Source organism: Felis catus, chromosome B3, assembly GCF_018350175.1.
Source record: "Felis catus isolate Fca126 chromosome B3, F.catus_Fca126_mat1.0, whole genome shotgun sequence".
NCBI classification, from domain to species: domain Eukaryota; kingdom Metazoa; phylum Chordata; class Mammalia; order Carnivora; family Felidae; genus Felis; species Felis catus.
Genome location: NC_058373.1, coordinates 147,973,896 through 148,044,262, shown reverse-complemented (window position 1 = coordinate 148,044,262; position 70,367 = coordinate 147,973,896). Strand labels below are relative to the sequence as shown.

Genomic DNA, 70,367 nt, shown 5'->3' with positions numbered 1-70,367 from the left:
CCCAGTCAAACAACGTGACACTTCCCTCCTGGCACTTGCTACTCAGGACTTTAAATGATCTACAGCTTTATTCAGTTCCTCTAAAGAAGAGATAATTCATCTCCGTGTATTAGTCAGGATTCTCCTGAGGCACAGAAACCGAAGCACATCAGTTTACATGACTAAATACATTGATAAGACCCACGTTCTACACTCACATGCTGGAGACCCAGAAAAACCAGTGGTGTAATTCTCATCTGATTCTGAACTAGTGTCTACTCTCAGAACGCGAAGAGCTGATGATGTAACTCTCAGAACAAGGGCCAGAGGAGACCAATGTTCCAATTCAAACACACACATGGGAAGTAAAACTGAGGGAATTCCTCCTCCCTCTGCATCAGTTTCTATTCAGAACCTTAATGGAATGGGTGATGCCCAGACAGACAGAAACCATGGATAGAAATGCCAGTCTCTTCTGGAACACTTCACAGACATCCACAGAAACAGTGGGGAGTCTGGGCACCCATGATGCAGTCAAGATGACACATAAAGGTAATCATGACAAGTCAACCTCCTGTAAATGTGCAGTTCAAAGACTGAAGATTTAGAAGTCCATGCCATCACTGGCATGGAGCCTGGTGGGCATAGCTGTGCTTCTGTGGAGAAGGAGGGCAGAGTCCCATAGGGGGCATTGTGGTCTGATAATCCCTTGGGAGACTTGGGAAGAGACAGTTCCCTTCTCAGGGTGCATTAGGTAAAGGGTGTATTGCCTCTCGTGGGGCAGGAGAGCTGACAGGCACCATTGCACTGCCCTGGTCATTAGCATAGGAGCCTCTGCTGAGAGCAGCTAACTGAATGCTGCCTTCTTGTTGTTCTTCACCATGAACTCCAAGCCCCTAGTGTTCATGCAAACTGCCCTTCTGGGGTAACTAGCTCCAGGCACAGCACAACAAGACACTCTCCCAGAGGATCAGTGATGTCCCTGTCATATTGAGTTCATATAATCTGGAGTTTTCCAACCCAGCTAGAGCTCCTGAGATAAAACATAAGAGCCCTGTGCCGCCAGGTGGGCCAATGGCTTGGACATGACAGGGTGAATGCAGGGTTCTGATGGAAGCCTGGGACCCATGAGTACAGATTGTTCTCTCTGTGTGAAGGCTTCCTGAACAGGGGCAGCTGGGAACTCCAACTCCAGGGAATAGAGAGGGAGCTGATGGCAATATTTCCTCCCACCATTCAGGATGGACAGAATTCAGTGAGCAGCACAACACCTCCTAGTAGAAGCTGAGCCACTGACACCAAGCTATCCTCCCCCCTTGCCTTCCTCAGATGCTTCCTTACTAGGGAAAGAGTGCCTGGAACCCAGACCAGCAGTGCGCCCCTCCCTCAAAAGACGACATATACCCCCACAGGCACCAAGTCTACTGACCATATAGTGAGGCATAACTTCACCTTTAGGGGAAATAGGAATTAGCCTCTTTTAACAGTCAGAACAAACTCACCTAGTTAAAATTCACAACATTGTGGACAATGTCTAAACACTCATCACTGGAGACAAGGAGAAACTCTGCAGAGGACTTAGCTGAAGGACAGAGCAGCCAATACACGACAGCACAGTGCACACAGAACATACAACAAATGCTTCCTAAAGTGTCAAGCCCTCAACAGTAATTGAACACTTCTCAATAAAGACACTAATCTAGAAGCAGAAAACATAACGGGATTTTCTAAAACACTTAAGACAGCAGAGACATAGAAATACACCATGATGGAGGAATTCATCCCAAAATAAAAAATGATAAAAAGACATTGCCAGGGATATTATTAAAACACATATATCTAATATGCCTCAAACAGAATTTCTAAAAACTCTCACAAGGAAATAGAATTTTTAAAAACTATCATAAGGATACTTGCTGTGCTTGAGGATAGCATAGGAGACATTTGGGAAACCATTACTGGATATAGAAATGACCTAAAACCTAGTCATGCTGAAGTTTTAAATGTTGTAACTGAGATGTGAAACTGATTGTATATAATGACCTCAAGGCGGAAAGAAGCAGATGAATAAGAGACATAGAAGATAAAATTATGGAGGAAATGAAGCAGAAAGGAAGAGGAAAATTAAAATATTGCATCACAAACATATGCTTATGGATCTCAGCAACTCCATAATGTGTAATAAAATGCTTTTCAAAGGAGTCTCAGAAGAAGGAGAGGGATAAAACAAGGGAAGAAGAGTTATCTGAGTGAATTACCATGGGAAATTCCCAACCTGGGGAAGGAAACAGACATACACATCTTAGAGGCACGTAGAATGCCATTAATTCAAAAATGCAGGCCAACCCTGAGGCATATCATAGTAAAATTGGCAAAATACACAGAAAAAGGAAAACCCTAAAAGCACCAAGACAAAAGAGGTCGCGAACTAAACAGGGAAGACAAAGGAAAAGATTATGGCAAATGTATCCACAGAAACCTTCAGGCAAGAAGGGAGTGACATGATATCCACAACATGCTCAGTTGAAAATTATTCAGCCAAGAATACTTTATCAGAAAGGCGGTCATTCAGATACAAGAAGAGATAGAATTTCCCAGAAATGCAAAAATCAAAGGAGTTCTTGGCCTCTAAACCAGCCTGCAAGAAATATTAAAGGTGATTATTTGAGTGGCAAAGGAAGACTAAAAAAACAAAGACTAGAAATAAGTAGAGAAAATCTCCATAAACAGGGACTTCAGAGGTAACACAATGCCACTAAGTTTATATCTATCAATAATCACTGTGAATGTAAAAGGGAAAAATGGTCCAATCAAAAGACATAGGATATCAGAATGGATTAAAAATACAAGACCTTCTATACACGACATACAATAGACTCATTTTCAACCTAAAGCAACTGTAGATGGAAAGTGAGGGGAAGGAGAACAATTTATCAGGCTAATGGTTGTCAAAAGAAAGGTTTAGTACAATATTCATATCACACTAACTAGATTTTAAACCAAAGTGTGTTACAAGAGATGAGGAAATCAGTACATTATCATGAAGGGGTCTATTCAGCGAGAAGATATAAAGCTTTAAATATTTATACACCAAAATTGTAAACACTGATATACATAAATAAATTAATAAGAAACATCAAAAAACTTATTGATAATAATACAAGAATAATAGAGAACTTTAACACACCACTGACCGAAATGGACACATCACCTAAGCCAACATTAATAAGGAAACAATGGCTTAGAAAGGCACCTGGGACCAAATGGACTTAACAGATATATTCAGAACATTCCATCCTAAAGTAACAGAATGCTCATTCTTTTTGACTGCACATGGAACATTCTCCACAAAAGATCACATAACATGTCATAAATCAGCTCACCACAAGTTCAAAAATACTAAGATCATACATGCATATTTTCATACCAAACACTATGAAACATGAAGTCAACCACAAGAAAAACTTTGGCAACACCACTAATACATAAGGTTAAAGAACACTGTGGTAAAGAATGAATGAGATTTTCAGGAAATTAAAGAAGCAATAAAAAATACATAGATGCAAATTAAAATGAAAACATGCCAGTGCCCCCTCTGGATCCAGCAAAAGTGGTTGGAAGAGGAAAATATATAGCAATACAAGCTAAACTCAAGAAAGAGGAAAAATCCCAAACACACAACCACTTCACAACTAAAGAAGCTAGAAAATGAACAGCAAATGAACCCTAAAGCCAGCAGGAGAAGGTAAATTAAAAACATTAGAGCACACAAATGATAAAGAAACAAACAAAACATTAGACACATCAATGAAAATATAAGTTGGTTTTTGGAGGCATAAATAAAAATGATAAACCCAAGGCCAGATTTACCAACAACAAAAGAGAAAGGACTAAGTTAATATAACCACAAATTTCAGAGGAAAGATCACAACTGATAGCACAGAAATACAATAGGAAGAAAGTATTTTGGAAATTTATATGCCAACAAACTGGTCAATTTGGAAGAACAGGATAAATTCCTACAGTAATGTAAACTACAGTAATTGAAAAAGGAAGAAATAGAAAACCTGAACTGACTGATAATGAACAAAGCAATTGATCCGTAATCAAAACTCTACTGAAACACAAAAGACCGGGGCCTGATGGCTTCACAGGTGAATTCTACCTGATATTTAAAGAAGAGTGTACATAATCTATTTAAGTATGATAGAAGATTCTAGTCTTCTCAAACTGTTCCAAATAATAGAAATGGAAAGAAAACTTACAAACTCATTCTATATGAACAGTATGATAATGGTTCCAAATCAAATCAAACCCCACTAAAAAGAAGACTTAAAAGCCACTAGCCCTAATGAGCATGGATGCAACAATTATCAAGAAAATAATTGCTACTTGAATTCAAAAATACACTAAAATTATTTTTTACCACGATCAAGTGGGATTCATTCCTTGGCTGTAAGGGTAGTTCAATATTCACAAATGACTCAATGTCATACAACACATCAATAAGATAAAGGATAAAAACTATATGATCCTCTCAATAGATCTAAAAAAAGCATTTGAAAGTACAGCAACCTTTCTTAATAAAAACCCTCAACAAGGCATAGAGGAAGCATACCTTAACATCATAAAGACCATAAATGAAAACCCCACAGCTAATATCCCCAGTGGGGACAAAAACCTTTTCCTCTGCTGTCAGGAACACAAGAGGGATGCCCATTCCCATCATTCTACTTAACATAGCACTGGAAGTCTTATCCTCACAGACAACAAAAAGAAATAAAGGCATTCAAATTGGCAAGAAAGAAGTCAAACTTGCACTCTTCAGAGATGACATGACACTCTATATAGAAAACCCAAGAATCCACCAAAATATTGCAAGCACTGATACACAAATTCAGCAAAGTAAAAAGATACAAAATCAACATGCAAATATCTATTGCATTTGTTTATAGTAATAATGAAGAAACAGAAAGACAAATGAAAAAAAATCATCCCCTTTAAATTGCACCAAAAATAATAAGATAACTAAAGGGTTAAAAGATCTATACTCTGAAAAATATAAATACGATGAAAGAACTGAGGATGACACAAAGAAATGGAAACACAGTCAATGTTCAGGATTGAAGGAGCAAGTATTGTTGACATGTCTATGCTACACAAAGAGGCAGGAGACTTTATGATTGCAGACTTCATGCTATATTACAAAGCAGTAGTCATCAAGACAGTATGCTACAAGCACAAAAGAGACACACAGATCAATAGAACAGAATAGCAAGCCCAGATATGGACTCACACATGTATGGTCAGCTCATCTTGAATGAAGTAGGAAAGACTATGTAATGGAAAAAAAAAAAAAAAAAGACAGTCTTCTCAACGAAGGGTGTTGGGAAAACTGGACCAGAACATGCAGAAGAATGAAACTGAGCCACTTTCTTACACCATACACAAAAATAAATTCAAAATGGGTGAAAGACCTAAATGTGAGACAGGAGACCATCAAAATCTTAGAGGAGAACTCAGGCAGCAACTTCTTTGATATCGGACAAAGCAACTTCTTACTAGACGTGTCTCAGAAGGCAAAGGAAACGATAGCAAACATTAATAACTGGGTCCTCATCAAAATAAAAAGCTTCTGCACAACTAAAGAAACAATCAACTACTCTAAAAGTCAACCTACAGAATTGAAAAACGTATTTGCAAATGATATATCTCATAAAGCCTTACTATCCAAAATCTACAGACAACATATCAAACTCAGCACCCAAAATACAAATAATCCAGTGAAGAAATGGGCAGAAGACATGACTAGACACTTTTCCAAAGAAAGCATCCAGATGGCTAATGAAAAATACTCATCATTACTCAACATCAGGGACATACAAATCAAAACTATAATGAGATAGGACCTCACAACTCTCAGAGTGGCTAAAATTAACAACTCAGGAAACAACAGATATTGATGAGGATGAGGAGAAAAGGGAATCCTTTTATACTCTTGGTGGAAATGCAAAGGGGTGTGGCCATTCCAGAAAAGTTTAAATACTTAAAACTGAAACTACCTTGCACTCCAGTAATTCCTCTACTAGGTATTCTCCCAAAGGATACAAAAATTCTGATTTGAGGAGGCACATGCACCCCAATGTTTACAGCAGCATTAACAATGAGAGCCAAAGTGAGGAGAGAGACCAAAAGTCCACCGAGTGATGAATGAGCTATATGTATACAAGGGAATATTAGTCAGAAAAAAGAAGGAAACCTTGCCATTTGCAAAGATGTTGATGCAGCTAGAGGGAATCATGCTAAGCAAAGTAAGTCAGTCAAAGAAAGACAAACACCATATGTTTTCCTCATATGGGCAACTTAAGAAACACAACAGATGATCATAGGGGAAGGGGAAAAAGAGCAAGAAATCATAAAAAAAAACCTCTAAGGTTAGAGACCAAACTGAGGGTTGCTGCAGGGCAGGTGTGTGGGGGATGGGATAATGGGTGATGGGGATTAAATAGGCCACGTGCTCTGATGCATACCGAATGTGAAAGTAGGTGATGAATCAATATATTTTACTACTGAAATTAATATTACACAGTATGTAATCTGATAAAAATTTAAACACAAACTTAAAAAGTTACAAAAGTGGGAAAAAAAAGGAAGGGAGAAACATTGTCACAAATTGTCATGAACATGGAATCTAAGGTAGTGAGTCTAACTTCTTGCATTTACCCATTTGATCCCTAACTGGTAGTGGACATTAACATAATTGACTTTTCCAGTGGTGCCAGGTGAGCTGTAATTCAAACCACAGCTGCCCTTCTCGACTCCACTGCCGACAACCCATGGGCAGCTTGTCCAGACACCTGCACAAGAACCCAGGTTGGGCCTCAGCAGGGACCCTCACCTGCAGAACTGGAAAGTGTGGAGAGATGACCATTCCTGCCAGGCTCCGGGTTTCCTCCCGTGTCCTTCCTGGCTCCACTCCCTTATATTCCTTTCCCTTCTCTTTGAAAAGAAGCATGTCCCCTGTTTCTGGTGCATGAAAGTGAGGGGCTATGTGTTCTATAAATGTACAATATGACAGATCACTTACATGGGGACAAATAAAAACCCATATGGTGCAGGCTGTCTCATGGGCTCCTATCACCCAAAGTGGCAGAGTACAAATAAACCTAAATATGCATTTAGTAAAACATTGTACAGCACGTTGCAAAAGCATTAGGAGATGAGAAGCCTGGAATAATTCCACAAATGCAGTATGAGCTCCCCGTGGAAGGAAGAAAAAATCTTATACTCCCAAACATGCAAAACAAAAAATAATTTCAGGAAACGATAAAACAGTTTCATGTGTTCTATTCATGAAGTGTCTGACAGTGACAATGCACAGAATGAATTATCAGCATTTCGCATAGAATTGTGAAGGAAAAATCTTGAGTCACGAACTTGCTTGTGTGCACAGAGCTCAATGGCTCCTGACACATATAGAAACCACAAAACCTGGAAAGGTTAACGTGTTTTTTGGCCCCAGAGCACATCTATCAAATCTGATGAACAATCTGGCCAAAAAGACACACACAGCATCTCTTGTGAAACTTGAGTTCAATTTCAGCATGAGAACAGAATTTCCATATATTATGAAAAAACCATGCCATGAAAATGAGTTATTACACACTATAAACTTAAACAACAGAGACCACAGGCCACTTAGGGAAGAAGTCAACATTGAGAGAAACCAGAAAAAAAAAAGATTTTAGTTACATTGTAAATCAAGAAATCAGTGGGGCACCTGGGTGGCTCAGTCAGTTAAGCATCTGACTTCAGCTCAGATCATGATCTTACAGTTCGTGGGTTTGAGCCCCGTGTCAGTTTCTGTGCTTACGGCTTGGAGCCTGGAGCCTGCTTCAGAATCTGTGTCTCCCTCTCTCTGCCTCTCACCCACTTGAACTCTGTCTCTCTCTGTCTCTCTCTCTCTGTATCTCTCTCTCTCTCTCTCTCTGAAGAATAAAAATTTTAAAAAAGATATCAGGCACAAGCAATCAATCATTATGAAAACCAAAATTATACCTAAGAAACGAAGGCCCATAAAAAGAAATAGTATAAATGGGCTTTGTGAAAATCAGTAACATTTTCTGAACACGTGGCAATCAATAGCAGTAAGACAAATTACAGAGGAAGAGACAATATTCACAAATTGCATAACCACCAAGGGACTTGCATCCTGAATATGCTAAGAACCCTCAACAGTCAATAGGAAGAAAGAAAACAACCCTCTATAAAACAAGCACAGCCTTGCGTAGTAAACATCCCATCCTAGAGGTTATAGACACATTAGGTAAGGACAGGAAAAGACTCTTCACACCATTGACTGTCAAGGAAATTCAAATAAAGAATGCAATAGATGCCCTATGCACTCATCCTGAGGGCTCAGGTATGAAGGGAACACTGGCAACACCATCCAGGTGAGCATCCAGCACACGTGGGGCCTCAAACACTGCAGGTAGGAATGAAAAACGAACACCAGCTCTGGAAAATCATTGGCTGTTGCTTATGACATTGTACATGGACTACTTAACATGTAACCCGGAAATACCACTCCCGAGTGTTTGCTCCAGAATGATCCCATGCTCAGAAAATAAATGGTGTGTAAATATTTACAACATCTTTCTTAGTGTTAGAAGCTAAGAATAAGGCAAAAGTCTTTCTAAATATAAAGGAATAAACCAAGTATGAAACTTCCATCAATGGGATGCTTTTCAGATAAATGTGACACTACTGATGCACATCTGAAACCAGGTGAAACTAAAAGACACGATGGTGGAGGGAAGGGCGGTAGTCTCGTAATTACAGAGGTGGTGTGGCCTGGGACATTCACACAGCCAGACCATGGTGACAGTGATTTGGTTGGGCATTCTTTATGTCTTTCTGTTCCTCGCCACATGGTAAGATCCTCTGCTCCATTTGAGTGCTCCCCTATGTTCAACCATGCTCTGATGTATCAAGTCTCCATAGACTAGACCCCAGAACCTAGGACTCTTCTGAATGGAGAGTTGTTGAGGCCATAATCTGATATGTGTTCTGACAGGAGCTGTTCCCTCCACTGTCCCTGGCTCTGGCTCTCTCCTGCAGGTGAGGAGGAGTAGGTTCGGAATACTCTACTGAAACCATCTGTCTCCTGCACCTGACTCTCCCACAATATGAGGCCCAGACCTTCCTCACTCTCAGCTGGAAATGAAGTCAGTTGCACCGGAACAGATTTGCACCTTGGTTTAGTGGATTGTTCCCTCTCCCCCTATCCCTGGGAAAAACTCTGGGCAAAAGTCTGCAGCTGCAGGTGAGGACAAACAAGATTCCCTCCTCACTCAGCTTGGAAACTGAGGGCTCAGTTTAGGGGTGGGTGGCACCTTCATTTCCTTGTGGCTTGCTTGTCCTGGTGGCATGAGAGTCCTGCCATACAAGTCAGGTCTGTGGTGACCAGGCTCCCAGGATCCCTAGTGGACTGTACCCACGTCAGAGTTTCCATCCTGGGAGTGGGGCTGCAAACAATGTGTGCGTCCCACATCTCAGTGGCACTTTCTGGGGCTTGGCCTCAACAGCAAACAGCTTAGGGTCACTGACATCCTGTCCCTCTGGGGAAGAGTCTTCTAAACATAAGCTGGTCACCGTGAACGCTGTGTATTGGCTACAACAGTCTGGAGGGGAGTTTGCAGCCAGGCTCAGTGGCACACACCTATAGTCCCAGCTACTTGCACTGGAGTTTGCATTTGCTGAGCTGGGGTGGGGAAGGAAAGGTACAAACCTTAGCTCAAAATTCTAGCTGTTCCTTCTGTCAGTATATTTTCTGGAATAAATGTTTCTTCGTGGGCTGTATGCCAACAAGGCCATTTGCAGACACTGTAAATACATCATTAGAGATTTTATTCAAATTCCACTTAGTAAACATGCAATGTAATATTACTTTCAGGTGTAAAATATAGTGATTCAACATTTCCATACAACACCCAGTGTTCATTATTAGTGCGCCCCTGCAACCCCATCACCTACTTCCCTAACCCTCCTCCCACCTTCCCTCTGGTAACCATAAGTTTGTTTTGTATAGGTAACAGTCTGTTTTGTTGTGTTTACATGTTCCATGGGTTAACCCTAAGACTCTTGATTTGGGCTCATGTCTTGATTTCATGGTTCCTGAGATCAAGCCCATCTTTGGTTTCTCCACTCACAGCAAAGACTGCTTGGGATTCTCCTTCCCTCTTCCTCTTCCCCTCCCCCATTCAATCTCAAAATAAATTTGAAAACATTGAAAAAATTTTATATCTTGGTGTGGCCCTTCTCTCTTATTTGTCCCATTTCCCATTTGAAGTTTCTTAAATTCTACATATGAATTAAATCATATATTTTTCTCTGACTTATTTCAGTTAGCATAATACTCTCTAGCTCCATCCATATCATTACAAAGAGCAAATGTCATTCATTTTATGGCTGAGAAACATTCCAGTGTATGAGTATGAGTGTGTGTGTGTGTCTGTGTCTGTGTCTGTGTGTGTGTGTGTGTGTGTGTGTGTGTAGATATACCACATATACTTTATCCATTTATCAGTCAATGCTTACTTGGACTGCTTCCATAGCTTGGCTATTTTTGATAGGGCTGCTATAAAAATAGAGGTACAATCCCCTTTAAATTAGTATTTTTGTATCCTTTGGGTACTTAGTAGTTCAATTCATTAGTCATAAGGTAGTTATATTTTTAGCATTTTGAGTAATGCCCATACTGTTTTCCAGACAAGCTGCACCAGTTTCCATTCCCACAAGCAGTGCAAAAGTGTTCCTCTTTCTCTCTATCCTCACCAACACCTGTTGTTTCTTGTGTAGTTGAGTTTAGTCATTCTGACAGGAGTGAGTTGCTATTTCGTTGTAGTTTTGATTTATATTTCCCAGATGATGAGTGATGTTGAACATTTTTTCATGTGTTTATTGACCATCTGTATGTTGCATGTTGGAAAGTCTATTCATGCCTTCTGCTAATTTTTAATAGGATTATTCAGTTTTGGATTTGAATTTTATACTATATATAGAAATCCTGAAAAACTCCACCAACAAAAACTGGCTAGTCCTGATACAATAAACCATTAAAGCTGCAGCAAAGAAATCAATATACAGAAATGTGTGCATTTCGATACACCAGTAATGAAGCAGGAGAAAGAGAAATCAAGGAATGATCCCATTTACAATTACACCAAAAACCATAAGATACCTAGAAATAACCTTCATTAAAGAGTTAAAAGAGCCTTACTCTGAAACCTGGGACACTTATGGAAGAAATTGAAGAAGACACAAAGAAATGGAAAAATATTCCATGCACATGGATTAAAACAAAAAACATTGTTAAAATGTTGCTACTACCCAAAGCAATCTAGACATTCAATGCAAATATCCCTGTCAAATAATACAAGCATTCTTCACAGAGCTAAAACAAATAATTCTAAAATTATCATGGAGGGGCGCCTGGGTGGCGCAGTCGGTTAAGTGTCCGACTTCAGCCAGGTCACGATCTCGCAGTCCGGGAGTTCGAGCCCCGCATCAGGCTCAGGGCTGATGGCTCGGAGCCTGGAGCCTCCTTCCGATTCTGTGTTTCCCTCTCTCTCTGCCCCTCCCCCATTAATGCTCTGTCTCTCTCTGTCCCAAAAAAGTAAATAAACGTTGAAAAAAAAATAAAATTATCATGGAACCACAAAAGACCCTGAACACCCAAAGCGATCCTGAAAAAGAAAAAAAATGGAGGCATCACAATTCTGGATTTCAAGCTATATTACAATGCTGTAGTCATAAAGGCAGTATGGGCCTGTAACAAAAATAGACACATAAATTAATGGAGCAGAGTAGAAAACCCATAAATGGACACAACAATATGATCAACTAATCTTCGACAAAGCAGGAAACAGTATCAAATGGAAAAATGACAGTCCCTTCAACAAATGGTGTTGGGAAAACTGGACAGCAACATGAAATTCTAATGGAACTGGACCACTTTCTTACAATATACACAAAAACAAATTCAAAATGGATGAAAGACCTAAATGTGAGACAGGAAACCATCAAAATCCTAGAGGAAAACACAGGCACCAACCTTTTTGACCACGGTCGGAGCAACTTCTTACTAGACATCTCTCAGACGCAAGGGAAACAAAAGCAAAAATGAACTATTGGGACCTCATCAAGATAAAAAGCTTCTGCACAACAAAGAAACAATCAACAAAACTAAAAGGGAACTGACAAAACAGGAGAAGATATTTGCAAATGGCATGTAAGATAAAGGCTTAGTATGCTAAATCTATAAAGAACTTATCAAACTTGACACTCAAAAATACAAATAATCTGGTGAAGAAATGGTCAGAAGACATGAATAGACGTTTTTCAAAGAAGACTTCCAGATGGCGAAAAGACACGTGTAATGAGGCTCATTGTCACTTCTCATCAGGGAAACATAAATCAAACGCACAATGAGATAACACCTCACACCTGTCAGGATGGCTAAAATTAACATGGTGGGAATGCAAACTGGTGCAGCCATTCTGGAAAATAGTGTGGAGATTTCTCAAAAATATTAAAAATAGAACTATCCTGTGATCGAGCAATTGTTTTACTAGGAATTTATCCAAAGGATACCAAAATGCTGATTCGAAGGGGCACAGGCACCCCGATATTTATAGCAGCCCTATCAACAATAAGCAAATTGTGGAAGAGCCCAAATATCCATCATGGGATGAACGCATAAAGAAATGTGGTAAATATATACAATGGAATATCACTCAAGCATCAAAAAGAATGAAATCTTGCCATTTACAACAATGTGGGTGGAACAACAAAGTATTAACCTAAGTGAAATAAGTCAGTAAGAAAAAGTCAAATATCATATGATTTCACTCATATATGGAATACAAGAAACACAACATAGGGGAAGGAAAAATAAAATAAGATAAAAACAGAGAGGGAGGAAACCAGAAGATATACTTAAATACAGAGAACAAACCGAGGGGTCGTGGGGAAGGTGGGCTGAAAGGGAGATGGGCATTAAGGAGGGCACTTGTTGAGATGAGAACTGGGTGTTATATGTACGTGATGAATCACTAAATTCTACACCTGAAATCAATACTACACTGTATGTTTAACACACTTGAATTTAAATTAAAATTATTACAAGAAAATCACATACATACATATATGAACAATTGGGAATACCTCAAAATAGCAATCTTCTGCACAGTGAAGGAAACAATAAACAAAACTAAAAGGCAACCTACGGAATGGAAGAAGATATTTGTAAATGGCATATCCTCAGGGTTAGGATCCAAATATGTAAATTTTTAAAAATTATTTTCACTTATCTGTACAGAGTGTGTGTCCATGCATACTTTGAGTGAGGAGCAAAACTCGTGTATTGTGGTAAGATCTCACTGAAACTGAGATCCACCCTCTTCCCTAAATGTTAACCGTAGAGTATTGTTAACTACAGGTGTAATGTTGTGGAGAAAACCTCTAGAACTTGGTCGTCTTGCGTAACAGAAAATCACACCCCTTGATATCTAACCCTCATTGTCCCTTGCTGCCAGCCCCTGGCAAATGCCACTCCACTCTCTGTTTTATTGTTATCAAAAGCCAAATTCAGCTTCCTGTTGCTGGAAAGGCCAACGTTCAAAGTTTTACTTTTGGTGGGAAACTAATTTGAGCTTTGTTCAGAAGGCCAGCCAGTGGTGAGAATGCATACTGCTGTCCAAAAGCCACCTCTGAGGGTTTCTCCCTGACGCAGGGGGCTTTAAAGGAGCAGAGCATACTTAAACAAGGGAGCGCCATGGTTGATAACATCTTTTGATCATGTGCAGACTCCATGGTGCATGGTACCAAAGTTACCTCCACTCCCTGGCATCTCCAGCTGAGGAGGGAACCACACATGCATGGGAGGAGACTGCCAGAGGCCAGGAAAGAACCCCAATAAGGGATTAGAGCGGAAAACCCCTGGGGCTCACACATGGTCAGCAGTACTTTCTGTTCTCCCTAGCTGACATAAAAGAATACTAAAATACAACCTTGTAGTTCACCAATCATGACAGAATACTGGGAAATGTTTCCTCAGTAAACTCAGAAGAAGCTTCAAAGCAAAAACCAAAATAAAGAAATTGCTTAAAAACTAATATCTAACCAGAATGAGACATGAAAAACGACAAAGCTATTTTTTTCATCACCAATAAAGGTAAAATTGACAATGCCCACCTCCACATACCAAGAAAGTAGGAAGCATCAGTCTCCATAATGAGGAAAGATAGTCATCAATAGAAAGTGACCCAGCAGTACCACAGGACATTGAATTGGTAGAGAAACTCAGGGTGTTAAATTTGCATATCCCATATTCACTAGCTTGAGGAAAGATGGAATGTGTTGAATAGAGCCATGTCTCTGAGTCCAAGTCCCCACTATGTCCATGTGAGACACTAGGACATAGGCCCATCTGCCTCTTCCACATCTACCCCAGCTGAACTGTTGTGCAGGGTCACCCAATGCCACACTCTGGGACTGTTCCCTAACCCCACAAGTGGCTTCCAGGTGCAGGGTGCTGGCCACCTGGCTCAGCCCTCTGTTCTGTCAGATGGCCTAGACCTCACTTTGCTGAGGATCCTCTATTTATCCACTCTCACTGGCAGATGTCCCTGAGCTGGGGCATGAGGCTGGCAGAGGGCCAGGTCACCCTGAGGGTGTCCCTCTTGAAGTTTGCACTCTGGGCAGTGCTATCTCCTGTCCAGGGTTCTCAAGGACGTCCCTCATGGCGCTACATCTCCTTGAGGTGTTAATTACCAAGAAGGAGCTGCAAACGGCAAGGGCATTCAAATGCCTGGCTGGCTGTCCTAGAGCCTGTGTTCTGGGGACAAGAGACACGTTATCCACATGCGGTGCAAGAAACCCTTTTGGTCCATACATCTGATGGTCCATACATCACCATTTTGGTTCATAAATACATCATTTTGGTCCATACATCATCTGCTGATGATGACTCAGGATGATCAGGGAGCCATGCAGATGGACTACCCCTCCATGCCTCCAGACTGTTACTACCTCAGCTATCTGGAGGAGATTCCTCTTTCCATGGTTACCATGGACATGTGCTATCAGGGCCTTGAAGGTATCCTGAAGTTGGATGACCTTGCCTATGAAATCAGACACATCAGCGATTCACAACATTTGAACACATTGTTTCTCAGAGAGTGGCAGACACCAATGCAATGGGACCTACTTATAACCTGATATATAAGGAGCATAGAGAACACCCTGTTCCTCAAGCAAATGCCAGTGTAGTGCTCAGGATCTCTACTAAGTTGTAGTCATCCCATCACGGAATTTTGCTCTCAGACCCTAAACAATATACAGTGTGTTCAACCACGTGTCAAAATGTGCCCAATTCCTAATAAGGCTAGTTAGCTTAATTGACTCATTGTTTCATGGCATTCATGTAAGTTACTATATTGGTTTCATGATAATTTATAATGAGAAAGATCCAGCTAACATGGGCAAATATGTGTTGCACCAGAGTCCTTTTTTTCGATTCTATGAGTCCAAGTGTTTTCGAATTCTTAAACCACATTCATCCTTAATTGCGATTTGAGATGGATCCCATGAAGTTTATTTCAGTCCAGTTGTATGCAGTATATGCCATCCACAAAGCCCCATCATGATGGGTTATTTAGGCAGACATTATTTACTCATGTCTGTCATAGCAAAACATCAGATTGCAAAAAAATATTGCCTTCTGGGTTGACACTGATGAATATGCTTGCCAGAAAAGGTCCAACTGCATTAGGACCCAATTCCCTTGTGTACCTGAAGCTTTCAGTAAGTGTTCCTTCATTCATATGCAGCAGAAAATCAGTGACAGATTAGCCAAGTGCCTCTTCAAATCTAAATGGTGCATTGAAATAAAAGCCTGACCCACAATCATTCCGGAAACTACTTAGTTGACCCAGGCAAGCATTGTGACTGCAGATCCTTAGAGCAGTGCTACAGCAATCTGTGCTGTATGAGTGATTGTATTTGAACCCATGGCAGCAAATGGAATACAGGCAGATGCTATACAGACTGCACCAACTCCGCTGATTGGACACTCTGCAGAACAATCGAAGATATACGTGATCTTCCAGAGTACTGCCATAGGGTGTCCTTCTCGGGCCCTGATGACTTCCATATGCAAGATAGAACTGCGTGCACTGAAGAGCGCTGCTGCTATCATGGATACTGCACTGACTGCACTATGCACTGCAAAGAAACTTTGGCAGAAATTCTGAGAAAGGTTAAGATGTCTGCTATACCATAAATCACAAAGGCAGCCAACATGGACACTACAGAAGACTGCAGGGAATTCAACGCTGAACCCTGTTCCCACACAGATGTGCCTTGTGGAAGGCTGCAGTGTAGGAATGTCACACATCTCCCTCAGCTGCAAGAGCATGTTGGATTCCATCTGTCTGAGACCCAGGGTTCTGATGTTTGGGACTGGATTCACATCTTAGCATAGGAACAACCGAGATTGGTTGAGAACTGGTATTTCCTGTGCTCCAGGAAAGTTCTGTCAGGATACCTACTCCAATGGCTTTGGGGCTCAGCTGAATTATGACTGTATCCCAGAGAAATGCAGTTACAGAGGGATGTGCAACCATAACAAGAACTCCCACTGCAACATAGGCTGGGATCCTCCATGGTGCATGAACAAGGCACTGGTGGGAGCACACACAGTGGACCCCTCCAAGAATTCAGTCAGTCAGGCAAAGTCATGAATCCATGGTATATCTCAGAGTGGTTTTTGGTCACATTTATGCCATAATAGCTGCATTCAACTTTGTCGTTTCTGGAAATGTAATAACTATAAACACAGAGAAAGTTAAGGAAGAGATTTTTGGAGAAGACAATCCATAATTTAGCCTCCATGCCCTGAACAGCTATAGACAATGCATCTGGTGCATCTGTAAAAATACAGTATTTAGGTGGCACTGCTGACACCCACGTTTCCAAGGGTCTGCGGGACACACAGGGGTCCTCAGGCACATCACGGCTCTAACACCAGGTCTCTCACGGCTCACCGACCAGCACTCTGAAATAAAACTTGAAAACTGCATGCTTGTGGCCTTTATGTAGTTTTTAAGCCTGTAAGAGCCCAAACTGAGCCTTAGTTTCTGGGAGAGGACCTGAGTTAGAGCTGTGCCTTGAGTGGAAGTGTCTGGTTCCAGAATTAAAAGAAGTTGACACAAGCTCCTTTATTGGCAACTTCATGAGTTTTCTCCAAAACTATGCTGTTGTGGACTGAAAAGTTTCTCATTCTAAAGGTAATCTGTCTTCTTCCAGTCCCATGTGGGTTCAGGATAATGGAGGGCTACACCCACCCATACTGCCTGTCCCACACGGGGGTGTCTGTGGGCTGTGAGGGAAGGGGACTGGCATTAGGTTCCACCTAGTGCAAGCTGTGCCTCTCTGGAGAGCAAATTTCCAAATGTGGGAGACTGGGACCATGAGGCTGAAAGGAGCACCCAATGAAATCAATCAGAAAAGTAGGCACAAGTGCCTATGGATGACTCTGGCATCCAGAGGGAGACTGGTAAATGTGAATCCCTGCTCTCTTTATCTTGCCTACTTTTCAGTGAGTTTACCTTAGATAAGAATCTGCCTAGGGTTCCCACTTTGGTTTTCCAAGCACCTTCTAGAATAACACAGAGGTGAGCCTGTGAAAGTTAGCGAATTCACCCCCATCCGCTCCCAAGAAATCCTGTATTTGCTACCCTGTTTTCTATGTCCTGATCATTGCGAATGTGGGATGGAGGCCTGCCCTTCCCTGGGTCCTTGTGCCCTCTTGTTCTGGGCTCTGTAAGTCATAAATCCTGTGCTTCCATTTCCTTTGTTGGGGGTGTACTGAAACCCCACCTTCAGTCACAAGGAGCCCACACATCTCATGTACCCCAAGCGAGAGCTCAGATGCCTACGGAGCTGCCTGTCACCCACTGTGACTTGCTGTTGCCACTTCCTTCAGCAGGTCACAGTCTACATGTTCTTAATTCAGTCCAGAAGCTGAGATCCCACAATACATTTATCCCCAAGGATGGGATCGGAGCCTAGCTGATGCCCCCCTGCAATGCCTTAGACCTAAGAATGGCTCACTCATTCCTCACGCTCACGTCTCAGCTGCTGTGGGAAGGAGCTGGTGCTTGCTGGTGGTCTGTAGCTTTGATTTGGGCTTATGCCAGGTGTTGCCAGAAACCCTCACCCTAAATTATCAGTGCCATAAAAGGTCAGACTCCCTGCAGAGACCAACAAGCAGGCATCAGTCTGGGGGTACAGGGGTGTGTATTTGCTATTCACCTCGAAAGGAGGTGGACACTGAGGACAGTGTTCCTAGATTAGTGTCGAAGAAGATGCCAGCTGCTTGGTCCACTATGTTGCGGCCAGCACTGTGGTGTTGTGCTTGATTAGCCAGCCCTAGCTAGTGATGGAGGCAAATCTAGTAGAAGCATCATGGCACCCAGGGTGGAGGACTTGGCCAAGGCAAGCTCCCCCTAGTGGCTGCAATCCTCGCTGCTGCCGCCAATGGCTCCCTACCTGTCAGGTGTTGAGTGGGACACCTCAGTGTGGGAGGCCACAGAACACGACTCTGGGAAGAAATAACTTCTATCCCAGATTTTCCCTGTCACGATCCACTACACCTACATGTCCAAGGACCAGCATGAGAGACAGAAATGGTGACAGGCACTATACCATCATGGAAATTCAAGGCTTCCTAGAATCATTTGTCCAAAGGGAGGGAGACGAGGACATTGATTGGCTTTTGTGGTCTTCGTCATTGGCTCCGAGCTGTTGCTTACAGCACTTGACATGCTGCAGCTGACTGAATTGGTCCAAGACCGCCAAAGTCATCATTCACTGAAAAATTCAAAGTATCCACAGCCTGTTTACAAAGACACCCTAGAGGAGCCTCCAGACTTTTCACTCTATCAAAAGACCATGACAAGCACACCAAGGCACAGGCAGGAGACACAGACAAAAAAAAGGGGGAAGGCTCTCAGGAAAATGCTCCCCAAGCCCCCAGAGCCCACAGAGGTAGGGAGAAAGAAGCTCTGATTCCTGAGACTTGGATTTTTATGGCATGGCAGCACAGGCCCACTGGGAGAGGTCAAGCTCAGGTGACGCCATCCAACACTAAGATAGAATGGGGACAATTCAGAGACTGTGGGGTTTTTGTTTTTTGTTTTTGCCTTGTGTCATGCGCCCAGATCCTTGACCATTTCCAACCTGGAGGACAGGCCCTTGACAACACAATCTAAGGACTTCTTCATGAAGGACCACTCTGACCTTAAGGCTGTGCCATTACATTCACAGTGAGGGAACAGGACGACATAGGTTCCTGTCCACGTGGCAAGAACCTGATCTCAGGACCCACTGTGGAGACTTCCGGTGGAGGAGGGCCCTCGTCCACGCTGACCAGAACTGGTTTTGTCAGGACCCGCTGTGGATGATTCAAGAGGAGTAGGGCCCACGTCCAAACCCAGAAGAACATGGTCTCCACAGGACCTCCTGCGCAGGATTCGGGAGGACTAGGGCCTGTGTCCATGCTGACAAGAACCGGCTTCTTCTGGACCCGCTGTGGGGGATTCGGAGGACAAAGTCCCAGGTCCAAACCAACAAGAACCCATTCTCTACAGGACCCGCTGTGGAGTCTTGGGGTGGACTAGGGCCCACGTCCGAACCGACAAGAACCCGGTCTCCTCAGGATCCGTTGTGGAGACTTCGGGTGGACAAGGTCCCGTGTCCACACCAACAAGAATCCGGCTTTTACAGACCCGCTGTGGAGGATTCGGGAGGACCTAGACCAGCGTCCACACGGACAAGAACCCGGTCTCCTCAGGACCCGCTGAGGAGGATTCGGGAAGACGAGGGCCCGCGTCCAAACCGACAAGAACCCGGTCCCCTCAGGACCTGCTGTGGAGACTTCGGGGAGACGAGGGCCCGTGTCCACACGGACAAGAACCAGTTTTGTCAGGACACCCTGTGGAGGACTCGAGAGGAAGAGAGCCCATGTCCACACAGACAAGGACCCGGTCTCCTCAGGACCCACTGTAGAGGATTCAGAGGCACGTAGCCCCGCGTCCACACAGACAAGAACCCGGTTTTGTCAGGACCTTCTGTGGAGACTTCGGGGGGATGAGGGCCCTTGTCCACACTGACAAGAACCCGGTTTCGTCAGGACCGGCTGTGGAGGATTCGGGAGGACCTGGGCTTGCGTCCACACTGACAAGAACCCGGTCCCCTCAGGATCCGCTGTGGAGGATTCAGAGGGACGTGGTCCCGCGTCCACACGGAAAAGAACCCAGTCTCCACAGGACCCACTGTGGAGGATTCAGAGGCACGTGGCCCCGCGTCCACACTGACAAGAACCCGGTTTCGTCAGGACCCGCTGTGGAGGATTCAGGGGGACGTGGCCCCGCGTCCACACTGACAAGAACCCGGTCTCCTCAGGACCCGCTGTGGAGGATTCAGGGGCACGTGGCCCCGCATCCACACGGACAAGAACCCGGTCTCCTCAGGTCCCGCCAAGGGAGGAACAGGTGAGGAGAAAGCCAGGCCCCGGGAAGAGGAGCTTCTGGAACCTGGAGGCTGAGGGGGGCGGTGTTCCCCAGACCCTGGGGGGAAAGGACCCTGCGCGGCGTCGTGCGCGGTGACACTGTGTCCCCCGCGGGGCTTACCTCACCGGCGCCGGGCGGTGGGGCAGCGTGGCCGTGTTCCTGCTCCGCGCCCACTCGGTTCCCGCCGCTTCCTCATGCGGTTCGCGGTCCAGGAGCAGGGTCCCCTGGCGGAGCTTGCACTCCCGCCGCTCTGGCCTCGCGGGTCCCTTCAGCCTCCGCGCGCGGCGGGGTGTCCCTCCGGGGTCTGCGACGGCGCAGTGGGGAGTTCAGTGCGACACCCCGGAGCTGCAGGTCGCTCCGGGCAGGACAGACGTGCTCACGGGGTCGGTTCCTCCGCGGCCAGGAGCACAGAGCCGCTCTCCACCCCCGTGCGTCTTCCTCCGTTTCTGTCCCCAGTGCCCTGTCCTGGGACAGCAGGCCTGCCACCTCCTTGCTTAGACTTCCTCTGGGGCACGTCGTTCCTTCTGCGGCGGTTGTAAATGGCACCGTCTCTTCCTTTCTCTTTCCGACGGGTTGTCAGGAGAGTGCAGACATGCACGTGGTGTGTGCGTGCTGATCTCCTCTCCTGCGAGTGTCCTCGTTTATCCTTCCGTTGCCCTTGGAAACAACGCCGCCAGTTATGCTACCAGCAAAAGTGGGTTTATTCAGGAGTAGCGGAGAATTGCCATCCGGGCCCAGCAAGCCGCGGCAAAACCGCGGCCGGGTGGGGAGCACACGGAGAGGAACGCTGTTTCCGGAGAAGAGGAAGTTGGGAGGCTGGTTTTGAAGCGAGGTCCGCAGGAGGAAAGCAGGGCTGCAGGGCGAGCAGGCGCCTCCCGGGCCCGGCTGCAGGCGCGGTGGGTTTCCTGTAGGGGCCGCAGGGCTCAGCTTCCCCTGGCGGGGCCTGAGCCTGGGGCTTCTCTCCGCGGAGGATTCTAATCTTGGGTCTCTAGCGGTGGGTTGTTTGGCTCCTGACCCTGGGTGCTGGGCTCCGCCTTCCAGCCTCTCCTCCCCGCCTCCCGGGTCCACTTCGGTGAGATGTCCCTTCATTGGTTTTGGCAGTTCTAACAGCTTATTAGTGGCGTCTTGTGGACAACCGGAATTCCAAATCCCACTGCTTCCGCTACACCCAATCACGTGGCCACCAATTGAACCCTCCCACGTGCCTCTGGCTCAGGTGCTGCCTCCTGCAGGGCCCGTGGCTTCTCCGCCTGGGTGAGCTGGGTCTGGGAGTGGGCCTACGTCACAGCGTTTGACCCCTCTCTTGCTTCTGTCATGTGGGGCTGACACTGTTGTTTCGAGGAGTACCTTACTCTGTGACTTCAAACGTGCAGTGAACGTGTCACAGCAGCGCAAATACACTTTACCTGGACGATCGTTTCTTTGCCGCGTTTGCCACTTCACATGAGATACTTTGGTGCGTTTTAACCCAAACGGGGACGCCCTCCCGAGAAACCACCACAGAACCCCAAATGAGGAAATCCCTGCGTTTCCACATTAGAACCCAGACCACAGGCCCACTTCAAGTGTCCCCACCTGCCCCACTGTGAAATGTCTTTTCCCATTCTGATCTGGTTTCTTTTGGGGAAGTGCTCCGGAGACTTTCCCCTATCTGTGTAACCTGTGGGGATTTAAAGAGCAAGGTGGTTCCTGGGGCGCCTGGGGTCTCAGTCTGCTAAAGGCCAAGTTCACATCAGGTCCTGATCTCGAAGTTGATGGGTTCGAGCACCTGCTTCTGGCTGTGTGCTAACAGCTCAGAGCCTGCAGATTGCTTCAGATTCTGTGTCTCCCTCTTGCTCTGCCCCTCCCGCTATCATGACCTGTCTCTGTCTCTCTTTTTCAACAATAAATAATAAACATAAAAAAAAAAAGAGCAAGATGGTTCCTGAGTGGCCTTTTCTGGATGGCTTCTGCCACTGAGGATGTTTTCTGCATTCACCCATGTTGTGACGTGTATCAGTCCTTCCTTTTTAAATTCTGATTAAATGTACATAACATAACATTTACCACGTAAGTCACTTTAGGCATACAGTTGTCTGGCATTAACTGCATTCACACTGTTGTACATCCATCTCCAGAACATTGTCATGTTCCCTGAGGGAAACTCTGTATCTGTAAAACCCTAAATCCCAATTCCCCTTTCCCCTCGGCCCCTACAGCCACATTCTACTTGGTGTCTCTGAGTATGACTTTTCTGGACACCTCACTTAAGTGGAACCATAGTGTATTTTCCTTCTGTCACTGGCTCATTTCACTCAGCATAATGACTGCCAAGTTCAGTCGGTGTGCTAGTGTGTGTCAGAACTCGCTTCCTTTTTAAGGCTGAATCATATTCCATTATGTATATATTACATTTTGTTTATTTACTCACCTGTGAATAGTTACTTGGGTTGCTTCCATCTTTTGGCTGTTGTGAAGAAGCAGCTATGAATACGGGAACATGAATACCTGCTCAAGTCTTTGCTTTAAATTTCCAGATGTAAGTGCAGATGTGGAGTTCTGTGATAGCTTTCTGAGAAACCAGTATTCTCTACAGCCACAACATTTTACTTTATTTCTTTGTATGACAGAATAATATTCCTGTTTAAGGGTCTGCCCCAGGTTGTTTATCCATTCACACTGATAGGTATTTGCATAGTTTCTACAATTTGGCTATTGTGAACAGTGCTGCTACGTATGTGCACATGCACTTTGTTTAAACAACTGTTTTCAATTCTTCAAGATATATATCTGGGAGTAGTATTGTTGGGCCATATGGTAATTCTATGTTTTTATCTTTTTTTGGGGGGGTGGGGGAATTGCCAAACTATTTTACACATAGTCTCCACCATTTTACATTTCCACAAGCAAGGTTGAAGGGTTCCAATTTCTCAACATCTTTACCAACATTTGTTATTTTGTAGTTGTATTGATTAGAGCATTTTGAGTGCGTGTAAAAGGGTATCTCACTGTGGTTTAAATCTTCATTTCCATAAGGACTATTGATGTTTAATATCTTTTCAAGTGGTATTCACCATTTGTATGATTGCACTGGGGAAAGATATAGCCAAATCCTTTGTCCATATTAAAAATTGGGTTGTCTTTTTCTTGATGAGTTGTAAAAACTCTTTATACATTCTGCATAACAGGCTCTTACCAGACAAATACTGTGCAAATATTGTCTTCCATTAGGCTTTGTCTTTTCACTTTGGGGATAGCATCTTCTGGTGTACAAAGGTTTCTAATGTTAAGAAAACTAAATTTATCTACTTTTTCTTTCCTTGCTTGTGCTTTGGTGTCATCTCTAACATTGCTAAACCCAATGGTCATGAAGATTTATCGCAATATATTGCTTCCAGAGGTCATAATTTTACATTTAAACTGTTGATCCTGGGGCGCCTGGGTGGCTCAGTCAGTTAAGCGTCCAACATCAGCTCAGGTCACGATCTTGCAGTCCGGGTGTTCGAGCCCCGCGTCGGGCTCTGGGCTGATGGCTCAGAGCCTGGAGCCTACTTCCAATTCTGTGTCTCCCTCTCTCTCTGCCCCTCCCCCATTCATGCTGTGTCTCTCTCTGTCTCAAAAATAAATAAACGTTAAAAAATTTTTTAAATAAAAAAATAAAAAATAAACTGTTGATCCATTTGGATTTGAGTTTGTATATGGTGTGAGGTATGGACGCAATTTCATTCCTCTGCACATGGATAGCCAGCTGTCTAGCACCCTTTATTAAAAAGACCATTGTTTTATTAAAAAGACCAAGGTTTTCCTTGGATGCCCATGAAGAGAGACCATGAGGAAAGACCCTTGTGGTTGTCGAAACCCCACAGCATCTTCATCAACTCCGTGACTTTCTCTCAAGGATTCTCAGTGTATACACGTTCCTGTGAGAGAAAAGAGTAGTTTCTACCCTTCACTCCCTTTGTTCTCCATCCAGTTCAGGAAGCCAAAGACAACCAGTGGGGAGGCACACTGAGTCAAGTCTTACAAAATGGTCAGCCAGGGGTCCACTCTACTGAAGGAGTTAAGGAATCATCCACTGGATCCACCTGTCTCTGCACCTGCCTCTCCACAGAACATGAGGCCCAGACCTTCCTCACACTCAGCTGGACATGAAGTCAACTGTATGGGAGCAGATTAGGAACTCAGTTTAGTGGGTTATTTCACCGCAGTTTTCCATAGTAGCTACACGATGTTGCATTCCCATCAAGTGAATTCTACGATTGCCTGTTCTCCACATCCTCAGCAACACTTGAGATGTTCTCTTTGTGTTTGCCTTATAATAGCCTTGCTATCAGTTGTGAGGTGATATCTCAGTGGATCGGGGGTGGAATACTCTGATGATTAGTGATGATGAACACCATTCATATGCTGGATGGACATTTTTTCAACCTTAATAGTGAAATGGATATTTACATGTTTGACCCAAATTTTAATCAGGTGATGTGCTTACTGTTATGATTATAATTGTGATTTTTGCTATTGATGTTAAGGAGTCCCTCCTGTATTTTGGATATTAACTCCTTTTCAATATTTTTAATGTAATGTCTCCCATTTCATAGACTGCCTTCTCACCCTGCTACTGTTTGATTTTCCGCCTTTCTGGTTTGATGCAGTCCTCCTTGTCTGCCATGGTTCTCTGTGATTTTGCTTTTGTATCAAATAAATCATTGTCAAGAGAATGTCATGATGTTTATCCTGTGTGTTCTCTTTGAAGGCATTTTGAGTCAGCTGTTCTGCTTAATTTTAATCCATTTTGATATTTGTTTGTGTTGACGTATATGTATGATGCAAGATTACAGCCAAATGTCATTATTTTGCATGTGTATATCAACACCATTTTTTAATGTTTCTTTTATTTTTGAGGGAGAGAGACAGATCATGATCAGGGGAGGCACAGGGATAGAGGCAGACACAGAATCCAGGCTCTGAGCTGTCAGCACAGAGCCTGATGTGGGGCTCAAACCCATAAATCATGACAACAATACGTGACTGGAAGTTGGATGCTTAGCTGACTGAGCCACCCAGGCGCCCCTAGTCAACACCATGTTTAAGAGACACAATCCTTTCCCCACTGTGCATTGTTGGAAATCTCATGGAGGATTTGCTGACTGCATCTGCACAATTCTACTTCTGTGCTCCGTAATGAGCTCCACTGGTCTATATGACTCATTTCATGCCAGCAGTACACTGTTGGAGTTAATGTACTTCTGCAATATATTTAGAAGGAAAAAGTGTTCTCCTTCTTCCAGGTTCTCTCGTCTTCATGATTTTGTTTTTTACTTCCATGTGTTTTGTGGTTACATATGAATTAGTATATTTTTCAGATTCCTTTAAAAAAAAGGCATTGGTATTTTCATTGAGATAAAAAGATAAATATAAAATTAACATAAAAAGATACAGCAGATAAAAAAGACCATCACAAATAAGAAAACAAATAAACTTCATTAAAATTTGAATTTGGAAATATAAGTGAAATTTCAAAACCTTAGGTAGCCTAGGGAAATAGGTAAGATTCACAAACAAATGAGATCGGAACTGAAAAAGGAGACATAACTGAACTAAACACATGAAAAGGATCACAAAGGAAAAACTTAGATATTTATAGGTCAACAATTAGATCACCAAGAACAAATTACACATTTTCTAGCATTATATAATTCACCAATACTCTTTCATGCAAAATACAAGAGGAACAAAACAAAAATTAGTAAGAAGATATCCTTAATGTAAAACCTTCACCCTCCAAAAAAAAAACAAAAAAAAAACCAAGGCTTTATTAAAATTCTACAATATTTAAAGAATAATTAATGCCAATATTTTTCAAACTATTACAAATTGCTGATTAAAAAGACCACTCCCAGATGCACTTTATGAGGACACCTTTACTCTCACAACAAAGCCAGAGAAACACACCACAAGAAGGGAAACTACAGGCCAGTGTCTCAGATACACATACATGCAAAATTCCTTGGTTAAGTCCGAGCCTACTGAATTCAAAAGCACACTGAAAGGATCATACATAATAATCCAAGGTGATGCATCCCTGAGATGAAATTTTGCCTCAACATACACAAATGCAAAAATGTGATGTCCTCCATTAACAGAGGGAATGACTGAATCAAAGCCATCCTTAATTTATTCATAAATTAAGTTTTTTCATGAACAAAAAATACGTCTTCATCATTTTAAAATAACTCAATTAAAAAGGAGAAGGAAATTACCTCCACATGATCATGGCCACTATGAAAGCCCACACCTGACAGCATATTGAACATAAAACACTAAAACCATTCCTGCCACATCAGGAGCCAGGCAATGATGGTCATCCCCAATAGAAGTATTCCTCATGATAACGTGAAGAATAACTATGCTGCCTCAAACCATATCATCGTGTCACAGTCCTTATTTGGATGAAAGTCACGGGAGAAACGGCCAGTCCAAGGACACTCAGACCCTCCTGTGTCCCTTGACAGCAGGATATAAATCTCCCTTGGGAAACTCCCTTCCCTGTACCAGGAGGGGAGAACCATCCTTAGCACCAGAATAAGTAACTCAGGGAGAAGAAGGTTGTGCAAACAAACCTAGTTACTTGACTAATTAAATATCCGAAAACCACACCTTTGCCTTGACTCTTGCCAAATCCAATGTTTTGTTGTCTGAAAGTCACAAGTGCCACTTGCTTTGTTCATTCTCTGGGTGCCATATTATTAGGAAGCCCAGGCACTTGCAAAATGAAATTTATTCTCCCCTTTAGATCAGTCTTATGTCAACTGAATCCTTAGACAGGATGAAAGCCCAGAAGAAAAGAAGGAAAAAGCATTCTTCTCCTACAACTGGAAGAAGTACCCACAAACTTTGGCAATAGAAAGAAACAAAAGACATTTAAATCAGTAAGGAGGAAGGACAATTACTTGTTTGCAGATGACATGATCTTAAACATAACAAAACCCTAGAGATACCACAAAAAATATTAGAACCAGTTTTTTAAAATGAGGAAAAATGCAGGATGCACAATGAGCACAATGAACAAAGAAAATAAAAAAAAATAAACCACCTATGATTCTACACACCAGCATGGAAATATATGCAAAACAAATAACAAAATTATACAACTGAAAATGGCACGGAATAAAGTACTTGGGATTAAATCTCATAAAGTATGTAAAATAATTGTAGAGCGAAAATGACCTTTGTTGATGAAAGACATGTAAAAATGCACAAGTTACGCAAATATACCTGTGCTCACTGATAAGAATTATTCATATTGTCACAGCACCATCCACACAAACTAATGTAGAAATGCATCCCAAACTGCCATTCACTTTTAAAGAATCAAATCTAAGTCTGCAGTGTGATATATATGCAAGAGGACATGCAAACAGGGCCCTCTCTGTGCTGATAAAACCAGCCCATCCCGACCCTGCAGCTGGGAGAGGAGCCCGGCTCCAGGGGTCCCAGGTGTTCCCATTCTGTGATCAGGACAGAACACAGACACCTCATCATGGAGTATGCGCTTGGCTTGGTTTACCTTGTTGCATTTTTAAAAGGTAATTCATGGTGAACGAGAGACACTGAGTATGTGAGTGCATATGAGTGAGAACCAGTGGATGTGTGACAGTTACCTGACCAAGATGTCTTGCGTCTGCAGGTGTCCAGTGTGATGTGCAGCTGGTGGAGTCTGGGGGAGACCTGGTGAAGCCTGGGGGGTCCCTGAGACTCACCAGTGTGGCCTCTGGATTCACCTTCAGTAGTTCCAGCATGCACTGGGTCCGCCAGGCTCCAGGGAAGGGGCTGCAGTGGGTCGCATATATTAGTGGTAGTGGAGGTAGCACAAGATACGCAGACTCTGTGAAGGGCCAATTCACCATCTCCAGAGATAACGCCAAGAACACGCTGTATCTGCAGATGAACAACCTGAAGTCTGAGGACACGGCCACATATTACTGTGCAAGAAACAGGGTGAGGGGACCTCACTGGGAGCTCACAAGCAAACCTCCCTGCAGAAGGGGATCAGCACCACCAGGGGGTGCACACTATGCACAATTCTGCTTTGGGTTGTCAGGAGCAGGTGAAGATGGAGGTTACAGGCAGGTTTCCTGTCAGGGTTTGGGGCTTCCTGTCCACACAGCAGTTTCCTCAGGGAGCCTCTCTGGACACAGGATTCTGTGCTTACCTATTAACTCTCTGAATTAGATACCTGTTGTCATAGGAAAACGGCACTAACATGCACAAAAGACACAGTTGTTTGCATTGCTTACTCCTGTCCCTCAACATGAGTGAATTACAGATTTTCTGAGGCACAACATCTGAGCCAGTAGAGGAGTCCCAGATGCACTCCCTGTGCAGACAGGACCACAGGATCCCACAGCTCCCCATTAACTTCACCCAGCCCTTGTCACCATCAAACAACGTGACACTCCCTCCTGGCACTTGCTACTCAGGACGTTAAATGAGCTACAGCTTTATTCAATTCCTCTAAACAAGAGATAAATCATCTCCATGTATTAGTCTGGATTCTCCTGAGGAACAGAACCCAAAGCACATTGGTTTCCATAACTAAAGAGGTTGGGAAGTCCCATGATCTACTGTCACAAGCTGGAGACCCAGGAAAACCAGTGGTGTAATATGTCTGATTCTGAACTAGGGTCTAGTCTCAGAACGTAGAGATCTGATGTTATAACTCTCATAACAAGGGCCAGAGGGGACCACTGTTCCAGTTCAAACAAGCACATGGGAAGTAAAAATGAGGGAATTCTTCCTCCCTCTGCATCAGATTCTATTCAGAACCTTAATGGAATGGGTGATGCCCAGACAGGAACCATGGAAGGAAATGCCAGTCTCTTCTGGAAACACATCACAGACATCCACAGAAACAGTGGCGAATCTGAGCACCAATGACTCAGTCAAGATAACCCATAAAGTTAATCATGACAAGTCAACTTCCTGTAAACGTGGAGCTCAAAGACTGAAGACTTGAATTTAAATTAAAAATAAAAGAAGAAAATTAAATACATACATATATGAACTATTGGGACTACCTCAAAATAGCACGCTTCTGCAGAGTGAGGGAAACAACAAAACTAAAAGGCAACCTATGGAATGGAAGAAGATATTGTAAATGACATATCCTCAGGGTTAGTATTCAAACTATGTAAATGTTTTTAAATTATTTTCACGTTATCAGTAGAGTGTGTCCATGCAGTTCAGCATACTGTCATGTGAGAAGCAAAATTCGTGTCTTCCACTTTTGTTTTGTGTTAGGATCTCACTGAACATGAGACCAACACTCTTCACAAAACTTGAATCATACAGTGCAGTATTGTTAATTACAGGGGTAATGTTGTGGAGACCCCTCTAGAACTTAATCATTTTGCATAACAGAAAATCATAGCCCTTGAGATCTACTCTTCATTGCCCCTCCCTGCCAGCCCCTTACAACTGCCATTCCACTCTCCATTTTATTGTTATCAAATCCCAAATTCAGCTGAGTATTTCTGGAAAGGTCAATGTTCAAAGTTTTAGTTTTGGTGGGAAAAGAAGTTGAGCTTTATTTAGGAGGCCAGCCACCCGGAGAAAAGGCAGACTCTTCTCCAAAATCCAACTCTGAGGACTTCTGCCCAACCCAGGGCATTTTAAAGGACTAGACGGTACTTAAACAAGGGGGTTCCATGGTGGATACCATTTTCGATCATGTGCAGCCTCCATGGTGCAAGCTGCTAACGTAACCTCAAGTCCCCTGCATCTATCTCCACCTGAGGAGAGAAACTCACAGGCATGGGAGAAGACTGCCAGAGGCCAGGAAAGAACCACAATAAGGGATTAGAGGGGAAATCCCCTGGGGCTCACACATGTTCAGCAGTACCTTCTGTTCTCACCAGATGGCATAAGAAAAAACTAAAATACAACCTTGTACTTCACCAATCATGACACAGAATACTGGGAAATGTTTCCTCAGTAAACTCAGAGGAAGCTTCAAAGCAACAACCAAAAGGATCAAATGGCTTGCAAACTAATAGCCAACCAGAAGAAGACATGTAAAATTACAAAGCGATGTTTTTCAATACGTACAAAGGTAAAATTGACAGTCTACCTCCATATCCCATGGAAGTAGGAAGCATTGGTCTCCATAATGAGGAAAAGCAGTCATCCAGAGAAAATGACCCAGCAGTACCACAGGACGTGGAATTGGTAGAGAACTTCAGTGTGTTATAATTGCATATCCCGTATCCAAGTAGAAGGAGAAAAGATGGAATGTGTTGAATAGAGCCGTGTTTCTTGGTCCAATTCCCTACCCATGTCCATGTGAGCACTGTTGACCATGGCCCACCTGACTCTCCACATCCACCCCAGGTGAACTGATGAGCAGGGTCACCCAATGCCACACCCTGTGACTGTTACCTAACCGCACAGGTGGCCCCGAGGTGTAGGGTGCTGGCCACCCGGTCCAGCCCTCTGTTCTGTCTGATGGTCTAGATCTGGCTTTGCTGAGGATCCTCCATTTATCCATTATCACTGGCAGATGTCCCTGAGCAGGGGCATGAGGCTGGCAGAGGGCCAGGTCACCCTGAGGGCACCCCTCTTGCTGTGTGTGCTCTGGGCATTGCTGGCTCCTGTCCAAGGTTCTCAAGGTCGTCCCTCATGGCGCTACATCTCTTCTGAGGTGGCAATTCCCAAGAAGGAGTTGCACCACGGCAAGGGCGTTCAGATGCCTGGATGGCTGTCCTACAGTCTGCATTTTGGGGGCAAGAGCCATGTTATCCACATGAGGCACAAGAAACTCTTTTGGTCCAGACATTTGCTGATGATGACTCAGGATGATCAGGGAGCCTTGCAGATGGACTACCTCTTCATCCCTCCAGACTGTTACTACCTCGGCTACCTGAAGGAGATTCCTTTTTCCATGGTCACCATGGACACGTGCTATCAGGGCCTTGAAGGTATCATGAAGTTGGATGACCTTGCCTATGAAATCAGACCCCTCAGCGATTCCCAACGATTTGAACACGTTGTTTCTCAGATAGTGGCAGACACCAATGCAACGGGACCTACTTATAACCTGGGATATAAGGGGGATAGGAACCCCCTGTTCTCTCAAGCAAATATCAGTGCAGCTCCCAGGATCTCTAGTAAGTTGTATTCATCCCATCATGGAATTTTGAAAGGACTTGTTCTCGGTTCCAAAACAATGTATAGTGTGTTCAACAACGTGTCAAAATGTGCCTGATTCCTCATGAGGCTTGTTAGTTTGACTGACTCAATGCTTCAAGGTATTGATGTAAGGCACTATATTTCCTCCATGGTCATTTATAATCTGGAAGATCCAGTTGTCTTGAACAATTTTCAGATGCCAGGGAGTCCGATTCATATCTACTTTGAAAGACACTTGTTTGTTGCTTTTAAACCACATACAGCTTTACTTATGAACAAAGATGCACCACATGAACTTCAGTTTCAGCCAGCCACATATGCGGTATGCGGATCAAAATCCATCATCTCGCTTGCTTCTCTAGGCAGACATTTTTTATTGTTGTCTGTGTTAGTAGCCCAAAAAATTGCAAAATCTATTGGTATTTTTTATGACAATCAGTTTTGTGCATGCCAGAGGAGGTCTACCTGCATTATGAATCAATACCCTATTATGACAGGTTCTTTCAGTAACTGTTCCTTCATTCATATGCAGCATGTAGTGGTGAATAATTTTTGTGAGTGCATATTTGACTCAGGACTTTCCTATTTCAATAAAAGCCTGACTCACGATCGTTGTGGAAACTATGTAGTGGAGCCAGGTGAGCAGTGTACTGTGGCTCCTTCAAGCAGTGCTACAACAATCCCTGTTGTACGAGTGATTGTATTCTAACCCCTGGCAGCAAATGAAATACGGGCAGATGCTGTACAAACTGCACCTATTCCGATGCTGGGACACTCTGCAGGCCAATCCAAAATATATGTGATCTTCCAGAATACTGCCGTGGGGTGTCTGTGGAGTGCCCTGATGACTTCTATATGCAAGATGGAACCCCGTGCACTGAAGAGGGCTACTGCTATCATGGAAACTGCACTGACCGCACTATGCACTGCCAAGAAATCTTTGGCAGAAATGCTGTGAAGGGTGAAAATGTCTGCTATACCATAAATCAAAAAGGCAGCCGATATGGACACTGCAGAAGAGACCCAGGGGTATTCAAATCTAAACCCTGTTCCCCCACAGACATGCAGTGTGGAAGGCTGCAGTGTAGTAACGTCACCCATCTCCCTCAGCTGCAAGAGCATGTTGGATTTCATCAGTCTGAGATCTCAGGGTTCTGGTGTTTTGGGCTGGATTCGCATCGTAGCACAGGAACAACCGATATTGGTCATGTGAGAACCAGTACCCCCTGTGCTCCTGGAAAGTTCTGTCAGGATACCTACTGCAATGGCAGTGTGGCTCGGCTGAACTATGAATGTATCCCGGAGAAATGCAGTCACAGAGGGATATGCAACAATAACAGGAACTGCCATTGCCACGTAGGCTGGGATCCTCCACGGTGCACTGAAAGAGGCACTGGTGGGAGCACAGACAGTGGACGCCCTCCGAGAAGAATGCGGTCAGTCAGCCAAAGTCGTGAATCCGTGGTATATCTCAGAGTGATCTTTGCTAGAATCTATGCCTTAATTGCTGCATTCCTCTTTGGTGTTGCCGGAAATGTCAGAACTATCAACAGACAGAAAGTTACGGAAGAGACTGTTGATCAAGACAATGCATAATTCAGCCTCCAGACCCCTAAACAACTATAGACAAGCCACGTGGCTCATCTGTGAAAATACAGTAATCAGGCGGCACAGCTAACATCCACGCTTCCAGGGGTCTGCGGGAGACACAGGGGTCCACAGGCACATCATGGACCTGACACCAGGTCTCTGATGCGTCACTGAGCAGAACTCTGAAATAAAACTTGAAAACTGCATGGTTGTGGCCTCTATGTATTTTGGTAAGCCTGTAAGAACCCAAACGGTGCCTAAGACTCTGTGCAGGAGACCTGAGTCAGCAGCTGTGTCTTGGGCTGAGGTTTCTGGTTCCAGAAATAAGAGAAGTTGCCACAAGCTCCTTTAGGGACAAATTCATGAATTTTCCCCAAAACTGTGCTCTTGCACACTGAGCTTTGTCTCATTCTTCAGGTGACCTCTCATTTCCTGGTCCCAATATGGGTTCGGGGTGATGGAGGGCTACCACCCACCCATACTGCCTGTCCCACACTGGGGTGTCTGTGGGCTGTCAGGGAAAGGGACATGGATTCGATCCCAGCCAGTGCAAGCTGTGCCTTCCTGGAGAGCAAATTTCCGAATGTGGGAGACTGAGACTATGAGGCTGAAAGTAGCCCCCAGTTAAATCAATCAGAAAGGTAGGCACAAGTGCCTATGGATGTCTCTGGCATTCCGAGGGAGCCCGATGAATATGAACCCCTTTTCTCCTTCTTTTCTCTATTTTTCAGTGAGTTCATCCTTAGATGAGGGTCTGCCTAGGATTTCCACTTTGGTTCTCCCAAGAACCTTCTAGAAATCCTGCAGAGTTGAGCCTGTGGAAAGTTAGGGACCCTTTTTCTAAATATTTTTTACTATTTTTACAGTTGTCTAGAATATATTTTAAATCATAATAGTGATATTAAAGTCTGTTTGTTTTCTTCTGAATTAAAAATACACAACTTTTTAATAGTAATTGATTAGGAAATTTTCAGAACTAAATAGTAACTGTTTCAGAAATTACTTTGGAATAAGAATTTATCCCATAATTCACCAATAGATGTAAAACACATGAAGCACATAACAGGATTTTCACTTCAGTTCATACCTAGAATCCTTTTGTTGGTGCAGATAGTCTTCTAAGTTGTACCAATGTGTCCCCATGCATGCACTTTGTCTCAAAGACACATGGTTACACAAAGTATTAGACTGCCATGTGTACACATATTCTCCACGTTCCAGGGCAAACAGGTAATCATACTTTCCCAGCACCTCCTGAAATTCCCGTGCAGCCACACTGCATGTTCCCAGCAAGAATGCGTGCAGGAATGTTTGGGAAGGAGGGCCAAACAGGTGTCCCGGCCACCTGCTCAGTAAACTACAGAAGGATGCTAAGTGAACTGTGGAGTAACATCAGCCCTTCTGTCTGTTTGGACACACGTGTTACAGATGCAGACCTATTCAGTTAACACCATACATGTGCTGGAAACGTGAGTGTACCTTCAGGATAAAGTAAGAATGGGTCCTGTGGAGGATCTAGCACCCACAGGCCACACCCACTAATTGATGGGAGTCTACACACCAGCACACAGCGATGTGGGCTTCAAGTAGAGTGCTGGGTCTGAGCTGACAAGCAGAATGTGGCTGAACCTAGAGCCTAGACAGGTGAAGGGGAGGAAGAAATTCTCCACCAAATGTTCTTGTGGACCAAGAACTAAGTTCACGTGACCTGGATTAACAGGGGAAAGAAACCAAAGTTCATTGTGTGTGCACAGAGGTCCCCCTAGATACACGTTAACTAGATCAGAGAAGTGAGGGCCCCCTAAACTTCCATTAATGAGCTAAGCAAAGTGAGTGCTCCCTAGAGTAATATTAACTAGATAAGTGAACTGTAGTGTGCCCCCTAGATTTACTAATTAGATAAAGTGAGTGCCCCCTCAGATATACACAAATCAGATAAGCTAAGCAGGTGCCCATTAGATTTATATTGACTAAATAAGTAAAGGGTAGCGTGCTCCCTAGATTTACATTAACTAGGTAAGCTGAGTGTCCCCTAAATTTACATTAACTAGATAAGCAAGGTGAGGGCCCCTAGGTTTATATTACTTAGGTAAGTGAAGTGTAGCTTGCCCCCTACATATACATTAACTCCATCAACTGAGTGCCCCCTAGATATACATTAACCAAATAAGCAAAGTGGAGTACCCCCTAGATACCCATTAACTAGACTGGCAAAGTGGCTGCCCTCTAGATTTATGTTAACAAGAGAAGCAAAGTGAGTGCCCCCTAGATGAATAACTAGATAAGTGAAGTTAGTGACCCCTAGATTTACATAACTAGATAAGCAAAGTTTAACCTGTCCCCTAGATTTATATTAACTACAAGAGTGAAGTGAGTGCCACCTACATATACATTAACTCTATAAGGGAAGTGAGTGCCCCCTAGATATACATGAAGGAGGTAAGTGAGGTGAGTGCCCCTAGAATTATATTAACTAGATAAGGGAGAGAGTGCCCATAGATATACATATACTAGATAAGCAAAGTGAGGTTTCCCTAGATTTACATTAAATATCTAGGCGAAGTGTAGCTTGCCCCTAGATTTACATTCACTAAATAAGCAAAGTTAGTGTGTCCCCTAGATTGACATTAACTAGATATGGGAAGTGTAGCTTGCCCCCGAGATTTGCATTTACTAGATAAGCAAAGTGAGTGCCCCCTAAACATACATTAATTGGATAATTAAAGTGAGTTTCCCCTATGCTGACATTAACTAGATAAGCAAATTGAATGTGCCCTAGATATACATTAATTAGATAAGCAAAGTGTGCTTACCTAATGTGTCCCATAGATTTTCAATAACAAGACAAGGAAATGAGTGCTCCTTAGATTTACATTAACTAGATAAGTGAAACGAGTGCCCCATAAATTCACATTAACTAGGTGAGTTAAATGAGTGCCCACTACATAAAAATTTACTGGATAAGTGAATGATCCCTAGATTTACATTAACTACATAAGGGAACTGAGTGCCCCCTAGATTTACATTAACTAGATAATCACAGTGAGTTCCCCTAAATTTATTTCAACTAAATCAGCGCAGTGCCCCCTAGATTTATATTAACTAGTTGCACTAGGTCAATATTAAGTAAATAAGTGAACTTTAGTGTTCCCACTAGACTTACGTTAACTACATAAGGGAACTGAGTGTCCCCTAGATTTACATTAAATCGATAAGCAAAGCGAGTGCCCCCTAGGTCTATATTAACTAGATAAGGGTGATGAGTGCTCCCTAGATATACGTTAACGAGATAAAGGAAGTTAGTAACTCCTAGATACACATTAACCACACAAGCAAAGCATTGCCTGCTGTTTTCAGCAAAGCCAGAAAGCAGTGTTCTGCTTTGCTATGTGGTCCCTGTAATGTCCTACACCAGGACATACCTATTTGATTTCCCACATGTCTGACTTACTTCACTTATCCTGATGCCCTCAGGATCCACCCATGTTGTCGCAAAGGGCAAATTTTCATTCTTTCTTATGGACGAATCATAGAATTCCACTGTACATACAGGCCATACTTCTTTTTACCCATTCTTCTGTCTACAGACACATAGGGTGTTTTGGTTCTTGTAAATAATGCTACAATGCACAAGGATGGGGGGAATGAGGATATCATTTAAAGTTAGTGTTTTCACTTTCTTTGGAAAGTTGGACTTCCACAAAGACTCCAGTCCATGTGTGATCAACTAAGACCCTTTCCCAGAACCTCGGAGACCACAGACAAGAAAGGTGGAGCAGGTTCAGGGGTCACTGTAGAGTCCATAGCCACACTCAGGTATGTTCACCTATGCATGTGTAGGGAAGACACTTCAGGGGTCCATTGGCATATGGAGCTGGATCCCACAGGGCCCAAAAATGCACATTTGTTTGTGGATGGATGCCAAGTTTTGGAGGGGTGTGAGACACAACACAGGGACATCTTAGGCTGCTAGGAGGCTGACATTACCCCTCTACTACACTTCCAATTCTTTTGTGAGATTCAAAAGACAAAAGCATCAAGTGTGACTATAAATCAATGCTCATGGGTACAGAATACATACAGATGTGACCTGTTACATCAGTAGAGTGAGGAGTGGTGTGGAGCCATTAAAGTGTACTTGTCCATGGGATTGAATTTAAGTAGTTATCAGTTGACAATGGACTGTTATGGCTTTAGAGTCTTTTGTGTAAGGGCATGGTAAACCCAAAGGATCTATCTAAAGAATGTGCACAAAAGGAACAAAGAAGCAAATGAAAATGTGTCACTGCAAAATATCAACTAAGCACAAAGGAAGCCATTCATATGGGAAATGGAGTACAAAAGCTGTGAGATGTAGAAGGAAAACACAGATCTTATGTTATGTTCCAATCACAATAAGGAAAAGTGTTCACCGTTCTTGTTTTGTTTTGTTTTGTTTCGTTTTGTTTTGTTTTGTTTTGTTTTGTTTTACATCCCAAATTGCTCATGATCTATCCCCTGGCCATAATGCCTTTAATTTTCTTCAAAAATGCCAAGATCTCTACTTAGCACCAGTGTCCTAACACCTGTTGTTATGGCTGTTGTTTCTATGAGTGTACAGAATCACATGAAATTATTCCCACCAACACAGACACATGCACACTTGTATGAAATCTTCTCTGTGCATAAACATCTTTAGGGTTAATATCACATATTGTATGATTTGCAGTCATGTCCATGCATAGTTAAATTATTACTAGCCAAATGTGTATAGGAATGTCTTCTAGGAATATCTTTTTTTATGGCCCCAGATTTATTGAGATATAATCGACATATAACATTATGTAAGGTTAAGGTGTACAATGTGATGCCTTGATACATGTATATAATGTGAAATATTTACCAAGTTGAAGTTAGTAAATACATTCTTCAGCTAATTATGGTAAGAACATAAAGCAACTTTCAATATACAATATGTATATTAATTATTGTCATCTTACTATACATTAGACCCATGGAAGCTTTTTGTCTATCTTCTAACTGGAAGTTTGGACACACTGAGCAATGCCCCCGCCCCCATTTTCCCTGCCCCTCAGTCCCTGGAACCCACCATTGCACACTATGTTTCTGTGAATTTGATGTTTCTAGACTCCACATGTAAGTGTGATCATACAGAATGTGTCTTTCTCTGTCTAATTTAACTTAGCATAATGTCTTCAAGCTTCATCCATGCAGTCACAAATGGCACGATTAACTTTTATATGGATGAAATCTAGCATCTATCTATCTATCTATGTATCTATCTATCTCTGTATCCATCCATCCATCTACTAATCTCACATCTTCTTTATCTATTAATCCCTTGATGAGCAGTTAGGTCTTTTCAGTGTCTCAGCTATGGAGAATAATACTGCAATGAACATGGGGTGCACATATCTCTGATGTAGTGACTTCATCCCCTGTATATATCACTCAGAAATGGGATCGCTGGGCACAACCATACTTTTGTTTCTAATTTTTTGAGAATTCTCCACACTGCTTTCAGTAGTAACCTCACCAGTTTACATTCATAGGGACAGTGTACCAGGTTTGATTATTTCCACATGCTCACAAGCATTTGTTATCTCTTGTCTGATGGTAACAGCCATAATAACAGGTGTGAAGTGTTATGGGATTGTGGCTTTGATTTGCATGTCTCTGGTGATGAGTGACGTTGAGCACCTTTTAATGCACTTGCTGGGCATTTGTACATGGACTTTGGAAACAGGCCCTTTCAAGTCCTCTACTTGCCCAAATTTTTTTTAAATTCGGTTGCTTGTTATAATATTCAGCAAAATGAGCTTCTTTTTTAATTTTGGATATGAACCTCATATCACACGTTTTACAATTTTTTTCCATCCCTGTAAAATGTCTTTTCCTTTGGTGAATGTGTCTTTTCCTAAGCAGAAGATTTTTAGTTTGATGTGTTCTCACTCGCTGATTTTTGTCTTCATTGACTGTGCATTTGGAGTCATATCCAAAACATCATTTCCAAGGCCAAGGTCAAGGAGATTTTTGCCCATGTAGTTTTTAGGTGTGTTATGGTATCCCTATCTGGGTTTTGTGTAAAAGGAAGGCAGGCATTTTAAAACTAGTGGGGACATTCACTCTTCCTCTCAAGTTGGGCACCAGCAGACAGCCCCTTTTTGTCTCCAGCTGAGGAGGGAAACCCACATGCATAGGAGGGGACTGCCAGAAGCCAGGAAGGAATCACAATAAAGGATTAGGGGGAAAAAATCCTGGGACTCACACATGGTCAGCAGTAGTTTAACTTCTCCCCAGCTGGAATAAGAAAATACTAAAATATAACCTTGTACTTCACCAATCATGACACAGAATACTGGGAAATGTTTCCTCAGTAAACTCAGAGGAAGCTTCAAAGTAACAACCAAAAGGATCAATGGCTTGCAAACTAATAGCCAACCATTATAAGACATGTAAACTTACAAAGCGATGTTTTTCAACACGTACAAAGGTAAAATTGACGTCTACCTCCACATCCCAAGGAAGTAGGAAGAAGTGGTCTCCATAATGAGGAAAAGTACTCATCCAGAGAAAGTGAACCAGCAGTACCACAGGACATGGAAGTGGTAGAGAAGTTCAGGGTGTTAAAATCGTATATTCTGTATTCAAGTAGCTACAAGAAAGATGGAATGTGTTGAATAGAGCCATGTCTCTGGGTCCAAGTCCCTACTATGTCCATGTGAGCATGCTTGGACAGGGCCCGCCTGCCTCTGCCACATGTGCCCCAGCTAATCTGATGTGCAGGGTCACCCAATGCCACACCCTGTGACGGTTACCTAACCCCACAGGTGGCCCCCAGGTGTAAGGTGCTGACTGCCCAGCACAGCCTTCTGTTCTGTCAGATGGTCTAGATCTGGCTTTGCTGAGGATCCTCCATTTATCCATTCTCACTGGCAGATGTCCCTGAGCAGAGGCATGAGGCTGGCAGAGGGCCAGGTCACCCTAAGTGCGTCCCTCTTGCTGTTTGCATTCTGGGCAGTGTTGGCTCCTGTCCAACGTTCTCAAGATCATCCCTCATGGTGCTACATCTCCTCTGAGGTGGTATTTCCCAAGAAGGATCTGAACCACAGCAAGGGCGTTCAGATGCCTCGCTGGCTATCCGATAGCCTAAGGTTGGGGGGGCAAGAGACAAAACTTCATTTTTACTTTCAATTTCTATTAAAAATATTCCTATTTGGGGCGCCTGGGTGGCGCAGTCGGTTAAGCGTCCGACTTCAGCCAGGTCACGATCTCGCGGTCCGTGAGTTCGAGCCCCGCGACAGGCTCTGGGCTGATGGCTCAGAGCCTGGAGCCTGTTTCCGATTCTGTGTCTCCCTCTCTCTCTCTGCCCCTCCCCTGTTCATGCTCTGTCTCTCTCTGTCCCAAAAATAAACAAATGTTGAAAAAAAAAATTAAAAAAATATATATATATTCCTATTTGGGGAGAGAGGGGAAGATGGCGGCTTAGGAGAACACCTTATCATGCTGATCACTTAGATTCCACCCACATCTGCCTAAATAACCCAGAAAATTTCCAGAAGACTAGCAGAACAGAGTCTACAAAGCCAGCACACACAAGAGGCCTATGGAAGAGGGTAGGAAGGGCAGAGAGGCGGTGCATGCTATACGGACAGTCGGGAGGGAGCCAGGGTGGTGGAGGGGGAGACCGCCCCCGAAGGCATAGCCCCCAAAGTCTGGTTTGCAAAAGTGGAGGGGCCAAACTCTGTGAGTTCTGACAGCCAGCGGGGCTTAACATCTGGGATGCTAAAAGTCAACAGCTCTGCTCTCAGAGCGTGGGGAGAGTAAGAGGACACCTGGAGGCAGAGTTGATGAGTCCCGGAAGACAGAGCTCAGCTTGGCAGAACAAAGGCAGTGGTCGGCGCCATCTCCCCCTCCCATCCCCCAGCAGAAATCCCAAAGAGAACCAGTTTCTGTCACCAAACTTGCTTGCATCACGCAAACATCCAACACTGTGCTTCTGTGGATTCATCCTTCCGACGGGTCTGCCTCCCTCCTGGTGCTTCAGGGCCCCTACCACAGGGGACCACTGATGGCAAAGCGAGCTAAGCCTACCCATCCCGCCACTGTGAACCTTACGGATCCACCCTGGTTAATATGCCAGATCCTATCGAAGCAGCACGCCAAGCCTGGAAGTGTGCAAGCAGCACAGACAGGGGCCACACCACCCCACAGTGAATCTTGCCCCTGGGACAGGATAAGATAAGGTACACACCAGTGTGACTGTGGCCCCAGCGGTGGGCTGGGGGCAGACGTTGGGTCTGACTGCAGCCCCGCCCACCAACCCAAGTTACACCAGACAGCACAGGGGAAGTGCCCTGCAGTTTGGAGCCACCACAGGGACTAACAAAAATGATGAAACGGAAGAACTCGCCTCAAAAGAAACTCCAGGAAGTAGTGACATGTAACGAATTGATCAAAAACGATTTAAGCATATAAGACAACAAGAATTTAGAATAATAGTCATAAAAGTAATCACTGGGCTTGAAAAAAGCACAGAAGAAAGCAGAGAATCTATTACTACAGAGATGAAGGGACTAAGAAATAGTCATGAGGAGGTAAAAATTACTATAAATGAGGTGCAAAATAAAATGGAGGTGGCCGTAGCATGGACTGAAGAGGCAGGGGAGAGAATAGGTGAATTAGAGGATAAAATTATGGAAAAAGAGGAAGCTGAGAAAAAGAGAGATAAAAAATCCAGGAGTATGAGGGGAGAATTAGAGAACTAAGTGATGCAATCAAATGGAACAATATCTGTACCATAGGAATTCCAGAAGAGGAAGAGAGAGAGAAAGGGGCTGAAGGTGTACTTGAACAAATCATAGCTGAGAACTTCCCTGATCTGGGGAAGGAAAAAGGCATTGAAATCCAAGAGGCACAGAGAACTCCCTTCAGATGTAACTTGAATCGATCTTCTGCATGATATATCATAATGACACTGGCAAAATACAAGGATAAAGAGAAAATTCTGAAAGCAGCTAGAGATAAACATGCTCTAACTTACAAAGGGAGATCCATAAGGGTAGTGGCAGACCTATCTACTGAAACTTGGCAGTCCAGAGAGGAATATCAGGAAATCTTCAATGTGAGGACCAGAAATGCAGCCAAGAATCCTTTATCCAGCAAGTCTGTCATTCAGAATAGGAAACATAAAGGTCTTCCCAAACAAACAAAAATGGAAGGAATTCATCACCACTAAACCAGCCTTACAAGAGATCCTAAGGGGGATTCTGTAAGTGAAATGTTGCAAGGACCAGAAAGTACCAGAGACATCACAACAAGCATGAAACCTACAGATATCACAATGACTCTAAACCCATAACTTTCGATAAGACTGAATGCAAATGGACTAAGTGCTCCAACCAAAAGACATAGAATCAGAATGGATAAAAAAAGAAGACCCATCTATTTTCTGTCTACAAGAGACGCATTTTAGACCTGAGGACACCTTCAGATTGAAATTGAGGGGATGGATAACTATCATGCTAATGGAAGTCAAAAGAAAGCTGGAGTAGCCATACATATATCAGACAAACTAGACTTTAAATTAAAGGCTGTAACAAGAGGTGAACAAGGGCATTATATAATAATTACAGGGTCTATCCATCAGGAAAAGCTAACAATTATAAATGTCTATGCACCGAATATGGTAGCACCCAAATATATAAAATAATTACAAACATAAGCAAACTTATTGATAAGAATGTGATCACTGCAGGGGACTTTAACACCCCACATACAACAATGGATAGATCATCTAGACACAGGATCAATAAAGAAACAAGGGCCCAGAATGATACATTGGATCAGATGGACTTAACAGATATATTTAGAACTCTGCATCCCAAAGCAACAGAATATACTTTATTCTCGAGTGCACATGGAACATTCTCCAAGATAGATCACATACTGGGTCATAAAACAGCCCTTCATAAGTACAAAAGAACTCAGATCATACCATGCACAGTTTCAGACCACAATGCTATGAAAGTTGAAATCAACCACAGGAAAAATTCTGGAACACTTCCAAAACAATGGAGGTTAAAGAACACCCTACTCAAGAATGAATGGGTCACCCAGGAAATTAGAGAAGAAATTAAAAAATATATGGAAACAAACGAAAATGAAAATACAACACTCCAGGGGGGGCTAGGTGGCTCAGTCGGTTGAGTTTCCAACTTCGGCTCATGTCACAATTTCCCAGCTTGTGAGTCCGAGCCCCACGTCCGGGTCTGTGCTGACAGCTCAGAGTCTGGAGCCTGCTTTAGATTCTGTGCCTCCCTCTCTCTCTGTCCCTAACCCACTCGCATTCTGCCTCTGTCTCTCTCAAAAATAAATAAACATTTAAAAAAAAAGAAAATACAACAATCCAAATGCTTTGGGATGCAGCAAAGGCAGTCCTGAGAGGAAAATACATTGTAATCCAATCCTATCTCAAGAAACAAGAAAAATCCCAAATACAAAATCTAACAGCACACATAAAGGAAATAGAAGCAGAACAGCAAGGACACCCTAAACCCAGCAGAAGAAGAGAAATAATAAAGATCAGAGCGGAAATAAACAATATAGAATCTAAAAAACAGAAGAGCAGATCAATGAAACCAAGAGTTGTTTTTTTGAGAAAAATAAACAAAATTGATAAACCTCTAGCCAGCCTTCTCAAAAAGAAAAGGGAGATGACCCAAACAGATAAAATCATAAATGAAAATGGAATTATTACAACCAAACCCTTAGAAATACCAGCAATTATCAGGGAATACTATGAAAAATTATATGGCAACAAACTGGACAACTTGCAAGAAACGGACAAATTCCTAAGCACCCATGCACTTCCAAAACTCAAACAGGAAGAAATAGAAAATTTGAACAGACCCATAACCAGTAAATAAATTGAATCAGTCATTAAAAATCTCCCAACAAACAAGAGTCCAGGACCAGATGGCTTCCCTGGGGAATTCTACCAGACATTTAAAGCAGTGATAATACCTCTAGTTCTCAAGCTGTTCCAAAAAAATAGAAAGGGAAGGAAAACTTCCAGACTCATTCTATGAAGCCAGCATTACTTCGATTCCTAAACCAGACAGAGATCCAGCAACAAACACAATTACAGCCCAATATCCCTGATGAATATGGATGCAAATGTTCTCAACAAGATACTAACAAATCAAATTCAACAGCATGTGAAAAGAATTATTCACCATGATCAAAGGGATTCATTCCTGGGCTGCAGGCATGGTTCAACATTTGCTAATCAATCAGTGTGATACATGACATTAATAAAAGAAAATATAAGAACCATATGATCTTGTCAATCGATGCAGAGAAAGCATTTGACAAAATTCAGCATCCTTTCTCAGTAAAAACCATCAAGACACTCAGGATAGAAGGAACACACTTGAACATCATAAAAGCCATTTATGAAAAGCCCACAGCTAATATCATCCTCAATGGGGAAAAATTGAGATATTTCATTGCTGTTGTTTAACATAGTGTTGAAAGTGCTGGCATCAGCAATCAGACAACAAAAGGAAATCAAAGATATCAAAATTGGCAAAGATGAAGTCAGGCTTTCACTTTTTGCAGATGACATGATACTACACATGGAAAACCCAATAGACTCCACCAAAGTCTGCTAGAACTGATACATGAAATCAGAAAAGTCGCAAGATACAAAAGCAATGTACAGAAATCAGTTGCATTCTTATACACTAACAGTGAAGCAACAGAAAGACCAATAAAGAAGCTGATCCCATTCACAATTGCACCAAGATTCATAAAATACCTAAGAATAAACCTAACCAAAGATGTGAAAGATCTTTATGCTGAAAACTATAGAAAGCTTATGAAGGAAACTGAAGAAGATGCAAAGAAATGGAGAAACATTCCATGCTCATGGATTGGAAGAATAAATATTGTTAAAATGTAAATACTACCCAAATCAATCTACACAATTGAAATTGCAATCCCAATCAAAATTGCACCAGCATTCTTCTCGAAGCTAGAGCAAGCAATCCTAAAACTTGTATGGAAACATAAAAGACCCAGAATAGCCAAATATTGAAGAAGAAGACCAAAGCGGGAGGCATCCCAATCCCAGACTTTAGCCTCTACTACAAAGCTGTCATCATCAAGACAGCATGGTATTGGCACAAAAACAGACACATAGACCAATGGAATAGAATAGAAACCCCAGAACTAGACACACAAACGTATGGCCAACTCATCTTTGACAAAGCAGGAAAGAACATCCAATGGAAAAAACACAGCCTCTTTAACAAATGGTGCTGGGAGAACTGGACAGCAACATGCAGAAGGTTGAAACTAGACCACTTTCTCACACCATTCAAAAAAATAAACTCAAAATGGATAAAGGACCTGAATGTGAGACAGGAAACCCTCAAGACACTAGAGGAGAAAGCAGGAAAAGACCTCTCTGACCTCAGCCGTATTAATCTCTTACTCGACACATCCCCAAAGGCAGGGGAAGTAAAAACAAAAGTGAATTACTGGGACCTTATGAAGATAAAAAGCTTCTGCACAGCAAAGGAAACAACCAACAAAACTAAAAGGCAACCAACGGAATGGGAAAAGATATTTGCAAATGACATATCGGACAAAGGGCTAGTATCCAAAATCTATAAAGAGCTCACCAAACTCCACACCCGAAAAACAAATAACCCAGTGAAGAAATGGGCAAAAAACATGAATAGACACTTCTCTAAAGAAGACATCCGGGGGCGCCTGGGTGGCGCAGTCGGTTAAGCGTCCGACTTCAGCCAGGTCACAATCTCGCGGTCCGTGAGTTCGAGCCCCGCGTCAGGCTCTGGGCTGATGGCTCGGAGCCTGGAGCCTGTTTCCGATAATGTGTCTCCCTCTCTCTCTGCCCCTCCCCCGTTCATGCTCTGTCTCTCTCTGTCCCAAAAATAAATAAAAACGCTGAAAAAAAAAATTAAGAAGACATCCGGATGGCCAACAGGCACATGAAAAGATGTTCAACGTCACTCCTTATCAGGGAAATATGAATCAAAATCACACTCAGATATCACCTCACGCCAGTCAGAGTGGCCAAAATGAACAAATCAGAAGACTATAGATGCTGGAGAGGATGTGGAGAAACGGGAACCCTCTTGCACTGTTGGTGGGAATGCAAATTGGTGCAGCCGCTCTGGAAAGCAGTGTGGAGGTTCCTCAGAAAATTAAAAATAGACCTACCCTATGACCCAGCAATAGCACTGCTAGGAATTTATCCAAGGGATACAGGAGTACTGATGCATAGGGACACTTGTACCCCAATGTTTATAGCAGCACTCTCAACAATAGCCAAATTATGGAAAGAGCCTAAATGTCCATCAACTGATTAATGGATAAAGAAATTGTGGTTTATATACACAATGGAATACTACGTGGCAATGAGAAAGAATGAAATATGGCCTTTTGTAGCAACGTGGATGGAACTGGAGAGTGTGATGCTAAGTGAAATAAGCCATGCAGAGAAAGACAGATACCATATGGTTTCACTCTTATGTGGATCCTGAGAAACTTAACAGAAACCCATGGGGGAGGGGAAGAAAAAAAAAGAGGTTAGAGTGGGAGAGAGCCAAAGCATAAGAGACTGTTAAAAACTGAGAACAAACTGAGGGTTGATGGGGGGTGGGAGGGAGGGGAGGGTGGGTGATGGGTATTGAGGAGGGCACCTTTTGGGATGAGCACTGGGTGTTGTATGGAAACCAATTTGACAATAAGTTTCATATATTAAAAAAACAAAAACAACGACAACCAAAAAAAATCATAGGAGTCCCAAAAGAATAGAGGGAAAAAGTGACAGAAGGTTTATTTGTGCAAATTGTAGATGAAAGTTGCCCTAACCCAAGGAAGGAAATGAACATGCAAATCCAGGAGGCACAGAGAACTCCTATCAAAATCAACAAAAGTAGGCCATTACCAAGATAAATCATAGAAAATTGACATAATATAGAGATAAAGGAAAAATCCTAAAAGCAGCAGGAGAAAAGAAGTCCCTAAGAAGGGAAGGCAAATAAGGTTAGTTCCCTTCACAGAAACTTACCAAGAGAGAAGGGAGTGTCATCATACATTCAATGTGCTGAATGGGAAAAAAATAGGCAGGCAGGAATACTTTATCCAGGAAGTTTGTCATTGAGAAGAAGGAGAGATAAAGAGCTTCCCAGACAAACAAAATCTAAAGGAGTCTGTGACCCGTAATCCAACCCTGCAAGAAATACTAAAGGGGATTCTTTGAGTGCGAAAGAAAGACCAAAAGCAACAAACACTAGAAAGGAACAGAGAAAATCTCCAGAAAAAAATTACTTTACAGAAGCATTGTGATAACACAATTACACTAATATCATATCTTTCAGTAATCACTGTGAATGTAAATGAACTAAAAGTCCAGTCAAAAGACACAGGGTACCAGAATGGATTAAAAAAACAAGATCCATGTATATTCTGCCTTAAAAGACTCCTTTGAGACCTAGAGATACCTGTTGATTGAAAGTGAGGGGTTGCAGAACAATGTATCATGCTACTGGACATAAAAAGAAAGCTGTAGTACCATATTCATATCAGGCAAACTAGATTTAAAATACAAAGACTACAAAAAGAGATGAAGAAGGGCACTATATCATAAAGTGGTCTATCCAACAAGAAGCACTAACAACTGTAAATATTTATGACCACAAATTGGGGCACGGAAATATGTAAAGCAATTAATGACATAAAAAAACTCATTTATAATAATACACTAGTAGTAAGGGACTTTCACTTGTAAGTAGGAGACACCCCACTTACAACAATGAACAGATCGTGTAAGAAGAAAATCAAGAAGGAATAATGGCTTTGAATGACACAGGTGCAGATGGACTTAACAGATATATTCAAAACATTCCATCTTAAAGCAGCAGAACACATTCTTGTTGAGTGCACATGGAACATTATCCAGAATAGATCACACACTGGGTCATAAATCAGCCCCTACAAGTACAAAAAGATTGAGACTATGGCATGCATATTTTCAGATCAGAACACTATGAAACTTGGAGTCGACCACAAGGAAAAATTTGGAAACACCACTAATAGTTGGAGTAAAAGACCATCGTACTGAAGAATAAAGTGGTTAACCAGGAAACTAAAGAAGAAATAAAAATACATGGAAGCAAATGAAAATGTTAGCGTTGACGGTCCAAATCTGTGGGATGCAGCAAAAGCAGATTTAAGATGGAAGTATATAGCAGTACAGGCCTAACACAATAAAAATAAAATTTTAAACACACAACCACTTTACACCTAAAGAAGCTAGAAAAGGAAGAGCAAAGGAAGCCTAAAGTCAGACAAGGAGGGTAAACAATCATAGAGTACCTATAAATGGCACAGAAAGAAACAAAAACAGTGGAACAGATCAACAAAACTTTTAGGTTGCTTTCTGAAAGAATGAATAAAATTGAAGTTCCTGGACCAGATTATTCAAACAGAAAAGAAAAAGGACCCAAAGAGACAAAATCATGAATTTCATGGGACAGATCACAACCAACACCAGAAATACAATCAATTATAAGAGAATATTATGAAAAACTATATACCAACCAATTAGGCCATCTGGAAGAAATGAATAAATTCCCAGAAACATGTAAACTACCAAAATTTAAAGAGGAAGAATTAGAAAAGGAGAATTACAGACCAATTGCCCAAGTGAACACGGATGCAAAAATTATCAACAACATACTTATAAATTGAATCCAACAGTACATTAAAAGAATCATTTACCAGGATGAAGTCGGATTTATTCCTGGGGTGCAAGGATGGATCAATATTAACAATCAATCAAAGTTATAAACCATATCAATAATAGGATAAGACCCAAATGATCCTTTCAATAAATGCAGAGAAGCATTTGATAAACTACACTATCTTTTCTTGATAAAAACCATCAAGCAAGTAAAGATAGATGGAAAATTCTTCAACAACATGAAGGCCATATACAAAACACGCACTGTTAACATCATCCTCAATGGGGAAACACTGAGCGCTCTCCACATATGGTCAGGAACATGACAGGGATATCCACTGTCACTAATTTTGTTCAACGTACTACTAGAAGGCTTAGCCTCTGCAATCAATGAAAAGAAAAAAAAAAGGCATAGACATTCGAAAGGAGTAAGTCAAACTTTCACTCCTTGCAGATTACATGATACTCTATGTGGAAAATCCAAAAGATTCCAACAAAAGACTTCTAGGACGGAGACAAAACTCAAAAAAGTTGTAGGAATCAAAGACAACATCAAGTTATTGGCACTATATACATACACCAAAAATGAAGCAGAAAAGAGAGACTTTAAGGAATCAGTCCCATTTACAATTGCACCAAAAATTATAACATACCTAGGAATAAACCTAACCAAAGATGTTAGAGATCTGTATGCTAAAAACTATAGAAAGCATATGAAGCAAATTACACAAGACACAAAGGAAGAGCATTCCATGGTCATGGATTGGGAAACAAATATTGTTAAAATATCAATACTACCCAAAGCAATCTACACATTCAATGTGATCCTTACCAAAATAACACCAACATTCTTCACAAAAAAAGAACAAAGAATTTTAACATTTGTATAAAACCAGAAAACACCGAATAGGCAGAGCAATGTTGAAAGAGAAATCCAAAGCTGGAGGCATCACAATTCTAGACTTCAAGCTGTATTACGCAGCTGTAATCATCAAGAAAGCATGGTACTGGCACAAAAATAGACACATACGTGAATGGGACAGAATGGAGAACCAGATTTGCTGAACAGTCTGTTCAGCAAATGGTGCTGGGAAAACTGGATAGTAACATGAGGAAGACTGAATCTGGAACACTTTCCTACAGCAAACACAAAAATATATTCAAAATGGATGAAAAACCTAAATGTGAGACCAAAATTATCAACATCTATCAGAGAAAACAGGCAGAAACCTCTTTGACCTCGACCTCGGCAACTTCTTAATAGACATGCCTCTAGAGGCAAGGAAAACAAAAGCAAAAATTGAACTATTGGAACCTCATCAAGATAAAAAGCTTCTGCACAGTGAAGGAAACAATCAACAACATTAAGTGGCAACTGACAGAGGAGTGAAGATATTTGAAAATGACATACATGGTAAGAGTTAATATCCAAAATCTATAAGAACTTAACAAAACAGAAAAACAAATATCCAGTGAATGGTCAAAAGACATGAGCAGACACTTTTCCAAAGAAAACATCTGGATGGCTAAGAGTCACATGAAAAGATGCTCAACATCACTCATTATTGGGGAAAAACAATTCAAAATCATGATAAGATACCACCTCACACCTGTCAGAATGGCTAAAATGAACTATTCAGGAAACAACAGATATTGGCAAGGATGTGGAGACAGAGGAACCTTCCTATACTCTTGGTGGGAATGCAAAGTGGTGTGACCACACTGGAGAAGAGTTTAAAAAGTTAAAATAGAATTACCTTATGTCCCACCAATTTCTCTACAAGGTATTTACACAAAGGACACAAAAATTCTGATTCAAATAGCTAAACGGGTGATGGCGATTATGTAGGTCACTTGTTGTGATGTGCACTGTGTGTTAATGTATGTGATGAATCACTAAATTTTATTCCCAAAACTAAAACTACACTACATGTTAACTAACAAAGATGTAAATAAATAAAATCTTCAGACATTAAAAAACAGGGGCAAAAAAGGAAGGGGACAAATTTTGTTACAAATGGTATAACCGATGGGATCTAGGGCAGTGAATCTAACTACTTGCATTTACCCATTTCATCCCTAACTGGTAGTGGACATTAACAAACGTACTCATGATTCCCAATGTTGGTGCCACGTGAGTTGGAATTCAAACCCCAGCTGCCCTTCCCAGCTCCTCTGTGACCACATCTCATGGGCAGTCTGTCTAGACAGCTGGCATCTATGTATTGCCTGTGTGTAGACGTCCTTTCTCCTGGACCAGGCTCATTCACCCAGGTCTGCTGGGTACTCAGAAAGCACAGACTAGTGTCAGCTGGCATTCCTTGTACTTCCCATTCCTCACTAGGAAACAAGTTCAGCCTTGAGGATGCATGTTTACCATGTGCTGTTCCACTGGTCTACACCACCTGACACCACCCATGTATTCCAGTACTTGCTTCTGAAGGGAATTTCCAAACAGATGACAATTTCACTAGTGATTTACACCAAAAAATAATTGGATCCAAGAGAGGGCACAATATTGGATTTTAGCTGCATGTTAAGGGGAACTTTGCTTTCATTCTTAGAAGACAGAGAAGAGGTTTACACCAGAGACAAGGTCACAAGGACGGATCATCCCAGAACAAGCAGTGAACCATCGCCTTACTGAGAGAGGGTACATTTCACATACAATAGAAGCTGTGAATGTATGACATCAGGAGGGAGTGACCTCAGAGGGTGGAGGGGCCACAGGGTGGCCAGAACATCTCTTTACCCTCAGGTGAGGGACCTCCCGAGTCATGTCACTTGTCCACAATACAGTCAGCTTTGAGGGTGGCTATGGTTCTGTTCTTACATCCCAGAGCCGAGTTTGTAGGGCTGCCTCCGACCTCCACTGGTAGTGTCCAACATCGTCCAATCAAGGCTGCAGAAAACAGGATGCATGTCAGCCCCAGAAGTCCTCTCTCAATGGCAATGACTCCTTTATGTGTCTTTCCTTGCTGTTATCTGTCTTCATGTTTCTTTCCTTACTGTTTCTCTTCACCTCAGAGCATTTGGGGGACATCCATGCATATCCACCTGGGTTCGGTTAGACACTCAGACCCAGATGGAGACATGGACTTCATGCAAGAAAGTGTGCCTGGTTGAGGGGTTTCATCCCATAATTCTCAAGGTATTCCCTCCCACAGATGTGCTCTCTTCAGGACCCACTCATCTTCAGTTCCGAGATGGACATTTGGCGAGTGCCCATCTGTGTCCTGAACTCCATCCCCAGACTCATACACATGGCAGTAATATCAATGTCTCAAAATTAATCTCATGTGACAAGTCCATTTGGCCACATAAGTTATTCTACACAGGTTCAAGAATGACATAGTTGACCACAGTCCACACTGATGTCAGGGAAAGTTCACCTCCATCCCACACTCACATTACCACACCCCCAAATCCTCCAACATGTCAAATCATTAAATATTAAGTCAGGTCCAAAACGTACCTAAATTTCACTACCTCTAAAACCCCAATGTAACTATGTAGTTTGGGTAGGGTGAGACTGTGGTACCTTCCATCCTAGGGCAAAACTCTCTCCATCAGCCGACCTGCATTTCTAGAACACCATATTTGTTTTTCTGAATGCTTCTGCATGGTAACCATAACATAACAGGTACTGACATTCGTATGCCAGAAGAAATACAGTGTAATTGAGAAGTGCATCACCAACAAGAAACAATTTGATTATCAATCTGGGGAAACCCGTTAGGTTCAAAGACAGAATGCTCTGAATCTCAGACTCCAACTTGTCTCTGGGATTGACACTTCCTTTTTTCTTAAAAGTGGTACATGTCTGAAGCTGAGCACATTTATCCCAGTTTCATGAAAGTAGAATTTCTGAGTCTAAAAATCTTCTTTTGTTCTCTCGATTATCAAATGAAAAGTTCTTCTGAGTCTTGCCAGCTGATAAGGATAACTATTCAAGATTGTTGCTCACCAATGATTAAAGGAAATATAACTGTATATTTATAGGCAAGAAGCAGAGTGTGGGGTTCAAAGATGGAAAATATGTAGGAGGAGACATCCTGTGAACAGAAGGGTCTGCAGTGCTCATGATGGAAGCGTCTCACCCTTGCATGTTGCATAAATGGGGAGGGGAATAAAGGAGTCACTGTATTTCTGCAGGGGTCTGTGAAACAACAGGAGCACGGGGACCACCGGGGGCAATCACAAACACCAGGGGGATCTCAGAGACCAGGGAGCTCATGATCCAGGACATGAGATTGGTTGAGGCCTGGTCTCCTCTCAAGGGGTTTCAGATCCAGGCTCTGCACACTCATTCTGACATGAACACAGCAAAGAGTTTCTAAAAGCTGTGGAAACACACAAGTGTCCTCCCTGTTGAAATAAACCATGATAATGGGAATACACAAATTTTCCCAGGGTCAGACACTGGGATAAATACATCTTTGATCATTCTCACATTAACAAGAGTTTAGAAGAATAATGATCTCCATTTCATAGATGAAGAAATATTTTTAATTAACATCATCCTTCCTGATCTCAGGTGTTTTGCCTTCAACGTATCTTAATAAAATCCAACCATTTGAACGTTATTGAGGCTTTCTTTTTTAATGTTTATTTATTTTTATGAGAGAGAGAGACAGACTACGAGCTGGCAAGGGGAAGAGAGAGATAAGAGACACAGTATCAGAATATGAAGCAATTTCCAGGCTCTGAGCTGTCAGCACAGAGCACGACACAAGGCTCAGACACATAAACTGTGAGACCATGACCTGAGTCAAAATCGGACACTTAACCAACTGAGCCACCCAGAGGCTCCATATGGAGGGTTTCCATTGATTTCCGCATAGAGTTCATATGTAAATGACCCCTTGTGTTTGTAGAAAACCCCTGGCATCTCCATCAGCTCTGTGAGTCTCTGTCGAGGCTTCTCACTCTCTCCAATTTGTGACACAATAGACCTGGCTTCCATCCATCACTCTCCTGGGACTTCTAGAAGGTCAGGAACCTCCAAACTTCACTGGGTTGTCCAGCCTTGTCCTGCATGCGGTTCAGGAGGCCGGTGGGTCCCCTGATGGGGAGCACATGTTCAGATACGGGGACTACTCTCACCTCGTACGTGATCTTGGACATTCACACACTCTGTCTCTGCTGCAGTGTATCTGTTAACCTGTACAATGGTGGTATACTGATTCTTACCTCAAGTGTTTGGGTTCATATGTGAAAATAAGGATTATCATGGGTACTTATAATCACTGCAGCAAAATCACAAATTAATAAATCACAATGTCCTGAAAGATATTGTGACACCAAACACTGCCCCATCCCTTACACCTGCCAAGGGTCACTGGCTTCTTGAGGATTCTATTGCAAAATCTGCTATATTGTCAAAGGACATCTGTATGCTGATGAAACCCTCCCATCCCTGAAACTGTAGCTGGGTGAAGAGCCCCAGCCCCTAAGTGTTCACATTCAGTGATCAGAACAGAACACAGACATCTCACCATGGAGTTTGGGCTCACTTTGGTTTTCCTTGGTTTTATTTTAAACAGTAATTCATGGTGAACAAGAAACACTGACTATGTTAGTGGATATGAGTGAGAGAAACAGTGGATGTGTGACAGTTTCCGGACTTGTATCTGTAGATGTCTTGTGTGCCGTACAGCTGGTGGAGTCTGGGGGAGACCTGAGAAGCCTGGCAGGGGAGGGGGTCCTGAGACTCTCCTGTGCAGTCTCTAGATTCACCTTCAGTAGCTAATTGATGAGGTGGGTCTGCCAGACTCCAGGGAAGGGGCTGAATGGGGGCCTACATATCTGTATGGTATAAGATAGGGACCAAATGTCATTATTTTACTCACTGGAATTCAAAACCATTTGTGAAAGAGGCCATTTTTCCCTAATTTTAATTCTATGAAATCTCATGGAGGATTTGCTGACTGCATCCAGACACATTTCACTCTGGTCTCTGTAATCTGCTCCACTGGTCTGTGTGTCTGACTCTGTACCAGCACCACAGTGTTATAAACAATGTACCTCTGCAATACAATTAGAAAGGAGGATGTGTGCTGTCTCCAGGTTTCTTCTTCTTTCTCAGGATTGTTTTCTCACTTCTGTGTGCTTTGTGGTACCATATAAATAAGAATTTCCCAGGTACATTCATTGGCATTTTTATTAACTCAACTAATATTAGAAATTATTAGAACACATAAAAGGAATAAAAAATGTAATAATACAAACAATTAACAAATTGAAATGGATATCTGGAAAGCTAAATGCAATTGAAAAAGTATCTGTACTAGGAAAATAGGTAAAACTCAAACAGATACAATCAGAATTAAGGAGGCGACATAACTGATACCAAAGAAGTGAAAAACAATAACAGAAAATGCCTAGATAATTATAGACCCATTATTAGATAACAAAGGGCAACTAGGCAATTTCCAGAGACAAACAATCCACAAGACTGTACATGTAGAAATAGAAAATTAACAGAATGAAAACAAATAAAATTCAACCTATAATCTAATCATACACCGCCCCAGAAGAAAAAAGTCAGCTTAGTAACAGAGGGCTTTATCTATGAGTTATATCAAAATATAAAAGAGACTTAATGACAATACCTCTCAGACTCTTACCAAAAACTGAAATGAAAGGAATATGCCCCAATTCATCTACAAGACCAACCTTACTATGCTGCAAAATCGAAAGACACCGTAAGAAGAGAAACTAAAGGCCAATTTCTCAGATGGACATACATGCAAAACTCCTAGTATAGTGAATGCAACAGCACAATGAAAGGGTCATATATGACAATGCAGTCACATCTATTGATCACCTATATCATCTATTGATACATATAAAACTAGACAAAATTCAACAAATTGTCATTAGTAAAAAATCTCAGCAACTGAGGGAAAGAAAGAAATAACCTCCACAAAATCGTGGCCATAGATGAAAATCCCACACCTGACAACATATTTAACAGTGAAAAACTGAAGCTTTTCCTGTCACGTTAGGAGCCGGGCAAGGATGCTCATTCCCTACATAGGTATTCCCCATGGTAACATGAAGACCAGTAAAATATGGCACCCAATGTATGTCATCTTGTCACATTGCTTATTTGGAGGAAAGTCACTTGAGTAACAGCTAGTCTAAGGAAACTGTGACCCTTCTTTGTCCCCCTGAGAGCAGGAAATAAATCTCTCCTGGGAAACTTCTTCCCCTCTACCAGAATGGAAGAACCATCCTTAGCACCAGAAATGGGAACGTAGCACCAAGAAGGCTGTGCAAACAAGCCTGGTTAGTTCCTCACTAATTGACTTGCCCAAATCCAAATCTCTGTCTTGTTAACTCTTCGCAAATCCATTGTTTTTTATCCTAAAAGGCACAAGTGCCACCTGCTTTCTTCATTCTCTGGGTGTCATATTATTAGGCAGCTTGTGCACATGCAAAATGAAATTTATTCTCTTCTGTAGATCTGTCTTATGTCAATTGAATCCTTAGACCAGACAAAGAACACAGAAGCAAAGAAGGAAAAAGCTTGCTGCTCCTACAAGTTGCAGATGTACCCATAAAAATTAGGTAAGAAAATGAAATAAAGACATGTAATCAGTAAGAAGAAAATTATTTGTTTGAGAATCACACGAACTTACATATAGTGAAACCTTAGAAACTCCACAAAAAGTAGTAGAACTAATAAACTGAGGAAAAGTTCAGGATACAAATCAACATACAAAAATATGTTGTATTCCCACACACCAAAAACATAGTATATGAAAAAAATAACAAAATCACACAATTGAAAATGGCACAAAATGGAGCACCTGTGTGGCTCAATCCGTTAAGTGCCTACTGTTGATTTTGGCTCACGTCATGATCTCATGGTTCCTGACTTTAATTCTGAGGCAGGGTCTGCAATGATTGTGCAGAGCCTGCTTGGGATTCTCTGTCCCCTTCTCTCTCTCTGATCTCTCTCTCCTTCTCTCTGTCACACAAAAATAAACACACATTAAAATTATATGGCACAAAATAAAGTAGTTAGGATCAAATTTCACTAAAAAGTAAAATAACATACCAAACATGACCTGCTGGGAGAAAGACATGTAAAATGACACACAGATGAAAAGATAACTGTGTTCACAGATTAGAATTATCACCGCGCCTTCTGCAAGAAGTGATCTAGAAATGTCTCTCAAACACTGGTTTTAAATTTGAAACAAATCTAAGTCTGGAGCCTGATATATAGCCAGAGGATATGCAAATATGGCCCTCCCTGTGCTGATTAAACCAGTCCAGCTCCAACCCTGCAGCTGGGAGAGGAGCCCCAACCCCGGGAGTCACAGGTGTTCCCATTCTGTGATCAGCACAGAACATAGACACCTCACCATGGAGTTTGTGCTTGGCTGGGTTTTCCTTGTTGCTCTTTTAAAAGGTAATTCATAGTGAACGAGAGACACTGAGTATGTGAGTGGACATGACTGAGACAGAGTGGATGTGTGACAGTTTCCTGACCAAGATGTCTTGTGTCTGCAGGTGTCCAGTGTGACGTGCAGCTGGTGGAGTCTGGGGGAGACCTGGTGAAGCCTGGAGGGTCCCTGAGACTCACCTGTGTGGCCTCTGGATTCACCTTCAGTGGCTATAGCATGCACTGGGTCCGCCAGGCTCCTGGAAAGGGGCTACAGTGGGTTGCACACATTTATGATGATGGAAGTAGCACAAGCTACACAGACTCCGTGAAGGGCTGATTCACCATCTCCAGAGACAACGCCAAGAACACGCTGTATCTACATATGAACAGCCTGAAGCCCGAGGACACGGCCACATATTACTGTGCAAGAGACACGGTGAGGGGACTTCACTGGGAGCCCACACACAAACCTACCTGCAGTAGGGGATCAGCACCACTAGGGGACGCACACTATGCACAATTCTGCTTTATGTTCCCAGGAGCAGGTGCAGATGGAGGTTACAGGAAGGTTTCCTGTAAGGGTCTGGGGCTTCCTCTCCACACAGCAGTTTCTCTAGGGAGCCTCTCTGGTCACAGTATTCTGTGTTTATCTATCAACTCTCTGAATTAGCAACTGTGTTGTCATAGGAAAACTACCCTAACATGCACAAAGACACAGTTGTTTGCATTGCTTACTCTTGTCACTCAGTATGAGTGAATTGCCCATTTCCTGACGCACAACAGCTGAACCTTTTTTTTTTATAAAGTATTTTTTAACGTTTATTTATTTTTGAGACAGAGAGAACCAGAGCATGAACAGGGGAGGGTCAGATAGAGGGAGACACAGAATCTGAAACAGGCTCCAGGCTCTGAGCTGTCAGCACAAAGCCCGATGCCGGGCTCGAACTCACAGACCGCGAGATCATGACCTGAGCCAAAGTTGGCTGCTTAACCGACTGAGCCACCCAGGCGTCCCAACAGAAGTCCCAGATGCACTCACTGTGCAGCCAGGACTACAGGAACCCCCAGTCCCCCATTATCCTCACCCAGCACTTGTCCCAACAATGTGACACTTCCCTCCTGGCACTTGCTACTCAGGATTTTAAATGAGCTACAGCTTTATCCAATTCCTCTAAAGAAGAGATAATTCATCTCCATGTACTAGTCAGGATTCTCCCAAGGCACAGAAACCGAAGCACATCAGTTTACAAGACTAAATACATTGATAAGACCCACATTCTACTCTCACATGCTGGAGACCCAGGAAAACCAGTGGTGTAATTCTCATCTGATTCTGAACTAGTTTCTAGTCTCAAACGTGAAGAGCTGATGATGTAACTCTCAGAACAAGGACCAGAGGAGACCAATGTTCCAATTCAAACACACACATGGGAAGTGAAACTGAGGGAATTCCTCCTCACTCTGCATCAGTTTCTATTCAGAACCTTAATGGAATGGGTGATGCCCAGACAGACAGAAACTTTAGATAGAAATGCCAGGCTCTTCTGGAACACATCACAGACATCCACAGAAACAGTGGGGCTTCTGGGCACCATGATGCAGTCAAGATGACACATAAAGGTAATCATGACAAGTCAACCTCCTGTAAATGTGCAGTTCAAAGACTGAAGATTTAGAAGTCCATGCCATCATTGGCATGGAGCCTGGTGGGCATAACTGTGCTTCTGTGGAGAAGGAAGGCAGAGTCGCATAGGGGGCATTGTGGTCTGAGGATCCCCTGGGCGACTTGGGGAGAGACAGTTACCTTCTCAGGGTGCATTTCCTATAGGGTGTATTGCCTCTCGTGGGGCAGGAGAGCTGACAGGCACCATTGCACTGCCATGGTCATTAGCATAGGAGCCTCTGTTGAGAGCAGCTAACTGAATGCTGCCTTCACGTTCTTCCTCACCATGAACTCCAAGCCCCTAGTGTTCATGCAACTGCCCTCCTGGGATAACTAGCTCCAGGCACAGCACAGCAAGACCCTCTCCTAGAGGATCAGTGGGGTCCCGGTCATATTGAGCTCATATAATTTGGAGTTTTCAAACCCAGCTAGAGCTCCTGAGATAAAACATAAGAGCCCTGTGCCACCAGGTGGGCCAATGGTTGGGACACAGACAGGGTGAAGGCAGGGTTCTGATGGAAGCCTGGGACCCACAGGTACAGATTGTTCTCTCTGTGGGAGGGGTTCCGGAACAGGGAAGGCTGAGAACTCCAACTCAAGGGACTAGATAGTGAGCTGATGCCAATATTTCCTCCCACCAATCAGCATGGACAGAATTCAATGAGCAGCACAGAAACTCCCAGTAGAAGCTGAGCCACTGACACCAAGCTATACCCCCCCCTTGCCTTCCTCAGGTGCTTCCTTACTAGAGAAAGAGGGCCTGGAAACCAGATCAGCACCGCACCCCTCCCTCAAAAGACGACATATACCCCCAAAAGCACCAAGTCTACTGACCATATAGTGAGGCATAGCTTCACCTCTAGGGGAAATAGGAATTAGCCTCTTTTACAGGCAGAACAAACTCACCTAGTTAAAACTCATAACATTGTGGACAATGTCTAAACACTCATCAAGGGAGACAAGGAGAAACTCTGCAGAGGACTTAGCTGAGGGACAGAGCAGCCAATACACGACAGCACAGTGCACACAATATGCAACAAATGCTTCCTAAAGTGTCAAGCCCTCAACAGCAATTGACACTTCTCAAAAAGACACTACTCCAGAAGCCGAAAACAAAACAGGATTTTCTAAAACACTTAAGAAAGCAGAGCCATAGACATACACCATGATGGAGGAATTCATCCCAAAAGAAAAAACGATAAAAGGTCATTGCCAGAGATATTATTAAAGCACATATAACTAATATGCCTCAAACAGAATTTCTAAAAACTCTCAAAAGAAATAGAATTTTTCAAAACTATCATGAGGATACTTGCTGTGTTTGAGGAAAGCATAGGAGACATGAAGGATACCCTTACTGCAGATAGAAATGACCTAAAACCCAGTCATGTTGAAATTTTAAATGTTGTAACCGACACTTCTCTAAAGAAGACATCCGGATGGCCAATAGGCACATGAAAAGATGTTCAACGTCGCTCCTTATCAGGGAAATACAAATCAAAACCACACTCAGATACCACCTCACGCCAGTCAGAGTGGCCAAAATGAACACATCACGAGACTATAGATGCTGGAGAGGATGTGGAGAAACGGGAACCCTCTTGCACTGTTGGTGGGAATGCAAATTGGTGCAGCCGCTCTGGAAAGCAGTGTGGAGGTTCCTCAGAAAATTAAAAATAGACCTACCCTATGACCCAGCAATAGCACTGCTAGGAATGTATCCAAGGGATACAGGAGTACTGATGCATAGGGGCACTTGTACCCCAATGTTTATAGCAGCACTCTCAACAATAGCCAAATTATGGAAAGAGTCTAAATGTCCATCAACTGATTAATGGATAAAGAAATTGTGGTTTATATACACAATGGAATACTACGTGGCAATGAGAAAGAATGAAATATGGCCTTTTGTAGCAACGTGGATGGAACTGGAGAGTGTGATGCTAAGTGAAATAAGCCATACAGAGAAAGACAGATACCATATGTTTTCACTCTTATGTGGATCCTAAGAAACTTAACAGAAACCCATGGGGGAAGTAAAGGAAAAAAAAAAAAGAGGTTAGAGTGGGAGAGAGCCAAAACATAAGAGACTGTTAAAAACTGAGAACAAACTGAGGGTTGATGGGGGGTGGGAGGGAGGGGAGTGTGGGTGACGGGTATTGAGGAGGGCACCTTTTGGGATGAGCACTGGGTGTTGTATGGAAACCAATTTGACAATAAATTTAATATATTAAAAAAATAATACACACAAAAATAAAATATAAAAATAAAAAAAAATAAAAAAATAAAAAAAAATAAATGTTGTAACCAAGATGTTTCAACTCTCCACAGACTAAACCCTACAAACTCGGACCCCTCTGAATGGAGAGTTGTTGAGGCCATAATCTCACATGTGTTCTGACAGGAGCTGTTCCCTCCACTGTCCCTGGCTCTGGCTCTCTCCTACAGGTGAGGAGGAGTAGGTTAGGAATACTCCATTGAAACCATCTGTCTCCTGCACCTGACGCTGCCACAACATGAGGCCCAGAACTTCCTCACCCTCATCTGTAAATGAAGTCAGTTGTACCAGAACAGATCTGCACCTTGGTTTAGCGGATTGCTCCAGCTCCCCCCTGTCCTGGGCATAACTCTGCAGCTGCAGGGGGGGACAAAATAAGGGCCCAGTTTAGGGGTGAGTGGCAGCTGCACTTCTTTGAGGCTTGCTTGTCCTGGTGGCATGAGACCCCTGCCGTACAAGTCAGGTCTGGGGTGACCAGTCTCCCAGCATCCCTAGTGGACTGTGCCCAGGGCAGAGTTTCCATCCTGGGATTGGGGCTGCAAACAATGAGTGAGTCCCACATCTCAGTGGCACCTGCTGGGGCTTGGCCTCAACAGCAAACAGCTTAGGGTCACTGACATCCTGCCCCTCTGGGAAAGAGTCCTCTGAACAGGAGCTGGTCACCAGGAACCCTGGTATTTGTTGCAACAGTCTGGAGGGGAGGTTGCAGCCAGGCTCAGTGGCACATGCCTATAGTCCCAGCTCCTTGCACTGGAGTTTCCATTTGCTGAGCTGCGGTGGGGAAGGAAAGGCACATACCTTAGCTCAAAATTCTGGCTTTTCCGTCTGTCAGTATATTTTCTGGAATAAATGTTTCTTCATGGGCTGTAGGCCAACAAGGCCATTTGCAGACACTGTAAATACATCATTTGAGATTTTATTCATATTCCACATAGTAAACATTCAATGTAGTATTACTTTCAGGTGTAAAATATAGTGATTCAACATTTCCATACAACACCCAGTGCTCATTATGACTGCGGCCCTGCAACCCCATCACCTACTTCCCTAACCCTCCTCCCACCTTCCCTCTGGTAACCATAATTTTGTTTTGTATAGGTAAGAATCTGTTTTGTTGGGTTTATATGTTCCATGGCTTAAACCTAAGACTCTTGATTTGGGTTCATGTCTTGATTTCATGGATCCTGAGATCAAGCCCCATTTTGGTTTCTGCACTGACAGAAAAGAGACTGCTTGAGATTCTCCTTCCCGCTTCCTCTGCCCCTCCCCCCATTCGATCTCAACATAAATTTAAAAACACTGAAAAAAGTTTATTTCTTGGTGTAGCTCTTCTCTCTTCTTTGTCCTTTTTCCCATTTGAAGTTTCTTAAATTCTACATATGAATGAAATCATATATTTGTCTTTCTCTCACTTGTTTCAGTTAGCATAATACTCTCTAGCTCCATCCATATCATTACAAATAGCAAATGTCATTCCTTTCAGGGCTGAGAAACATTCCAGTGTATGAGTATGAGTGTGTGTGTGTGTGTGTGCGTGTGTGTGTGTGTGTGTGTGTGTGTACCACATATACTTTATCCATTTATGAGTCAATGCTTACTTGGATTGTTTCCAGAGCTGGGCTGTTTTTGATAGGGCTTCTATAAACATAGAGTTGCAATTCCCTTTAAATTAGTATTTTTGTATCCTTTGGGTAAATACCTAGTAGTTCAATCGATCAATCATAGGTAGTTATATTTTTAGCATTTTGAGGAACGCCCATACTGTTTTCCAGACAAGCTGCACCAGTTTCCATTCCCACAAGCAGTGCAAAAGTGTTCCTCTTTGTATCCTCACAAACACCTGTTGTTCCTTGTGTAGTTGAGTTTAGTCATTCTGACGGGAGTGAGTTGATATTTCGTTGTAGTTTTGATTTATATTTCCCTGATGATGAGTGATGTTGAGCATCTTTTCATGTGTTTATTGGCCATCTGTATGTTGCATTTTGGAAAGTCTATTCACGCCTTCGGCTCATTTTTTTAATAGGATTATTCAGTTTTGGAGTTGAATTTTATACTACATACAGAAAACCTGAAAAACTCCACCAAAGAAAAAAAAAACACTAGAACTGATAAATAAACCAGTAAAGCTGCAGCATACAAAATCAACATACAGAAATTTGTGCATTTCGATACAACAATAATGAAGCAGGAGAAAGAGAAATCAAGGAATTTATCCCATTTACAATTACACCAAAAACCATAAGATACGTAGAAATAACCCTCACTAAAGAGTTACAAGAGCTTTACTCTGAAAAACTTGGGACATTTATGGAAGAAATTGAAGAAGACACAAAGAAATGGAAAAATATTCCATGCACATGGATTAAAACAAAAAAACATTGTTAAAATGCTGATACTACCCAAAGCAATCTAGACATTCAATGCAAATACTTCAATTCAAATATTCCTGTCAAATAATACAAGCATTCCTCACAGAGTTAAAACAAATATTTCTACAATTATCATGGAACCACAAAAGACCTTGAACACCCAAAGCGATCCTAAAACAGAAAAGAAATGGAAGCATCACAATTCGGGTTTTCAAGCTATATTACACTGCTGTAGTCATCAAGACAGTATGCTCCTGGCACAAAAAGAGACACATAGATTAATGGAACAGAGTAGAAAACCCATAAATGGTCAACTAATGTTCGACAAAACAGGAAACAGTATCAAATGCAAAAATGACAGTCCCTTCAACAAATGGTGTTGGGAAAACTGGACAGCAACAGGAAACTCTAATGGAACTGGACCACTTTCTTACAATATACACAAAAATAAATTCAAAATTGGATGAAAGTCCTAAATGTGAGACAGGAAACCATCAAAATCCTAGAGGAAAACACAGGCACCAAACTCTTTGAGCACGGTCAAACAACTTCTTCCTGGACATGTCCCAGATGCAAGGGAAACAAAAGCAAAAATGAACTATTGGGACCTCAAGATAAACAGCTTCTGTACAGCAAAGACACAATCAACAAAACTAAAAGGCAACTGACAAAATAGGAGAAGATATTTGCAAATGGCATATCAGATAAAGGCTTAGTATCCAAAATCTATAAAGAACTTCTCAAACTCGACACTGAAAAAAACAAATAATCTGGTGAAGAAATGGTCGGAAGACATGAATAGACATTTTTCAAAGAAGACTTCCAGATGGCGAAAAGACACGTGTAATGAGGCTCATTGTCACTCCTCGTCAGGGAACATAAATCAAAACCACAATGAGATAACACCTCACACCTGTCAGGATGGCTAAAATTAACATGGTGGGAATGCAAACTGGTGCAGCCATTCTGGAAAATAGTGTGGAGATTCCTGAAAAAAAATTGTGATCGAGCAATTGTTTTACTAGGTATTTATCCAAAGTATACCAAAATGCTGATTCGGAGGAGCACATGGACCCCAATGTTTATAGAAGCCCTATAAACAATAAGCAAATTGTGGGAAAGCCCAAATATCCATCAGGAGATGAACACATAAAGAAGAGGTGGTAAATGTATACAATGGAATATTACTCAGCCATCAAAAAGAATGAAATCTTGTCATTTACAACAATGTGGGTGGAATAACAACGTATTAACCTAAGTGAAATAAGTCAGTAAGAAAAAGCCAAATATCATATGATTTCATTCATATGTGGAATATAAGAAACACAACATACGGGAATGAAAAATAAAATAAGAAAAAACAGAGAGAGAAGAAACAGGAAGAGACTCTTAAATACAGACACAAAATGAGGGGAAGTGGGGATGTTGAGCTAAAAGGGAGATAGGCACTAAGGAGGGCACTTGTTGAGATGAGAACTGGGTGTTATACGTACGTGATGAATCACTAAATTCTACACCTGAAATCAATACTACACTGTAGGTTAACACACTTGTATTTAAATTTAAAATATTACAAGAAAATTAAATACATACATATATGAACTCTTGGGAGTACCTCAAAATAGCAAGCTTCTGCACAGTGAAGGAAACAATAAACAAAACTAAAAGGCAACCTATGGAATGGAAGAAGATATTTGTAAATGGCATATCCCCAGGGTTAGGATCCAAAGTATGTACATTTCTTTTTAAATTATTTTCACTTATCAGTACAGAGTGTGTGTCCATGCATACTTGTGTGAAAAGCAAAACTCGTGTATTGTGGTAAGATCTCACTGAAACTGAGATCCACCCTCGTCACTAAATTTAACCATACAATACAGTATTGTTAACTACACGTGTAATGTTGTGGAGAAGACCTCTAGAAATTAGTCGTCTTGCATAACAGAAAATCACACCCCTTGATATCTAACCCTCATTGCGCTTCGCTGCCAGCCCTTGGCAACTGCTACTCCATTCTCTGTTTTATTGTTATCAAAACCCAAATTCAGCTGCTTGTTGCCGGAAAGGTCAACGTTCAAAGTTTTCGTTTTGGTAGGAAAGGAATTTGAGCTTTATGCACAAGGCCAGCCACTGGTGAGAATGCAGACTCCTGTTCAAAAGCCAACTCTGAGGTTTCTCCCTGACACAGGGGGTTTTAAAGGAGTAGAGCATATTTAATTAAACAAGGGAGTTCCATGGTTGATAACGTCTTTTGATCATGTGCAGACCCATGGTGGAAGCTGCCAAAGTTACCTCAACTCCCTGGCATCTCCAGCTGAGGAGGGAACCACACATGCATGGGAGGAGACTGCCAGAGGCCAGGAAAGAACCCCAATAAGGGATTAGAGTGGAAACCCCCTGGGGCTCACACATGGTCAGCAGTACTTTCTGTTCTCCCCAGCTGGCATAAAAAAAATACTAAAATACAACCTTGTACTTCACCAATCATGACAGAATACTGGGAAATGTTTCCTCAGTAAACTCAGAGGAAGCTTCAAACCAAAAACCAAAAGGATCAAATGGCTTGAAAACCAATGTCTAACCAGAATGAGACATGAAAAATGACAAAGCTATTCTTTTAGTCACCTATAAAGGTAAAATTGACAATGTCCACCTCCACATCCCAAGGAAGTAGGAAGCATTGGTCTCCATAATGAGGAAAAGCAGTCATCCATAGAAAGTGACCCAGCAGTACCACAGGACATGGAATTGGTAGAGAAGTTCAGGGTGTTAAAATTTCATATCCCATATTCACTAGCTAGATTACAGGTGGAATGTGTTGAATAGAGCCATGTCTCTGGGTCCAAGTCCTTACTATGTCCATGTGAGTAAGCTTCAACTGGCTCACCTGCTTCTCCCACATCCACCCAAGCTGAACTGTTTTGCAGGGTCACACAATGCCACACCCTGGGACTGTTACCTAACCCCACAAGTGGATCCCAGGTGCAGGGGGCTGGCCACCTGGTACAGCCCTCTGTTCTGTCAGATGGCCTAGACCTCACTTTGCTGAGGATCCTCCATTTATCCACTCTCACTGGCAGATATCCCTGAGCAGGGGCATGAGGATGGCAGAGGGCCAGGTCACATTGAGGGCGTCCTTCTTGCAGTTTGCACTCTGGGAAGTACTGGCTCCTGTCCGGGGTTCTCAAGGTCGTCCCTCAGGGCGCTACATCTCCTTGAGGTGGTAATTACAAAGAAGGAGCTGCACAATGGCAAGGGCATTCAGATGACTGGTTGGCTGTCCTGTAGCCTGTGTTTTGGGACAAGAGACAAGTTATCCACATGTGGGGCAAAAAACACTTTAGGTCCAGACATCTGCTGATGATCACTCAGGATGATCAGGGAGACTTGCAGATGGACTACCCCTCCATGCCTCCAGACTGTTACTACCTCGGCTACCTGGAGGAGATTCCTCTTTCCATGGTCTCCATGGACACGTGCTATCAGGGCCTTGAAGGTATCTTGAAGTTGGATGACCTTGCCTATGAAATAGACGCATCAGCGATTCCCAACATTTGAACACATTGTTTCTCAGATAGTGGCAGACACCAGTGCAATGGGACCTACTTATAACCTGGGATATAAGGAGGGTAGGAACCCCCTGTTCTCTCAAGAAAATATCAGTACAGCCCCCAGGATCTCTAGTAAGTTGTAGTCATCCCATCACGGAATTTTGCTCTCAGACCCTAAACAATATACAGTGTGTTCAACCACGTGTCAACCACGTGTCAAAATGTGCCCAATTCCTAATAAGGCTAGTTAGCTTAATTGACTCATTGTTTCATGGGATTCATGTAAGTTACTATATTGGTTTCATGATAATTTATAATGAGAGAGATCCAGTTAACATGGGCAAATATGTGTTGCATCAGAGTCCTTTTTTTTTTTTTTTTTTGATACTATGAGTCCAAGGGTTTTCGAATTCTTAAACCACATTCATCCTTAGTTGGGATTTGAGATGGATCCCATGAAGTTAATTTCAGTCCAGTTGTATGTACTATATGCCATCCACAAAGCCCTATCATTATGGGTTATTTAAGCAGATATTATTTACTCTTGTCTGTCATAGCAACACATCAGATTGCAAAATATATTGGTTTGTGGGTTGACACTGATGAATATGCTTGCCAGAAAAGGTCCAACTGCATTAGGACCCAAATTCCCTTGTATACCTGAAGCTTTCAGTAAGTGTTCCTTCATTCATACACAATACATAATCAGTGGCAGATTAGGCAAGTGCCCCTTCAACATCTAAATGGTGCATTGAAATAAAAGCCTGACCCACAATCATTTTGGAAACTACTTAGTTGACCCAGGCAAGTATTGTGACTGCAGCTCCTTAGAGCAGTGCTATAGCAATCTATGCTGTGTGAGTGATTGCATTTTAACCCCTGGGGACAAATGTGATACAGGCAGATGCTATACAAACTGCACCGACATCGATGCTGGGACACTTGGCAGGCCAATCCAAAATATATGTGATCTTCCATGTCCTGCTGTAGGGTGTCCTTGGCGTAACCTGATGATTCCATATGCAAGATGGAACCCCGTGCACTGAAGAGGGATGCTGCTATCATGGGAACTGCACTGACCGCACTATGCACTGCCAAGAAATCTTTGCAAAAATTCTGGAAAGGTGAAGATGTGTGCTATACCATAAATTAAAAAATCAGCCGATATAGACACTGCAGAAGACCCCGGGGAATTCAACGCTGAACCCTGTTCCCACACAGACGTGCCGTATGGAAGGCTGTAGTGTAGTATTGTCACACATCTCCCTCAGCTGTAAGAGCATGTTGGATTCCATCCATCTGAGATCCAGGGTTCTGTTGTGTCGGGCTGGATTCACATCGTAGCACAGGAACAACCGAGATTGGTCATGTGAGTACTGGTACCCCCTATGCTTCTGGAAAGCTTTGTCAGGACACCTACTGCACTGGCAGTGGGGCTCAGCTGAATTATCACTGTATCCCGGAGAAATGCAGTCACAGAGGGTCATGCGACAATAACAGGAACTGCCATTGCCACATAAGCACCATCCATGGTGCACTGGACGAGGCACTGGTGGGAGCACAGACAGTGGACGCCTCCAAGAAGAATGGGGCCAGTCAGGCAAACTCATGAATCCATGGTATATCTCAGAGCAGTTTTTGTTCCCATTTAAGCCATAATAGCTGCATTCCTTGTGGTGTCGCCACAAATGTCAAATTATCAACCCCGAGAAACTTAAGGGACTGATTGTTGCTGACGACAATCTATAATTAGCCTCCTAACTGCTGGAAACTATAGACAATCCAACTGGCACATGTGTGAAAATACAGTAATGAGGCTGCAGAGCTGACATCCACGTTACCGGGGGTCTGCAGGAGACACAGGTGTCCACAGGCATATCACGGCTCTGACACACATCTCTCATGGCTCACTGACCAGAAGGCTGAAATAAAACTTAAAAACTGCATGCTTGTGGCCTCGAAGTATATACCTAAGCTTGCAAGAGCCCAAACTGAGCCACAGATTATGTGCAGAGGACCTGAGTCAGCATCTGGGTCTTGAACTGAGGTATATGCTTCCAGAATTAAGAGACGTTCACACAAGCTCTTTCAGGGAAAAATTCATGAGTTGCCTCTAAACCTGTGCGGTTACACACTGAATATTTTATCATTCTCCAGGTAATCTGTTTTCCCCCAGTCCCAATGTGGGTTCAGGATAATGGAGGGCTACCACCCACCCACACTGCCTGTTCCACACTGGGGTATCTGTGGGCTGTGAGGGAAGGGGACTGGCATTAGGTTCCACCTAGCACAAGCTGTGCCTCCCTGGAGACAAAATTTCCAAATGTGGGAGACGGAGACCATGAGACTGAATGGAGCACCCAATGAAATGAATCAGAAAGGCAGGAACAAGTGCCTGTGGATGACTCTGGCATCCAGTTGGAACCCAATGAATGTGAATCCCTGCTCTCTTTCTCTTGCCTACCTTTCAGTGAGTTTAACCTTAGATAAGGATCTGCCTAGGATTCCCACTCCGGTTTTCTGAGAGCCTTCTCGAATAACCACACAGAGGTGATCCTGTGAAAAGTAAGGGACTTCAGCCCCATCCATTCTCAAGTAATGAGGTACTTGCTACCCTGTTTTCTATGTCCTGATCACTGGGAATGTGGTAAAGAGGCCTGCCCTTCCCAAGGTCCTTGTATACCCTTGCTTCTGGGCCCTGTGAGTCATAAATCCTGTGCCTCCATTTCCTTAGCTGGGGGTGTACTGAAACCACACCTTGAGTCAGGAGGGCCCCATGCATCTCATGTATCCAAAGCCAGAGCTCAGATGCCTAGGGAGCCACCTGTTCACCCCCTGAGCAATGGCTCTTGCCTATTCCTTCAGCAGGATACAGTCTACATGTTCTTAATTCTGTAAAACAGCTGGGGTCCCCAACACATTTATCCCCAGGGATGGGATTGGGGGCCTAGGTGAT

At 42.7% G+C, this 70,367-nt stretch overlaps 1 protein-coding gene, 3 pseudogenes and 1 gene segment (V, D, J or C); all 5 read left to right on the top strand.

Annotated features, from left to right (window-relative positions):
* The first annotated feature begins 14,681 nt into the window (after nt 1-14,681).
* LOC123386271 lies at nt 14,682-15,338 on the top strand (annotated as a pseudogene).
* Nucleotides 15,339-28,134: 12,796 nt separating this feature from the next.
* Nucleotides 28,135-28,929, top strand: LOC123386270. The segment is given in 3 exon segments: nt 28,135-28,180; nt 28,282-28,592; nt 28,843-28,929. Coding segments are annotated over 3 exon segments (444 nt in total).
* Nucleotides 28,930-31,155: 2,226 nt separating this feature from the next.
* LOC123386296 (disintegrin and metalloproteinase domain-containing protein 21-like) lies at nt 31,156-33,570 on the top strand. The gene is given in 2 exon segments (XM_045060718.1): nt 31,156-32,428; nt 32,431-33,570. Coding segments are annotated over 2 exon segments (2,205 nt in total). The 5' UTR covers nt 31,156-31,170; the 3' UTR covers nt 33,378-33,570.
* Nucleotides 33,571-57,467: 23,897 nt separating this feature from the next.
* On the top strand, nt 57,468-61,675 carry LOC123386269 (annotated as a pseudogene).
* A 5,289-nt stretch (nt 61,676-66,964) lies between these two features.
* Nucleotides 66,965-69,023, top strand: LOC123386268 (annotated as a pseudogene).
* Nucleotides 69,024-70,367: the final 1,344 nt, after the last annotated feature.